Source organism: Somniosus microcephalus, chromosome 9 (assembly GCF_052327205.1).
Source record: "Somniosus microcephalus isolate GS21.2 chromosome 9, FLI_Smic_1.0, whole genome shotgun sequence".
In the NCBI taxonomy this organism is placed as follows: Eukaryota; Metazoa; Chordata; class Chondrichthyes; order Squaliformes; family Somniosidae; genus Somniosus; species Somniosus microcephalus.
This window is the reverse complement of record NC_140995.1, coordinates 227,481,724-227,553,499: the sequence shown is the minus strand read 5'-3', so window position 1 is coordinate 227,553,499 and position 71,776 is coordinate 227,481,724.

Below are 71,776 nucleotides of genomic sequence, written 5' to 3'. Positions count from 1 at the left end.
CTTGGTCATTTCTTCGATGTCGCCATCGATACCTGGCCACCAAACAAACACTCTGGCTAGGTTCTTCATTTTCACTCCACCCAGATGCCCCTCGTGAAGCTCCTTTAGCACTTTATCCTGGAGTTTGGGTGGAATCACCACTCTGGATCCACACATCAAGGTTCCTCGGCACACTGACAGCTGTTCTCTTCTTTGCGAGAATGCTGGCAACAGTGGTTCGCCATGTGCTGGCCATCCCTTCACCGTTAAATCGTAGACTCGTGAGAGAGTCGGGTCATTTCTCGTTTCCTTTTCAATGGTAGAATTTGTTACTGGTAGACATTCCACTATGGTTGAGTGGAACATCTCCACTGGGTCCACTGTAGGTGCCTCTTCTACCGTTGGCAATGGTAGGCGCGATAAACCGTCAGCATTCCCATGCTGTTTTGATCCTTTGTATTCTATGTCATATTGGTGTGCCCCTAGGAAAAGGGACCACCTCTGTAGCCTTTGCGCTGTCATAATGGGAATGCCCTTTTTAGGGTTGAATATGGAGACGAGGGGTTGATGGTCAGTCAACAAGGTAAATTTTTGTCCGTGTAGGTAATGGTTGAATTTCTTCACTCCCCACACCAGGCTGAGTGCTTCCCTGTCGATCTGGGCATAGTTACGCTCAGCTGAGTTCAATGAGCGTGACGCAAAAGCTACCGGCCGCTCCGAGCCATCAGGGAATCTATGCGATAATACCGCTCCTATGCCGTAAGGGGATGCATCACACGCCAGTCTGATTGGCAGTGATGGGTTGTAATGAGCCAACACTTCCTTGGACGTGATCAAGCCTTTGCATTTATGGAAGGCACGTTTACAGTCTTCGCTCCATTTCCAAATTACTCCCGTTTGTAGCAGTGCGTTAAGAGGGTGCAGAACAGTTGACAAGTTCGGTAAAAATTTATGATAGTAATATATCAATCCCAGGAACAACCTTAATTGTGAGACATTTTCAGGTGCTGGGGCTTTTATGACCGCTTCAATTTTTTCAGGTGACTTATGCAACCCTTTGTCGTTAATTATATGGCCACAATATGATATTTGTTTCTGGAAAAATTCGCAATTGGGGCGATTTGCTCGTAGGTCCCGTTCTCTCAGCCTAGTGAGCACCTGCTCCAAATTGGCAAGGTGCTCATTGTCGTTTTCTCCTGTTACAAGGATGTCGTCTAGGTAGCATTGAGTCCCCAGAATCCCTTGCAGGACTTGCTCCATAGCTCTTTGCCAGATAGCTGGAGCTGATGCTGCTCCGAAAACCAGTCGATTGTACTGGTACAGGCCTTTGTGTGTGTTTATCGTGAGATACCTTTTAGAGGCCTCTTCAACCTCCATCTGTAGATATGCCTGTGCCAAGTCAATTTTGGTGAAACGTTTCCCTCTGGATAGTGAGGCGAAAATATCTTCTATCCTCGGAAGAGGATACTGTACCGTGTGAAGGACCGGGTTTACAGTCACCTTGAAGTCCCCACAGATGCGAATTTTTCTCTGTTCTTCAGATTTATCATTATTCAACATTTTCTTCATGACCGGGACGATGGGTGTTGCCCACTCGCTCCAATCTACCTTGGATAACACGCCTGCCTTTTCCAAATTTTCCAGCTCTGCCTCGACTGCTGGACGAATTGTGTATGGCACCGGCCTTGCCTTAAAAAACTTGGGAATTGCCGCATCTTCCACTTTTATTGAGGCGGTGACGCCTTTCAAGGTTCCTAGTTCCTGTTGAAACACTTCTTTGGCGTTGGCCAAGATATCTTTTAATCGTTCAGGTATGACGTCATCATCATTTTTTTTCTTACTGGTCACCGTCAGTGCCTGAATGGAGTGCCAGTCTAAACGTATCTTCCTGATCCATTCACGTCCCAACAGCGGTGGACCACCATCTTGCAGAATGTATAAATACAACTTCTGTATTTCCTTGCCGTTGTATACAACAGGCACCTTTATTTTCCCTCTGGGGTATACTTTCTGCCCCGTATATGTCTTCAAGATAATGGATGTGTCTTTCAAAGGTATATGCGGAAATAGCCGCTCGTAATCCCGTCGACTTATGACGGTCAGAGCTGATCCTGTATCTAGCTCCATTTTAACTGGGGACCCCGCTATCATGAGGGTAACTCAAATGGTCTGGTAATCTTCTTTGGCAATTACATTATGTAATTTGAGACAGCTTAGTCTCTTGTTTCCGGAGTCGCTATCGCTCTTTTGGTCTTCGGAGCTACTGTCCGTCATCATTTGTACCTTTCTGTACTTTTCCTTATTGATTTTTTTTTCTGTCAGTGGATTTTTTGTTTCCAGATCGGCATACACGTGCAATGTGTCCCATCTTTCCGCATTGCCTGCATGCTTTGTCCTTGAACCAGCAGTCCCTCTGGTCATGGGTGGATCTGCCGCAGCGATAACATCTCTCGAAACCCCGTGTCATTTCATGGGTGCCGAAGTCCTGTGGCTTTTGCTGTATCTCTGCAGCTGCTCTTGCTGCTGCTTCGTATGATACAGACACACTGAAAGCCTTGTCCAGTGTCAAATCTTTCTCAGAAAGTAGCCTTTTCTGTGTTCCTTCACTTAGGAGACCGCAGACGAATTTGTCTCGTAGAGAATCTGCCAGTCCTGCCCCGAATTGGCAGTGCTTTGACAGCTTTCTTAATTCGGTGAGGTAATCAGCGTTACTTTCATTCTTGTGCTGATTCCTCCTGAAGAATTTGAATCGTTCCGCTATCAGCAGCGGTGTTGGGTTTAAGTGCTCCTGTAGGGTATCAACAATCTCCTTAAAATTCTTGTCCATCGGTTTGGCTGGAGTGATTAAGTTTTGTAACAGCCCGTATGTCCTTGCGCCCATCAGATTTAGAAGTACCGATGCCTTTTTATCATCCTCTACTTCATTCGCTGTGCAATATACCTCCACTCTTTCCACATATGTGGTCCAATCCTCTCTATCACTATCGAAAGCAATAATATTGCCAGTCTTAGGCATCCTGAAAATCAAAAATGGCGCCTCCCGCGCTTTCCTTTCTTCCCTGCCGAGAAAAAATGGCGCCTCCTGCGCTTTCCCGCCGCTGCCGCTGCTGACAACGCTGTTCTCCGCGGTTTTTATTTACACAGATACTTTTAATAGTTGGAGACTCGTTCCCGCCGGACTCTCTGGGACTTTTCCCTCCCTCTGCTTGGTCCGAACGCCGACCTGCTTTGCAGCGCCGGCTGTCTCCCGAGTGCTCCACCCTCCGTCTCTGTTTGCCTCCGCCTTCCGACTCACCGCTCAGCCCCGCTGCAGAGCCACCCGATCGAGCCCCAGCCCGCCAACCAGGAAGGATTAGTGCAGTACCTGCCACCAGCCCGGCTAGCTGGTGAAACCACAGTTTTTCTTTTTTTTTTCTTTTTTTTTTTCTTCGACCTTCGTCTGAGGAATTCATCTCCTTGAAGTGCTGCCGAATTGCAGGTAAGTCCGTTTCCAGTTCATCGCCACTGTTGTATCCGTGTATTAATGGAGACACGGAATGCAGGAGTTGGTTTAACAGGTGTTTACTGAACAAAGTCTGGAGGTGAACTAAAAGATACAAGACACTATACAGGCTTATATACCCAAGTGGTCACTACCGGTATTACAGTACACAGGGGCTCTTAAAGGTACATACACTACAGAAACCATCTTTTGCCTTTGGGCTGTAGGTGGCACACCAGTTTTGGGGTCAACATGTGGGATCTTGTTATAGGCATCGTATCCATCTTCCCCATGGCAAAACAAAAGCGGGTATTGCAGAGGATCATATGACCTGTGAAGCTCAGAAATTCTTTTGAGTGGACCACCTCTCATATGCAAGACAATGTCCCGTTGTTCAAATTCTTGGCCCACAATGACAATGGCGACTTCATTGGTGGTCGGAGCATTGAAGTGTCGCTCATGTTCACGTCTTGTCAGCTTTGATGACAACTTTGAGGTCTTGATTTGTTGTTTTTTCAATGGCTGTTTCGAAACTCTTTACATATGGGTTTTGCTGATGAAGTATGTCCTGTAACCCAAGCAAAGTTTGAAGCTTGATTTGGTGTTGTTGTGTGGGGAGAACAGCAGCTTCCCTGCGGTGATTGGCTTGCTCTTCGTCATCACCCAAGAAGTAGATTTGCAGAAACTGAGGTCTTTCGTTTGGTAGAGGAAGTAGTGAGTATGTTACACCTGGCCATGAACTTTAAAAGTTGGGCAAAATCCTGATTCACGCACTCTGTTTGCACCAAAAGAGGTCATTGCAAAGCAGTTGTTGTACTTCCTGATGTGAGTGAGGAAATGTGTTGAAGTTGGATTTCGGCCGAACAGAAGTGAGTGTAGGGGTTCAGGCGGAGCTGTTAGTGTTGGAAGTTTAACCTTTCCTCCATTGCAGCATATCCCAGAAATTTCCCCTTCCCACTTCAGAGCGCCACAGTGAGGGCAAATGACGGTCATCTTGCCAATGATGACTGTGGGGTCTGCTTCATAATTGATGGTGGGTGTATAGGAGAAGGCTGCTCCAAGCCAATGACTCCAAATGTCAGCTCTGGCAATGCCCCTGCGTCTATTGTCGGCCTGGCAATGTGCCTGAGTCTGGTCAGGAGTCTCTGAGGCTCTGGCTTGGGCATGTCTCGCCTGCTGAGCAGCTTGACGTGCCTGAGTCTGGTCAGGAGTCTCTGAGGCTCTCGCTTGGGAATGTCTCGCCTGCTCAGCAGCTTGACGTGCCTGAATTTGGACAGTAGTCTCTGAGGCTCTGGCTTGGGTATGTTTTGCCTGGTCAGCAGCTTGACGTGCCTGAGTCTGGTCAGGAATCTCTGAGGCTCTGCGAGCCTTTTTCGGTATGCATCAGAAGTGCTGTGTCCAATTCTGCTACGTTTTCTTGGGGGCATGCTGTTATGAAAAAAGAAAAAATAATTTTTATATATATAAATGAGTTTGTCTGTCTGTCTGTCTGTGTGGGAAGGAGAGAGACAGAGGGAAGGAGAGAGAAAGAGGGAAGGAGAGAGAGAGAGAGAGAGAAGGAGAGAGAGAGAGGGAAGGAGGAGAGAGAGGGAAGGAGAGAGAGAGAGGGGGAAGGAGAGAGAGAGAGGGGGAAGGAGAGAGTGAGAGAGGGGGAAGGAGAGAGAGAGAGGGAAGGAGAGAGAGAGATAAAGGGGTGGGGGAAAGGGGTGGGGGGAAGGGGTGTTGGGGGGGGGAAAGGGGTGGTGTTTGGGGGGAAGGGGTGTTGGGGGGGAGGAAAGGGGGTGGGGGTGGGGGGGAAAGGGGGGTAGGGGGGGTGTGGGGGAGGGGTGGGGGGGAAGGGGGGGTGGGGGAAAGGGGGTGGAGAGGAAAGGGGGGGCTGTGGGGGGAAGGGGGTTTGGAGGAGGAAAGGGGGTGTGGGGGGAAGGGGGGTTGGGGAAGTGGGGTTGGGGAAGGGGGGTGGGGAGAAGGGGGTGGGGGGGAAGGGGGCTGGGGAGGAAAGGGGGTGGGGGGAAAGGGGGGTGGGGGGGAAAGGGGGGTGGGGGGTTGAAAGGGGGGAAAGGGGGTGGGGGGGAAATGGGTGGTGGGGGAAGGGGGGGAAGGGGGTGGGGGAAGGGGGGGGAAGGGGGGAGGGGTAAGGGGGTGGGGGGGAAAGGGGTGTGTGGGGCCTTGTTGACCCGGAGCCCTGCTCGCTGTCGGTCGGGCTCTCGGGCCGCGCGGTTGATGCCGCGGGGAAGGCCGTGTGCGGTGGGCTCCCACTGCGGACGGTCCGCAGTGGCTTGCCTGCGGCCTAGCCGAGGGGGGGAAAGCCAAAGCCCGAGTCCCCAGCCCACGGCCGCAAACGGAGCCAAGCCCCGGGACCGGGCCGAGGGGGGGAAAGGCCGAGTTCCCGGCCCATGGCCGCAAATGGAGCCGAGCCCCGGGACCGGGCCGAGGCGGGGAAAGGCCGAGTCCCCGGCCCACGGTCAATACATCTCCCTGTCTGGGCCGGGAGCCTGGGACTGGAGTTGCGCTGCCGGCGGTTGGAGAAGCCTAGGCCCCGGGGCCTTGGGCCCCCGCACTGACATGGCCCAGCCTAGCCCAGCGCCCCGGGCAGCCCACGCTCTGCAGGTGCCACTCGGCCGCAGGCCACAAAGCACCGAGGGAAACGAAAAAGACGGGAAGGAGAAGCCTACTCTTGGAAGGTGAGCCGCCTCCGCTCGTTCTCCGTTTGTCTGTCGGCCATCTTTGTCGGGTTTTTTTTTGTGATCAGGCTGCTCTTTGTAGATTGTGTGTTTTAAAGGGAATTGATTTCAGGATGTTCTACCTTTTAGTACCTTGAAACATGAAACTTAAAGTACTTATAAAACATTTTTGGTTAAAGCTTTGTATAACATACACTTTACAACCTCACCAATTTTTATTAAAAAAGGGGGTCCTCACCTTTCACTGTGCTCTATCACAAACAACAATGGCTGCAGCTTGCTTTTCAGTTTGAAGGATGAGGCCCCACCCACGCCCCCCCGTGACGCAGCGTGCTCCCCCCGTAGGATTGGTCAACCTTCAGGCCACTCAACGCTAATGAGTGGTAGGATTGGTCAACCACTAATGAGCGGATTTTGTCCTTTTTTTAAACGTTTTTTGTATATTGTCCGGAAAATTTTTGTCTGACCAAAAAGTAAATATGCCTATGACACTCCCCTAATCATAACCTTTCTTTTGATACAACATATGTGTAGGTACGCTCTATAACTTTTGAGTGTATAGCGGACAGACAGACATACAGACAGACAAACATACAGACAGACATACAGATGGATTCTTTTATATATATAGATTAGCTGGGGGGCCCAGCATTGCCAAGGCTTTTTTGTAAAACGGCAGTTTACAGGGCCGTGCGAATTACGGCCGGCCGCTGCCGCTCCCCTGCTCTGTGTCTCGGGCCGAGCGGTTGTGAGGCCCGGCCCGAGTGACCCCAACTCACCTCCTGCTCCGGCAGGCCGGGAGCAGGATACTGTGCCGGAGCCGCACTGTGGGGGTTTATTGTGCTGGTGCTGTCGCTGTCGGTATTAAAAAAATGGCGGCAACGTTTCGGGAGGCTGCAGGATTAGGCCCGCCCACACATGGAATGAAACGCCCCCCGTGATGCAAGAGAGAGAGAGAGACTGGGGAGAGACGAGAGAGAGAGAGAGGGAAGGAGAGAGAGGGAAGGAGAGAGAGACAGAGAGAGGGAAGGAGAGAGAGACAGAGAGAGAGAGGGAAGGAGAGAGAGAGAGGGGGAAGGAGAAAAAGACAGACAGAGACAGAGAGGGAAGGAGAGAGAGAGAGACTGGGGGGAGAGAGAGAGAGACGGGGAGAGAGAAAGAGTAGAGAGACTGGGGGAGAGAGGGAGAGAGAGAGAGTCGGGGAGATAGAGAGAGAGAGACTGGGGAGATACAGAGAGTGAGACTGAGGGGGGAGAGAGAGAGTGACTGAGGGGGAGAGAGAGAGACTGGGGTAGAGAGAGAGAGACGGGGAGAGAGAGAGAGTAGAGAGACTGGGGGGAGAGAGAAGAGAGAGACTGGGAGAGAGAGAGAGAATGGGGAGATAGAGAGAGAGAGAGAGAGACTGAGGGGGAGAGAGAGAGCGACTGAGGGGGGAGAGAGAGAGAGAGAGACTGGGAGAGAGAGAGAGGGAGAGACTGGGGGAGAGAGAGAGACTGGGGAGATAGAGAGAGAGAGACTGAGGGGGGAGAGAGAGAGCGACTGAGGGGCAGAGAGAGAGACTGGGGGAGAGAGCAGAACCTGGATCTGCTGGAGTCGTTCTGCCAGACCTGGGCCCTGACAATAAATCCCCCAAAAACCACAATCCTTGTGTTCCAGCAAAGATCCAAACATCAGGGACCCAAAATAAATTTCACACTAGGAACAACCAAAATTGAACAAACCACTAACGACACATACTTGGGCCTAAAAATCAGTTCTATGGGAAATTTTCATCTGGCTGTGAATGAACGGAAAGAGAAAGCAAGAAGGGCTTTCTATGCCATTAAAAAATCAATCCAAATAGAAATCCCAATTAGCATTTGGCTCAAAATTTTTAAATCAGTAATTGAACCAATTGCACTCTATGGCAGTGAGGTGTGGGGACCGCTAACACAACAAGAATTTGCAAAATGGGACAAACACCCAATTGAGATCCGACATGCAGAATTCTGTAAAAGCACCCCCCGGACTCAAAGGAAAACCATAAACAATGCATGCAGGGCAGAACTAGGCCAATATCCATTAATAATCACTATCTAAAAAAGAGCCACCAAATTTTGGAAACACCTAGAAATGAGCAACCCCCAATGTTATCATTACAAAGCCCTGAAATGCCAAGAGAGGACCATAAAGAAGAATACCCTCAGTCAACTAGTCCTGGGACTCAGTGAAGTAACTACTAACACTACTAACAAGAACCAGCCCCAGGACAGTGACAGCGTAACACAAAGAATTTGACCCAACACAATTGTCGCTAAGCAAAAGGAAAAATATCTGTCATATTGGGCAGAAACAACAAAAACCCAAAGCAAACTCAATTGCTACTTGGCCCTAAACAGACAATACAACATGGCTGATTACCTGACCATGGTAAAGGATAGCAAACTGAGAAAAACCTTGACAATGTACAGACTTAGTGAACATAGCCTGGCGATCGAAAAATGTAGACACAGGCAGACCCGACTACCAAGAGAGGACAGGATATGCTCTCACTGCAGTCAGGGAGTGGTGGAGACAGAGATGCACTTCCTCACAGGTTGTAGAAAATATCAGGGCATAAGGGAAAATTTCTACCCAAAATTCACAAAAATATGCCTGGAATTCAGAAATTTGAATGACGACCCAAAACTCCCATGCCTACTAGGGGAAGAGAGAAATTGTGTAACCTTAGCGGCACACTATGTTACCGCTTGCCATAAACAGAGGGACAACCACTAAATATAAGAAAAGAGTATATACAAATTATATGAATGTATATTTATACACTCAGGGATATACCTGTTTATACACTGTATTGATAGATCTGTATTTTTGTGTACAACCATGAATGTTTTTCGATGCTTTGGCAACATAAGATGTACCTTGTCATGCCAATAAAGCGATTTGAATTGAATTGAATTGAATTGAATTGAGAGAGAGAGACGGGGGAGATAGAGAGAGAGTAGAGAGACTGGGGGGAGAGAGAGGAGAGAGACTGGGGAGAGAGAGAGAATGGGGAGATAGAGAGAGAGAGAGAGAGACTGAGGGGGAGAGAAAGAGAGACTGGGGGAGAGAGATGGGGAGAGAGAGACTGGGGGAGAGAGAGAGAGATGGGGGAAGGGAGAGAGAGACTGGGGAGAGAGAGAGAAACTGGGGAGATAGAGAGAGAGAGCGAGAGAGAGACTGGGGGGGAGAGAGAGAGACCGGGGGGGTGGGGGGGAGAGAGAGACAGACTGAGGGGAGAGAGAGAGAGATGGGGAGAGAGAGAGAGAGAGACTTGGGGGGAGAGGGAGAGAGTGGAGGGAGAGGGAGAGAGTGGGGGAGAGAGAGAGAGAGACTGGGGGGAGAGGGAGAGAGTGGGGGAGAGAGAGAGAGGGACTGGGAGGAGAAACTGGGGGAGAGAGAGAGAGACTGGGGGGAGAGAGAGACTGGGGGAGAGAGAGACTGGAGGAGAGAGAGAGAGACTGGGGGAGAGAGAGAGACTGGGGGAGAGAGAGAGACTGGGGGAGAGGGAGAGAGACTGGGGGGAGAGAGAGAGCGACTGAGGGGGGAGAGAGAGAGACGGAGAGAGAGAGAGAGAGACTGGGGAGATAGAGAGAGAGAGACTGAGGGGGAGAGAGAGAGCGACTCAGGGGGAGAGAGAGAGACTGGGGGAGAGAGAGACGGGAGAGAGAGAGAGAGTAGAGAGACTGGGGGGAGAGAGAGGAGAGAGACTGGGGAGAGAGACAGAGAGACTGGGGGAGAGAGAGGAGAGAGACTGGGGAGAGAGAGAGAGACTGGGGAGAGAGGGAGAGAGACTGGGGGAGAGAGACGGGGGAGAGAGAGAGAGACACAAAACAGAGACAGACCCTCACCAGGTACAGACTAAGCGACCACCAACTGGAAATTGAAAAAGGCAGATACAAGAAATCCTGGCAGCCTAGAGAGAATAGAATATGCGATCAATGTCTGGCTGGCGAGGTTGAAACAGAAATGCATTTCCTCCTAAAATGCGAAAAATTCAACACATCAAGAAACATATTATTCAACAAGCTAAGCCAAACAACCCCAGATTTCAAGGAATTGGATGATCTGTCAAAATTGAGATTAGTCCTAGGAGAAGGAGACAGACCATACCTTGGGGCCAAATATGTAACAACATGTCACAACCTGAGGACTGTTTAAAATTAAGACTGTTTAAAATTAATATTGAACGTACCAAATGAAGTACAAAGACTGTTTAAAATTAATATTGTTTAAAAGTAATATTGTATGTACCCAACAAATGTCAAATCGATTGACACCTACAGAATGTTGGAAAACTGTACCTTTTTGCTATGTAAGCTTTGGCAATATGGTTCTCTGTAAACTTTCATGCCAATAAAGCATTTTAATTGGAATTGGAATTGGACTGGGGGAGAGAGAGAAAGAGAGAGATGGGGGAAGGGAGAGAGAGACTGGGGAGAGAGAGAGATAGAGAGATGGGGAGCGAGAGAGAGATTGGGGGAGAGAGAGAGAGAGACTGGAGGAGGGAGAGACTGGAGGAGAGAGAGAGACTGGGAGACTGGGGGAGAGAGAGAGACTTGGAGACAGAGAGAGAGAGAGAGAGAGAGAGAGACTGAGGGGGGAGAGAGAGAGAAACAGGGAGAGATAGAGAAACTGGGGGAGAGAGAGAGAGAGAGACTGGGGGAAGAGATAGAGAGACTGGAGACAGAGAGAGAGAGATTGGGAGACAGAGAGAGTGCCATCTGGCACGACGGCCTATTCCTGAAACTTATCGAAAGCGGGGTAGGGGGAAAAACATATGATGTAATTAAATCAATGTATACAAACAACAAATGTGCAGTTAAAATTGGAGACAAACAAACAAAATACTTCCCACAGGGGCGGGGGGTGACGCAGGGCTCGCCAATCTCACCGACACTCTTTAATATTTACATAAATGAATTGGCAAAACTACTTGAACAATCTACAGCACCCGGCCTCACCCTATATGAATCCAAGGTTAAATTCCTCCTCTATGCAGACGACCTGGTTCTGCTGTCACCAACTAAGGAGGGTCTACAGCAGAACCTGGATCTGCTGGAGTCGGCCTGTCAGACCTGGGCCCTGACAATAAACCTCCAAAAAACCAAAGTCCTCGTGTTCCAGCAAAGATCCAGACATCAGGGACCCAAAATAAATCTCACACTAGGAACAACTAAAATCGAACAAACCACTAACTACACATACTTGGGCATAAAAATCAGCTCTACGGGAAATTTCAAACTGGCTGTGAATGAACTGAAAGAGAAAGCTAGAAGGGCTTTCTATGCCATTAAAAGATCAATCCAAATAGAAATCCCAATTAGCATTTGGCTCAAAATTTTCAAATCAGTAATTGAACCAATTGCACTCTATGGCAGTGAAGTGTGGGGACCGCTAACACAACAAGAATTTGCAAAATGGGACAAACACCCAATTGAGATCCTACATGCAGAATTCTGTAAAAGTATCCTCCGGACTCAAAGGAAAACCGTAAACAATGCATGCAGGGCAGAACTAGGCCAATTTCCACTAATAATTACTATCCAAAAAAGAGCCACCAAATTTTGGAAACACCTAAAAATGAGCAACCCCCACTGCTATCATTACGAAGCCTTGAAATGCCAAGAGAGGGCCATAAAGAAGAACTCCCTCAGTCAACTAGTCCTGGGACTCAGTGAAGCAACCACTAACACTACTAACAATAACCAGCCCCAGGACAGTGACATCGTAGCACAGAGAATTCGACCCAACACAATTTTCACTAAGCAAAAGGAAAAATACCTGTCATATTGGGCAGAAACAACAAAAACCCAAAGCAAACTCAATTGCTACTTGGCCCTAAACAGACAATACAACATGGCTGAGTACCTGACCATGGTAAAGGATAACAAACTGAGAAAAACCTTGACAAGGTACAGACTTAGTGAACATAGCCTGGCGATCGAAAAAGGCAGACACAGGCAGACCAGGCTGCCAAGAGAGGACAGGATATGCTCTCACTGCAGTCAGGGAGTGGTGGAGACAGAGATGCACTTCCTCACAGCCTGTGGAAAATATCAGGGCATCAGGGAGAATTTCTACCAAAAATTCTCACAAATATGCCCTGAATTCAGAAATTTGAATGACGACCAAAAAACTCCCATACCTACTAGGGGAAGAGAGAAACTGTGTAACACTAGCGGCACACTAAGTTACAGCTTGCCATAAACAGAGGGACAACCAGTAAACCTAAGAAAAGAGTATATATAAATTATGCGAATGCATATTTATACACTCAGGGATATATCTGTTTATACACTGTATGAATAGATCTGCGTTTATGTGTTCAACCATAAATGTATTTTGATGCTTTGGCAACATAAGATGTACCTTATCATGCCAATAAAGCAATTTGAATTGAATTGAATTGAATTGAATTGAGATAAAGAGACGGGGAGAGAGAGAGATTGGGGGGAGAGAGAGGGAGAGGGCTAGAAATTCGGTATCGCCCCGTTTGGAGGGGGAAGGAGAGAGAGACAGAGAGAGGGAAGGAGAGAGAGCGAGAGAGAGTGAAGGAGAGAGAGAGAGAGGGAAGGAGAGAGAGACAGAGAGAGAGAGGGAAGGAGAGAGAGACAGAGAGAGAGGGAAGGAGAGAGAGACAGAGAGAGAGGGAAGGAGAGAGAGAGAGAGAAGGGAGGAGAGAGAGACAGACAGAGACAGAGGGGGAAGGAGAGAGAGAGACTGGGGGAGAAACAGAGAGACGAGGAGAGAGAAAGAGTAGAGAGACTGGGGGGAAAGTGGGAGAGAGAGAGAGACGGGGAGATAGAGAGAGAGAGAAAGACTGAGGAGATAGAGAGAGAGACTGAGGGGGGAGAGAGAGCGACTGAGGGGGAGAGAGAGAGACTGGGGTAGAGAGAGAGAGACAGGGGAGAGAGAGAGAGTAGAGAGACTGGGGGGAGAGAGAGGAGAGAGACTGGGGAGAAAGAGACCGAGGGAGAGAGAGAGAGAGACCAGGCGGGAGAGAGAGAGAGACTGGGGGAGAGAGAGAGTGACTGAGGGGGGAGAGAGAGAGAGAGAGACGGGGAGAGAGAGAGAGGGAGAGACTGGGGGAGAGAGAGAGAAAGACTGGGGAGATAGAGAGAGAGACTGAGGGGGAGAGAGAGAGCGACTGAGGGGGAGAGAGAGACTGGGGAAGAGAGAGAGAGATGGGGAGAGAGAGAGAGAATGGGGAGATAGATAGAGAGAGAGAGAGAGAGACTGAGGGGGAGAGAGAGAGAGACTGGGGGAGAGAGAGAGAGAGAGACTGGGGGAGAGAGAGAGAGAGAGATGGGGGAAGGGAGCGAGAGACTGGGGAGAGAGAGAGAGACTGGGGAGATAGAGAGAGAGAGAGAGAGAGAGCGAGGGAGAGACTGGGGGGGAGAGAGAGAGAGACCGGGGGGGGTGGGGGGGGAGAGAGAAAGAGACTGAGGGGAGAGAGAGAGAGATGGGAAGAGAGAGAGAGAGGGACTTGGGGGGAGAGGGAGAGAGTGGAGGGAGAGGGAGAGAGTGGGGGAGAGAGAGAGAGACTGGGGGGAGAGGGAGAGAGTGGGGGAGAGAGAGAGAGAGACTGGGAGAGAGAGAAACTGGGGGAGAGAGAGACGGGAGGGGAGAGAGAGAGAGACTGGGGGGAGAGAGAGAGAGACTGGGGGGAGAGAGAGACTGGGGGAGAGAGAGACTGGAGGAGAGAGAGAGAGACTGGGGGGCGAGAGAGAGACTGGGGAAGAGAGAGAGACTGGGAGAGAGAGAGAGCGACTGAGGGGGGAGAGAGAGAGATGGGGGGAGAGAGAGAGAGAGAGACTGGGGAGATAGAGAGAGAGAGACTGAGGGGGAGAGAGAGCGACTCGGGGAGAGAGAGAGACTGGGGAGAGAGAGAGAGAGACTAGGGGAGAGAGAGGAGTGAGACTGGGGAGAGAGAGAGAGACTGGGGGGAGAGAGAGAGAGACTGGGGAGAGAGACGGGGAGAAAGAGAGAGAGACTGGGGAGGAGAGAGAGAGAGAGAGAGAGACGGGGGAAGGGAGAGAGAGACTGGGGAGAGAGAGAGATAGAGAGACTGGGACGGATTCTTTTATATATAGAGATAATAATGGATATCTGGGAGTGATTACAGGCTGGAATCTAATCGAGGGGTTCAGATAGTTAATATATAGAAATAAAATGGATATCTGGGAGTGATTACAGATGGGAATCTAATCGAGAGGTTCTGATGGGTTATATATGGAATAATGGATACCTGGGAGTGATTACAAACTGGAATCTAATCGAGGTGTTCAGATGGTTAATATATAGAATAATGGATACCTGGGAATGATTACAGGCTGGAATCTAATCGAGGGGATCAGGTGGTTTATATATAGAATAATGGATACCTGGGAGTGATTACAGGCTGGAATCTAATCGAGGGGTTAGGGTGGTTTATATATAGAACTAGCTGGAGTGCCCGGCGGTGCCGAGGGTTTTTTGAGGGCATGTTGTTGTGAAAAAAGTAGAAATATTTTTATATATATATATAAATGAGTTTGTCTGTCTGTGTGGGAAGGAGAGAGAGAGAGAGAGGGAAAGAGAGCGAGAGAGAGGGAAGAGGAGAAAGAGAGAGGGAAGGAGAGAGAGAGAAGAAAGGAGAGAGAGAGAGGGAAGGAGAGAGAGAGAGGGAAGGAGAGAGAGAGAGAGGGAATGAGAGAGAGAGGGAAGGAGACAGAGAGAGAGAGGGAAGGAGAGAGAGACAGAGAGGGAAGGAGAGAGAGAGAGAGAGGGAAGGAGAGAGAGAGAGAGAGAGGGAAGGAGAGAGAGAGAGGAAAGGAGAGAGAGAGGGAAAGAGAGAGAGACAGAGAGGGAAGGAGAGAGAGAGAGAGAGAGAGAGAGAGAGAGGGAAGGAGAGAGAGAGAGAGAGAGGGAAGGAGAGAGAGAGAGAGGGAAGGAGGGAGAGAGAGAGAGGGAAGGAGAGAGAGAGAGGGAAGGAGAGAGAGAGGGAAGGAGAGAGAGACAGAGAGAGAGAGGGAATGAGAGAGAGAGGGAAGGAGAGAGAGACAGAGAGAGAGAGGGAAGGAGAGAGAGACAGAGGGAAGGAGAGAGAGAGAGAGAGAGAGGGAAGGAGAGAGAGAGAGAGAGAGAGAGGGAAGGAGAGAGTGAGAGAAGGAGATAGAGAAGAGAGGAAGACACCCCAGGGAAGGGGCTGGACTCAGAGCCCAGCGGGTGAAGAAGGGCGGCCGCCATTTTGTGAGGTCGGCGGGAAGTTTGAATTGCGGCGGCCGAAGGAAGGAAGGAAGAAGGCGAGCTCTCCCTCCCTCTCCCACCCCTTCACTCTTTCCCTCCCTCACCCTCTCTCTCTCCCTCCCCCCTCTCTCCCTGCGCTCTCTCTCTCCCCTCTCTCTCTCCCCCACTCTCTCTCCCTGCCCCTCTCTCTCCCTGCCCCTCTCTCCCTCCCTCCCCACTCTCTCTCTCTCTACCCCTCCCTCCCCGCTCTCTCTCTCCCCCTCCCTCCCCGCTCTCTGTCTCCCCCTCCCTCCCCGCTGTCTCTCCCTCCCTCTCTCTCCCTCCCCTCCCCTCTCCCTCTCTCCTCTCCCTCCGACTCACCTCGGTACCAGAACAGAGTATATCTGACACCAGGAGGCCGGGTGCCCATCGCTCAGAAGCGAGCCTGGGGTTCCTCATGTTTAACCAGGCGGGCCTTTGGACCCAGTTGGTCGGGCGGCAGTGGAAGGCCTTTCACTCCGGACTCCCATGTCCCATTTAGGTCGGGGACGGCTCGTTGGAAAGCCCCGGTTTTCCCGGTCCCGCACTAATGGCAAAAGAGAGAGGGGGAAGGAGAGAGCGAGAGAGAGGGAAGAGGAGAGAGAGAGAGGAGAGGAAGAGGAGAGAGAGAGAGAGAGGGAAGGAGAGAATGAGGGAAGGAGAATTAAAATCCCAACTTTTGTCTGTTTTCCCACGCAGCCGGCCAGAGAAAAAAAAAACAAAAGAGATGAAGAGTCTAATTTAAAGCAGCCTCTCCCCGCTAAAAGGTGAGAGCCGGAGGAGATTTTGCGGGTGAAGAGGGGCGGCTGCCATTTTGTGAAGCACTAACAGCAGTTTGAAAGATTAGGCCCCGCCCACACACACAATGAAATGCCCCCCGTGATGCAGCACGCTCCCCCCGTAGGATTGGTCAACCTTCACGTCACTCAATGCTAATGAGCGGATTCCCCCGTATGATTGGCCAACCGCTAATGAGCGGATTTTTGAATGTTTTTTGTATACTGTCCGAACAATTTTTGTCTGACCAAAAAGTAAATACACCTATGAGACTCCCTAATCATAAGCTTTCTTTTGATATAACATATGTGTAGGTACGCTGTATAACTTATAACTTTTGAGTGATGCCCCGGACAGACAGACAGACAGACACCACGCTATATATATAGATAGATAGATAGATAGATAGATAGATAGATAGATAGGTAATGGACACCTGGGAGTGATTACAGACTGGAATCTAATTGAGGGGATCAGGTGGTTTATATATAGAATAATGGATACCTGGGAGTGATTACAGACTGGAGTCTAATCGAGGGGTTCAGGTGGTTTATATATAGAATAATAATGGATACCTGGGAGTGATTACAGGTTGGAATCTAATCAAGGGGTTCAGATGGTTTATATATAGAATAATAATGGATACCTGGGTGTGAGTACTACAGTTATACAGGGCTTGGTGAGACCACACCTGGAGTAATGTGTGCTGTTTTGGTCTCCTTAGCTAAGAAAGGATATACTTGCCATAGAGGAGTGCAGCAAAGGTTCACCAGACTGATTCCTGGGATGGCAGGACTGTCGTAGGAGGAGAGATTGAGTCGACTAGGCCTGTATTCAGTAGAGTTTAGAAGAATGAGAGGGGATCTCATTGAAACATATAAAATTCTGACAGGGCTAGACAGACTGGATGCAGGGAGGATGTTTCCTCTGGCTGGGGTGGGTGGGGGTCCAGAACGAGGGGTCACAGTCTCAGGGTACAGGGTAGGACATTTAGGAGTGAGATGAGGAGAAATTTCTTTACTCAGAGGGTGGTGAACCTGTGGAATTCTCTACCACAGGAGGCTGTGGAGGCCAAGTCACTGAATATATTTAAGAAGGAGATAGATAGGTTTCTAGACACAAAAGGCATCAAGGGGTATGGGGAGAGAGCGGGAATATGGTATTGAGATAGAGGATCAGCCATGATCATATTGAATGGCGGAGCAGGCTCGAAGGGCCGAATGGCCTACTCCTGCTCCTATTTTTCTATGTTTCTATGACAGACTGGAATCTAATCGAGGGGTTCAGACGGTTTATATATAGAACAATGAGCACAAGCTAACAAACTGTGAGTGGAGCATTGCACCTTAGAGACATAACTCGGAGCAGCATTGACCTTTGACAATGAATGGTGCAGTGCCAATTTGCGGCTGAGATCCACACCCGGGTAAAATTCCCAAACCTATTCCTAGAGAGTTGCCGGAACCTGTGGAACTGTACAGCAGCAGGGAGCTCTCGGAGCAGAGGGATAGGAAATCAATACAATATATATATACACAAAAGGCCTAATTAAAAACATTATAGTTAATTTGACATAGGAAGAAATGTAGCTGTAAACTCCTTTGAGATGGAACAGAACTATCAATATTACTGAAAATTATTAATAATTTTAATCCATGTTGTTTTAATCCCATCGCTTGGATCATGCCGTACCCTGAAGTATCCAATATCCATTTTGTTGTACATAAGGATCTATTTAGAGGCTGGGCTTGAAGCCAAGGGGCTGCAGCAGTTATAACACAGGGAGCCCTCCAAGCAGAGATCCCAGATGGCGTTCCCATCGCACCCCTCCCCCGCCCAGCCAGATGTTCAACCAGTTGTCATAGAAATAGTCCTTGGGGCAAAAAGAAACCTCTACATAATCTTAACAGCAGGCAGCGTGTTTGATGAAATATTGGAGCAGCTTTTACGTTTTGTTATTGTAACTGGTACAGCTCAGGCCCCTTTTTGAAAGGCCCAAAAATCATTCCGTTCTTCTCCCCCCGCTCCACCTCATTGCCCTCTGGCCCTTTGAACCAGGCTCCTTCCGTGGCTCGGTAAGTCGTTTTCTTTTTCTAAATTGAGAAGCCCAAAAGTGGAGGCACACAAGGCCCGAAGCGCAGGACGCCACGATGAAAGAAAGAACTTGCATTTATATCGCACTGAAGAGCCTGTCACACACTACCGGGAGTGTGGGAGCAGCACACGGAGATACATCCATTCTCCCAATCACTGGATCTCCCTGCAGCTCAACATCCTGCCGCCTTAACCAGATGTGTAAAGATGGTTACATACTAATAAATCGTGTCAGTCGTGGCTCAGTTGGTAGCAGTTTCGCATCTGAGTTAGAAGGTCGTGGGTTCAAGTCTCCACTCCAGGGACTCGAGCACATAATCTCATAGTCAGGGCTGACACTCCAGTGCCAGTACTGAGGGAGTGCTGCACTGCCGGAAGTGCCGTCTTTCAGATGAGATGTTAATCCGAGGCCCTGTCTGGGAATTCTCCCTGGTGTCCTGACCAATATTTATCCCTCAACCATCACCTGAAACAGATTATCTGGTCATTATCTCATTCCTGTTTGTGGGACCTTGCTGTATGCAAATCTGGCTGCCATATCACAACAGCGAATAGACTTCAAAAAGTACTACATAGGCTGTAAAGGACTTTGGTGTGTCCTGAGGTCGTGAAAGGCGCGACAGAAATGCAAGTCCTTTGCTGCCTTTTCACCGGGAGTATAGAAACATAGAAGATAGGAGCAGGAGTAGGCCATTCGGCCCTTCGAGCCTGCTCCACCATTCAACGAGATCATGGCTGATCATCCAAACCCTAGCACCCGGTCCCTACACTGACAGCCATCCCACCCAAGCCCTATCCCAGTAACCCCGTAACCCCACGTATTTAATCCCCCCTAACACTAAGGCCCAATTTTTATCATGGCCAATCAACCTAACCCGCACATCTTTGGACTGTGGGAGGAAACAGGAGCACCCGGAGGAAACCCACGCAAACACGGGGAGAATGTGCAAACTCCACACAGACAGTCACCCGAGGCTGGATTTGAACCCGGGTCCCTGGCGCTGTGAGGCAACAGTGCTAACCACTATGCCACTGTGCTGCCATGGCATGGCACTAAGCAGCACATGGTGATAGTTCTATTATAATAATTACCACTAACGCTACAGCAGAACATCTTGCCATCTTCACCAGGCTTGTAAAGATGGTTACACCTATACGTGGGAGCGATTTTAGACAGACAGCAAGGTCCTTCTTTAAATGAGCAACTCAGATATGATGTCACCGGGAGGCCCGATTGCAACTCTAACACCAGGCCTGCGCAGGAAAGCAGGAAGTTCCGACCTTGCAGGAAGCAGATCTGGAGACAGATGCTGATAATCTTATACTGATTCCCATGCCTGGACTTCCTTCAGAGTTTCCCAAAGTCGCGGTGAGAAAATCGTGAGACCCACTTGCCGTAATTCGACCCCCAACTCTTTAACCCTGGCTCAAGTTGACCTTTCACCTCAGTACAGCTAGGATGAGCTGAAGGTGTCCAAAACTTACGGCCTGTGGGCCACACACAGCCTGCGAGCCCTGGCAATCCGATTTGCAAAGTCCTCAGTCTGATTTGAACCAGCGTTTCTTATTTGCTGGCTTATCCTTTCGATTTGAGACTGGAGGTTTGGAAAGGGGTTGTTCTTAGCGCTGTTGCCTCATTGGTGGGTAAAATCCTAAATCAGAACCGTTAACCCCTGACTGGCCACTTGGTGGAAACCAGGCAAGTGGGCATTCAAAATGGCCGCAGCGGCTTCCCCTCCCCCACCCTTCGATCCCGTTGCCTTCCCAGTTGGTGCAATTTTAACCTGCTCTTTTGAACAGGCGAAGGAGAGACACCCGCAAGAAGACACCCGCAAAAAGGTTAAAGGGTGATCTGATTGAAGTTTTCAAGATATTAAGGGGAACAGATAGGGTAGATTGAGAGAAACTATTTCCACTGGTTGGGGATTCTAAACCTAGGGGGTGTAGTCTAAAAATTAGAGCCAGACCTTTCAGGAGTGAAATTAGAAAACACTTCTACACACAAAGGGTGGTAGAAGTTTGGAACTCTTCTGCAAACGGCAATTGATGCTAGATCAATTGCTAATTTTAAGTCGGAGGTTGATAGCTTTTTGTTAACCAGGGGTATTAAGGGAAATGGGGTAAAGGCGGGTATATGGAGTAAGGTCGCAGATCAGCCATGATCTCACTGAATGGCAGAACAGGCTCGAGGGGCTCAATGGCCTACTCCTGTTTCTATGTTCCTATGACAGCAGGGTCCTTCTTTAAATATGCACCTCAGATATGATGTCGCCGAGGGTGCGACTGTAACTCCGACCTTGCACAAAGCGAATCCGGAGCCAGTCGAGGCCCAGGAACGTAAATCATTTCAAATGTTTCACTTTTGTTTTCTTGAGGGGCCAGGAGAAGCAGGAGTGCCTCGGGCCTCGTGCCTCTCCCACCCGGGCTTCCCTCCCACCCTGGGCTTCCCTCCCCGACACTGACCGCGATGCCCAGGCTCCTCTCTCGAGATGGTGATTCTGATGCCACACAAGCACAAACCGAATGTGCAAGCACGCTAAAAGGCGCAGCACGTCTGTTATTTATGTGCGGCTGGTGAACAAGAATCTTCCCCTCCCCCACCCCACTTTGGAAAATTGTCTCATCAAATATATTGGCTTTATAAACCAAGGTATAGAGTACAAAAGCAAGGAAGTTATGCTGAACATTTATACATCACTTGTTAAGCCTCAGCTGGAGTATTGTGTTCAATTGTGGGCACCGCACTTTAGGAAGGATGCCAAGGCCCTGGCGAGAGTGCAGAGGGGATTTACTAGAATGGTACCAGGGATGAGGGACTTCAGTTATGTAGAGAGACTGGAAAAGCTGGGGTTTTTCTCCTTAGAGCAGAGAAGGTTAAGTGGAGATTTGATAGAGGTGTTCAAAATCATGAGGGGTTTAGATAGAGTTAGAAAGGAGAAACTGTTTCCACTGGCAGGGGAGTCGGTAACCAAAGGACGCAGATTTAAAATAAAGAACCAGAGGGGAGATGAGGAGAACTTTTTTTACTCAGCGAGTTGCTATGATCTGGAATGCATTGCCTGAAAGGGCGGTGAAAGCAGATTCATTAATAACTTTCAAAAGAGAATTGGATAAATACTTGAAAAGAAAAACATTTGCAGGACTATGGGGAAAGACATGGGGAGTTGGACTGATTGGATAGCTCTACCAAAGAGCTGGCATAGGCACTGTGGGTGAATAGCCTTCTTCTGTGCTGTATCATTCTATAAATGTGGAGGTCACAATCAGACATGACTTGCAGACAGTGGAGCGTCACCTAGTAATGAGACCCCAATAATAAACAAAGCCACTGACGTAGCGTAAATGGGATGGAAAGTGTGTTTGGAATAATGTCAGCACATCAGTCACACCTCTCCACACACTGAAGTGTTTCCACTCTTAGTGCTCCTGACACTCCAATTAAACCGTGGGCTGGATCAACACTGGACCCGATCCAGCGCCAAAAAATACGAATCTCAAAAGCCACTGGTCGGTGAGTCGGGAACGAGATTAACGATCATTACCAGAAGAACAAAAGGAGGCGTTAGGAGGATTTAAAAAGAAAAATTATATAGGCTTGTTTGGACACGGACTGTTCTATGAGGAACAGTAGCCTTTAAAAGGGAAGCGGATCAATATTTCTAAAAGAAAAGGTGTACGGGGAATGGGACTAAGTGGACAGCTCTTTCAGAGAGCAGTCACAGGCTCGATGGGCTGAATGGACTCCTTCATGCTGCAGAATTCTAGCATTCTATCCTGCCTCAAGTTGGTGCGAACAATCCACAATAGAAAGGTGGCCTAATTCCCCACCCCTCCCGCCTTGTCAGTCGCTCTTTTCTTTCCTTCCCTTCTTCCTTATTTACTGCCCTTTACCTTCACTAACTCATATACTTCTTGACGACCTCCAGATAGTGTCAGCCATGGCTCAGTTGGCAGCATGCTTGCTTCTGAGTCAGAAGGTTGTGGGTTTGCAGCCCCACTCCAGAGACTTGAGCACAAAAATCTAGGCTGACTCTGGGAAAATGTGAGGTTATCCACTTTGGTAGGAAAAAATAAAAAAGCAAATTATTATTTAAATGGAGAGAGATTACAAAATGCTGAGGTACAGAGGGACCTGGGGGTCCTTGTACATGGATCACAAAAAGTTAGCATGCAGGTACAGCAAGTAATTAGGAAGGCAAATGGAATGTTGGCCTTTATTGCAAGGGGGCTGGAGTATAAAAGTAGGGAAGTCCTGTTACAACTGTACAGGGCGTTGGTGAGACCACACCTTGACTACTGCGTACAGTTTTGGTCTCCTTATTTAAGGAAGGATATACTTGCATTGGAGGCAGTTCAAAGAAGGTTCACGAGGTTGATTCCGGAGATGAAGGGGTTGTTTTATGAAGAAAGGTTGAGCAGGTTGGGCCTATACTCATCGGAGTTTAGAAGAATGAGAGGGGATCTTATTGAAACATATAAGATTATGAAGGGGCTTGACAGGGTAGATGCAGAGAGGATGTTTCCATCGTGGGGGAATCTAGAACTGGGGGGCATAATTTCAGAATAAGGGGGCACCCTTTTAAATCGGAAATGAGGAGGAATTTCTTCTCTCAGAGGATCATGAATCTTTGGCATTCTCTTCCCCAGAGAGCTGTGGGGGCTGGGTCATTGAATATATTTAAGGTGGAGATAGACAGATTTTTGAATGATAAGGGAATCAAGGGTTATGGGGAGCAGGCAGGGAAGTGGAGTTGAGGCCAAGATCAGATCAGCCATGATCTTATTGGCTGCCGTGTTTCCTACATTAAAACAGTGACTACACTTCAAAAGTACTTAATTGGCTGTAAAGCGCTTTGGGACGTCCTGAGATCAGGAAAGCCGCGATATAAGTGCAAGTTCTTCCTTTCAATCATTGACCATAATTCCAAGACCATGGAGCTGGTGAAAAAGGGGGAAAAATTCGGTTGCTTTGCGCCTCCCGTTGGCGCCCTAAGAAGGGGCGCTAATGGGGCGCAAAGCAACTAGCGCCCGGGTGGGTGATGTTTGCGCTGCTTGTGAAATTGACCAGACATTTTGCGGCGGTGCTAAACACTACCGCCACGATTTCCTGCGCCCGCAGATTGTAATGTCAGTTGAGCGTGCAACGCCCCAGTAGCGCCCCGGACCGGATATTGAGTGGCCTTACCGCCTGCCGCTAGCAACGACAGGTTGAGGGGAGCATTTTGCAGTGGGGAAGGGACTGGGGGAGCGCTATTAAAGGCGACCGCTTCCTGACTTTTTTGTCGGCGACATTTTTGCACCACGCATTCTGAGAGAGAGAGAGACTTCTGGAGAGATGCAACGCTGTGTGAAGGAGTTTTGGGTACTGAGCAGCACTTTGCAGGTTCATTTTGATTTGACCATCCTTGCAGCGATTTAGAAGAGATTATAGGGGCTGCACTCTGAGCTCTTTCCCTGGGCCTCTCCATTGTTCTTTCCAGCAGATTTGATGTACAGGTTAGAGTTAGGATTAGATTCAAGGCTGCAATGAGCAGGGTGTGGATGGAGAGCAAGATCGACCCTCCCCTTTAAGAACTGGCCGGCGCCATTGTGTCTGTGTTCCATTGCTGACTGACATCACATGAGCTTCGCCAGTGCTCTGAGGTAACGCCTCGCTCCTCGGCATTAACGCCTTAAACAGGTGTGTAGCGCCTGATTTAGCGCTCCAATCACCTCCAGGGGCGATAGAAGCGAAACTTTGCGCCCGGCCGATAATTGCGCCCCAAACGGGGCGGTACTGAAATTCTCCCCCAAAGTGTTTGTGGGAACCCTGCTCTGTTTTGGGGCTAACCCATCATTTTCCTCACAAGTGGGCACAAGGGATGTGACAATTTGCATAATTGTGCCGCACTTTTGTAAACAAGGAAAGTGTTTAGCTGAAGACTTATAACGGGGCAGTGTCCCTTTAAGGACAATTGTTCAAGTAGTGGGAACTGGAACATGAGAACATTAGGAACAGGAGTGGGCATGGAACCCCTCAAGCCTACTCTGCCATTCAATTAGATCATGGCTGATCTGCAAATCAATGCCATTTACCTACTTTTGCTCCATATCCCTTGATACCCTTACCCAACAAAAATCTAATGATCTCAAGGCATGAAATTCGGTTACGCCCCATTTGGGGGCGGCAGCTGAGATAAAGCCGGACATTTAGTGCCCGGCGCGGAAGTACCGCCCTGACATCACTCTCCATCATAATGAAGAATTCTATCATATTATGATCACTCCTCCCCAAGGGGCCTCGCACAACAAGATTGCTAATTAATCCTTTCTCATTACATAATACCCAGTCTAAGATGGCCTGATCTCTAGTTGGTTCCTCGACATATGGGTCCAGGAAACCATCCCGTATACACTCTAGGAATTCCTCCTCCACAGTATTGTTACTGATTAGGTTAGCCCAATCTATATGTAGATTAAAGTCACCCATGATAACTGCTGTGACCTTATTGCACGCGTCTCTAATTTCCCATTTAATGCCATCCCCAACCTCAGCACTACTGTTTGGGGGTCTGTATATAACTCCCACTAACGTTTTCTGCCCCTTGGTATTTCTCAGCTCTACCCATACAGATTCCACATCATCAGAGCTAATATCCTTCCTTACTATTGTGTTAATCTCCTCTTTAACCAGCAATACTACCCCACCTCCTTTTCCTTTTTGCCTGTCCTTTCTGAATATTGAATACCCCTGGATGTTGAATTCCCACCCTTGGTCACCCTGGAGCCATGTCTCCATAATCCCAATTATATCATATCCGTTTATACCTATTTGCGCAGCTAATTCATCCACCTTATTACGAATGTTCCTCGCATTAAGACACAAAGCCTTCACGCTTGTTTTTTCAACACTCTTAGTCCTTTTAGAATTATTATTTACTGTGGCCCTGTTTGATTTACACCCTTGATTTCTCTGCCTTCCACTTTTGCTTTTCTCCTTCCTGTCTTTGGCTTCTATCCTTGCTTCCCTTTCCTCTGCCTCCCTGCACAGGTTCCCAAACCCCAGGGGGTAGTGCAGGAAAGTAGAGTTGAGGTCGAAGATCAGCCATGATCTTATTGAATTCTTGAGTGGCCGTATGCCCTACTCCTCCTCCTGTTTCTTATGTTCTTCTTAACCAGCGTACTGACTTTTCTGAAACCCCAACACCAGCCTCACTTGCCAAAACCCCTCATCATTTTCAGCGCCTCTGTCATATTTCCACTTATAAGAACATAAAAACATAAGCAATAGGAGCAGGAGTAGGCCATACGGCCCCTCGGGCCTGCTCCGTCATTCAATAGGATCATGGCTGATCTGAATCTAGACTCACGTCCACTTCCCTGCCCTCTCCCTGTAACCCCTAATTCCCTTATCTTCTAGGAAAATGTCTATCTCCATTTTAAATTTACTTAATGTTGCAGCTTCCACAGCTCTCTGGGGTAGCAAATTCCATAGATTTACAACCCTCTGAGTGAAGAAGTTTCTCCTCATCTCAGTTTTGAAAGGGCAGCCCCTTATTCTAAGATTATGCCCCCTAGTTCTAGTCTCACCCATCAGTGGAAACATCCTCACCGCATCCACCCGATCAAGCCCCCTCACAATCTTATATGTTTCGATAAGATCGCCTCTCATTCTTCTGAACTCCAATGAGTAGAGTCCCAACCTACTCAACCTTTCCTCATACGTCAACCCCCTCATCTCTGGAATCAACCGAGTGAACCTTCTCTGAACCGCCTCGAGAGCAAGTATATCTTTTCTTAAATATGAAAAACTTCCTCGGTCCAATGCTGTAGTTCACATAACTACCAGGCAGGAGCATCTGCAAGAAGGAGCAATGCACAAAAATAAAAGAAATCATGCTCCATGAGCAGAAACCATTGAATAAAACTCATGCCTGAAACCCCCCCGCTGCCAACCTCCCACATATCTGGTATCACAGGCTTCTCGCAGGCTTAAGTTACAAGCGTTGCTCCGGTGATAAATCTCAGAAGAGTCGTTTTCTCCAAAAATCTATCACCAGGCGTCGGGCCTACTGGTCTCTCATCTTCCCACACACTTCTGTACAGCTGCAAAGCCTGTGGAATGCTCCAGAGCTCACTCACAAGGCAACACCGTGAGATCCATAGCTTGTCTTAAATAACTTCCTGTGAGGTGGGAAGAAATGCTGGAATAGTGAATGCATCGATCATTATCTGAAAGAGAAAGAAAAACGGAAAGAACTTGTATTTATACCGTGTCTTTCACGGCTTCAGGATGTCCCAAAGTGCTTTCCAGCCACTTTTGAAGTGTAGCCACTGTTGTAATGTAGGAAACAAGGCAGACAATTTGTGCACAAACAGTAATGTGATAATGACCAGATACTCGGGTGAGATGAGGATAATTCTTTTCACTCAGCGAGTTGTTATAATCAGGAATGCACTGCCTGAAAGGGCGGTGGAAGCAGATTCAATAGTAGCTTTCAAAAGGGAATTGGATAAATACTTGAAGAAGAAAAATGTAAGGGCTGTGGGGAATGAGCAGGGGGAGCGGGACTAATAGGATAGCTCTTTCAAAGAGCCAACACAGGCACGATAGGTCGAATGGCCGCCTTCTGAGCTGTGTCATTCTATGATTCACGCAGGCCCCATGCAGCCAGAAGAAAGAGGGAAATTTTCTTATCTCATCGGCTGGACCAGAGGAAAAAGGACAGTGCACAGACCCCGGGAACCCCTTGCCTTAAGAAGACAGCAAGGACAAAGCGCACTGGTAGAACCCGAACCGGAGGAGACAGCAGCAACAACTGGCGGAGACATGTGTGGCCAGACAGTCTCTGAGGAAATCTAATCTCTTCTTGGCAAGACCCGTGTTCACCTGAATGTGGAAATAATCTATTAATTGTGACACAGCCGGTGCTGTTTGTTTGGCCAATTGGCAGACATGAAGCTGAAGCTTGGACAGCAAGAGAAGCAGGTGCGAGCGATAAAAAGATCAGCACCAGAATGTTCTGGTCTGGTTATAAAATATAAAGGTTTACAGATGAGTGGAAGCAAGGTAAGAGAACAAGTCAATGGCACAGATAGGAATGTCTAACACAGACTCTCTCTCTGGGTCCAGTTCCACAGTACCCGAGTGTTGACTTTCTCTGGGTCCAGTTCCACAGTACCTGAGTGTTGACGCTCACACTGGGTCCAGTTCCACAGTACCTGAGTGTTGACTCTCTCTCTGGGTCCAGTTCCACAGTACCTGAGTGTTGACTCTCTCTCTGGGCCCAGTTCCACAGTACCTGAGTGTTGACTCTCTCTCTGGGTCCAGTTCCACAGTACCTGAGTGTTGACTCTCTCTCTGGGCCCAGTTCCAAAGTACCTGAGTGTTGACTCTCTCTCTGGGTCCAGTTCCACAGTACCTGAGTGTTGACTCTCTCTCTGGGTCCAGTTCCACAGTACCTGAGTGTTGACTCTCTCTCTGGGCCCAGTTCCAAAGTACCTGAGTGTTGACTCTCTCTCTGGGTCCAGTTCCACAGTACCTGAGTGTTGACTCTCTCTCTGGGCCCAGTTCCACAGTACCTGAGTGTTGATTCTCTCTCTGGGCCCAGTTCCACAGTACCTGAGTGTTGACTCTCTCTCTGGGTCCAGTTCCACAGTACCTGAGTGTTGACTCTCTCTCTGGGCCCAGTTCCAAAGTACCTGAGTGTTGACTCTCTCTCTGGGTCCAGTTCCACAGTACCTGAGTGTTGACTCTCTCTCTGGGTCTAGTTCCACAGTACCTGAGTGTTGACTCTCTCTCTGGGCCCAGTTCCAAAGTACCTGAGTGTTGACTCTCTCTCTGGGTCCAGTTCCACAGTACCTGAGTGTTGACTCTCTCTCTGGGTCCAGTTCCACAGTACCTGAGTGTTGACTCTCTCTCTGGGCCCAGTTCCAAAGTACCTGAGTGTTGACTCTCTCTCTGGGTCCAGTTCCACAGTACCTGAGTGTTGACTCTCTCTCTGGGCCCAGTTCCACAGTACCTGAGTGTTGATTCTCTCTCTGGGCCCAGTTCCACAGTACCTGAGTGTTGACTCTCTCTCTGGGTCCAGTTCCACAGTACCTGAGTGTTGACTCTCTCTCTGGGCCCAGTTCCAAAGTACCTGAGTGTTGACTCTCTCTCTGGGTCCAGTTCCACAGTACCTGAGTGTTGACTCTCTCTCTGGGCCCAGTTCCACAGTACCTGAGTGTTGACTCTCTCTCTGGGTCCAGTTCCACAGTACCTGAGTGTTGACTCTCTCTCTGGGTCCAGTTCCACAGTACCTGAGTGTTGACTCTCTCTCTGGGCCCAGTTCCACAGTACCTGAGTGTTGATTCTCTCTCTGGGCCCAGTTCCACAGTACCTGAGTGTTGACTCTCTCTCTGGGTCCAGTTCCACAGTACCTGAGTGTTGACTCTCTCTCTGGGCCCAGTTCCAAAGTACCTGAGTGTTGACTCTCTCTCTGGGTCCAGTTCCACAGTACCTGAGTGTTGACTCTCTCTCTGGGCCCAATTCCACAGTACCTGAGTGTTGACTCTCTCTCTGGGTCCAGTTCCACAGTACCTGAGTGTTGACTCTCTCTCTGGGCCCAGTTCCACAGTACCTGAGTGTTGACTCTCTCTGTGGGTCCAGTTCCACAGTACCTGAGTGTTGACTCCCTCTGGGTCCAGTTCCACAGTACCTGAGTGTTGACTCTCTCTGGGTCCAATTCCACAGTACCTGAGTGTTGACTCTCTCTCTGGGTCCAGTTCCACAGTACCTGAGTGTTGACTCTCTCTCTGGGTCCAGTTCCACAGTACCTGAGTGTTGACTCTCTCTCTGGGTCCAGTTCCACAGTACCTGAGTGTTGACTCTCTCTCTGGGTCCAGTTCCACAGTACCTGAGTGTTGACTCTCTCTCTGGGTCCAGTTCCACAGTACCTGAGTGTTGACTCTCTCTCTGGGTCCAGTTCCACAGTACCTGAGTGTTGACTCTCTCTCTGGGTCCAGTTCCACAGTACCTGAGTGTTGACTCTCTCTCTGGGTCCAGTTCCACAGTACCTGAGTGTTGACTCTCTCTGTGGGTCCAGTTCCACAGTACCTGAGTGTTGACTCTCTCTCTGGGTCCAGTTCCACAGTACCTGAGTGTTGACTCTCTCTGTGGGTCCAGTTCCACAGTACCTGAGTGTTGACTCTCTCTCTGGGTCCAGTTCCACAGTACCTGAGTGTTGACTCTCTCTGTGGGTCCAGTTCCACAGTACCTGAGTGTTGACTCTCTCTCTGGGTCCAGTTCCACAGTACCTGAGTGTTGACTCTCTCTGGGTCCAGTTCCTCAGTACCTGAGTGTTGACTCTCTCTGGGTCCAGTTCCTCAGTACCTGAGTGTTGAATCTCTCTAGGTCCAGTTCCACAGTGATGTGCCTCAATAATTCCGAGACTCGATGTTAGCGAAACAAAACAAGGCTTTTATTAACTTAGAAAGTAACACATAAGAGAGAGAGGTATCTTCCTTCTGGAGACTGAGGCCAGACTGAGCTAGCTTACAAAGGGGCCAGGTATGGGCGGAGCCCTACACACAGCACATTCCAGCACATTCCAATAAACAATACAATGAGGACTGGGGGAAGGGAAATGACACTGAAACCGACCACAGTCACAGGCAGTGATGAATGGAATATTTCATCACACACAGTACCTGAGTGTTGACTCTCTCTAGGTCCAGTTCCACAGTACCTGAGTGTTGACTCTCTCTCTGGGTCCAGTTCCACAGTACCTGAGTGTTGACTCTCTCTCTGGGTCCAGTTCCACAGTACCTGAGTGTTGACTCTCTCTCTGGGTCCAGTTCCACAGTACCTGAGTGTTGACTCTCTCTCTGGGTCCAATTCCACAGTACCTGAGTGTTGACTCTCTCTCTGGGTCCAGTTCCACAGTACCTGAGTGTTGACTCTCTCTCTGGGTCCAGTTCCACAGTACCTGAGTGTTGACTCTCTCTCTGGGTCCAGTTCCACAGTACCTGAGTGTTGACTCTCTCTCTGGGTCCAGTTCCACAGTACCTGAGTGTTGACTCTCTCTCTGGGTCCAGTTCCACAGTACCTGAGTGTTGACTCTCTCTCTGGGTCCAGTTCCACAGTACCTGAGTGTTGACTCTCTCTCTGGGTCCAGTACCTCAGTACCTGAGTGTTGACTCTCTCTAGGTCCAGTTCCACAGTAACTGAGTGTTGACTCTCTCTCTGGGCCCAGTTCCACAGTACCTGAGTGTTGACTCTCTCTGGGTCCAGTTCCACAGTACCTGAGTGTTGACTCTCTCTCTGGGTCCAGTTCCACAGTACCTGAGTGTTGACTCTCTCTCTGGGTCCAGTTCCACAGTACCTGAGTGTTGACTCTCTCTCAAGGTCCAGTTCCACAGTACCTGAGTGTTGACTCTCTCTCTGGGTCCAGTTCCACAGTACCTGAGTGTTGACTCTCTCTCAAGGTCCAGTTCCACAGTACCTGAGTGTTGACTCTCTCTCTGGGTCCAGTTCCAGAGTACCTGAGTGTTGACTCTCTCTCAAGGTCCAGTTCCACAGTACCTGAGTGTTGACTCTCTCTCTGGGTCCAGTTCCACAGTACCTGAGTGTTGACTCTCTCTCAAGGTCCAGTTCCACAGTACCTGAGTGTTGACTCTCTCTCTGGGTCCAGTTCCACAGTACCTGAGTGTTGACTCTCTCTCAAGGTCCAGTTCCACAGTACCTGAGTGTTGACTCTCTCTCTGGGTCCAGTTCCAGAGTACCTGAGTGTTGACTCTCTCTCAAGGTCCAGTTCCACAGTACCTGAGTGTTGACTCTCTCTCTGGGTCCAGTTCCACAGTACCTGAGTGTTGACTCTCTCTCTGGGTCCAGTTCCACAGTACCTGAGTGTTGACTCTCTCTCAAGGTCCAGTTCCACAGTACCTGAGTGTTGACTCTCTCTCTGGGCCCAGTTCCACAGTACCTGTGTGTTGACTCTCTCTCTGGGTCCAGTTCCACAGTACCTGAGTGTTGACTCTCTCTCTGGGTCCAGTTCCACAGTACCTGAGTGTTGACTCTCTCTAGGTCCAGTTCCACAGTACCTGAGTGTTGACTCTCTCTCTGGGTCCAATTCCACAGTACCTGAGTGTTGACTCTCTCTCTGGGTCTAGTTCCACAGTACCTGAGTGTTGACTCTCTCTCTGGGTCTAGTTCCACAGTACCTGTGTGTTGACTCTCTCTGGGTCCAGTTCCACAGTACCTGTGTGTTGACTCTCTCTCTGGGTCCAGTTCCACAGTACCTGTGTGTTGACTCTCTCTCTGGGTCTAGTTCCACAGTACCTGAGTGTTGACTCTCTCTCTGGGTCTAGTTCCACAGTACCTGAGTGTTGACTCTCTCTGGGTCCAGTTCCACTGTACCTGAGTGTTGACTCTCTCTCTGGGTCCAGTTCCACAGTAACTGAGTGTTGACTCTCTCTCTGGGTCCTGTTCCACAGTACCTGAGTGTTGACTCTCTCTCTGGGTCCAGTTCCACAGTACCTGAGTGTTGATTCTCTCTCTGGGTCCAGTTCCACAGTACCTGAGTGTTGACTCTCTCTCTGGGTCCAGTTCCACAGTACCTGAGTGTTGACTCTCTCTAGGTCCAGTTCCACAGTACCTGAGTGTTGACTCTCTCTCTAGGTCCAGTTCCACAGTACCTGAGTGTTGACTCTCTCTAGGTCCAGTTCCACAGTACCTGAGTGTTGACTCTCTCTCTGGGTCCAGTTCCACAGTACCTGAGTGTTGACTCTCTCTCTGGGTCCTGTTCCACAGTACCTGAGTGTTGACTCTCTCTCTGGGCCCAGTTCCACAGTACCTGAGTGTTGATTCTCTCTCTGGGCCCAGTTCCACAGTACCTGAGTGTTGACTCTCTCTCTGGGTCCAGTTCCACAGTACCTGAGTGTTGACTCTCTCTCTGGGCCCAGTTCCAAAGTACCTGAGTGTTGACTCTCTCTCTGGGTCCAGTTCCACAGTACCTGAGTGTTGACTCTCTCTCTGGGTCTAGTTCCACAGTACCTGAGTGTTGACTCTCTCTCTGGGCCCAGTTCCAAAGTACCTGAGTGTTGACTCTCTCTCTGGGTCCAGTTCCACAGTACCTGAGTGTTGACTCTCTCTCTGGGTCCAGTTCCACAGTACCTGAGTGTTGACTCTCTCTCTGGGCCCAGTTCCAAAGTACCTGAGTGTTGACTCTCTCTCTGGGTCCAGTTCCACAGTACCTGAGTGTTGACTCTCTCTCTGGGCCCAGTTCCACAGTACCTGAGTGTTGATTCTCTCTCTGGGCCCAGTTCCACAGTACCTGAGTGTTGACTCTCTCTCTGGGTCCAGTTCCACAGTACCTGAGTGTTGACTCTCTCTCTGGGCCCAGTTCCAAAGTACCTGAGTGTTGACTCTCTCTCTGGGTCCAGTTCCACAGTACCTGAGTGTTGACTCTCTCTCTGGGCCCAGTTCCACAGTACCTGAGTGTTGACTCTCTCTCTGGGTCCAGTTCCACAGTACCTGAGTGTTGACTCTCTCTCTGGGTCCAGTTCCACAGTACCTGAGTGTTGACTCTCTCTCTGGGCCCAGTTCCACAGTACCTGAGTGTTGATTCTCTCTCTGGGCCCAGTTCCACAGTACCTGAGTGTTGACTCTCTCTCTGGGTCCAGTTCCACAGTACCTGAGTGTTGACTCTCTCTCTGGGCCCAGTTCCAAAGTACCTGAGTGTTGACTCTCTCTCTGGGTCCAGTTCCACAGTACCTGAGTGTTGACTCTCTCTCTGGGCCCAATTCCACAGTACCTGAGTGTTGACTCTCTCTCTGGGTCCAGTTCCACAGTACCTGAGTGTTGACTCTCTCTCTGGGCCCAGTTCCACAGTACCTGAGTGTTGACTCTCTCTGTGGGTCCAGTTCCACAGTACCTGAGTGTTGACTCTCTCTGGGTCCAGTTCCACAGTACCTGAGTGTTGACTCTCTCTGGGTCCAATTCCACAGTACCTGAGTGTTGACTCTCTCTCTGGGTCCAGTTCCACAGTACCTGAGTGTTGACTCTCTCTCTGGGTCCAGTTCCACAGTACCTGAGTGTTGACTCTCTCTCTGGGTCCAGTTCCACAGTACCTGAGTGTTGACTCTCTCTCTGGGTCCAGTTCCACAGTACCTGAGTGTTGACTCTCTCTCTGGGTCCAGTTCCACAGTACCTGAGTGTTGACTCTCTCTCTGGGTCCAGTTCCACAGTACCTGAGTGTTGACTCTCTCTCTGGGTCCAGTTCCACAGTACCTGAGTGTTGACTCTCTCTCTGGGTCCAGTTCCACAGTACCTGAGTGTTGACTCTCTCTGTGGGTCCAGTTCCACAGTACCTGAGTGTTGACTCTCTCTCTGGGTCCAGTTCCACAGTACCTGAGTGTTGACTCTCTCTGTGGGTCCAGTTCCACAGTACCTGAGTGTTGACTCTCTCTCTGGGTCCAGTTCCACAGTACCTGAGTGTTGACTCTCTCTGTGGGTCCAGTTCCACAGTACCTGAGTGTTGACTCTCTCTCTGGGTCCAGTTCCACAGTACCTGAGTGTTGACTCTCTCTGGGTCCAGTTCCTCAGTACCTGAGTGTTGACTCTCTCTGGGTCCAGTTCCTCAGTACCTGAGTGTTGAATCTCTCTAGGTCCAGTTCCACAGTGATGTGCCTCAATAATTCCGAGACTCGATGTTAGCGAAACAAAACAAGGCTTTTATTAACTTAGAAAGTAACACATAAGAGAGAGAGGTATCTTCCTTCTGGAGACTGAGGCCAGACTGAGCTAGCTTACAAAGGGGCCAGGTATGGGCGGAGCCCTACACACAGCACATTCCAGCACATTCCAATAAACAATACAATGAGGACTGGGGGAAGGGAAATGACACTGAAACCGACCACAGTCACAGGCAGTGATGAATGGAATATTTCATCACACACAGTACCTGAGTGTTGACTCTCTCTAGGTCCAGTTCCACAGTACCTGAGTGTTGACTCTCTCTCTGGGTCCAGTTCCACAGTACCTGAGTGTTGACTCTCTCTCTGGGTCCAGTTCCACAGTACCTGAGTGTTGACTCTCTCTCTGGGTCCAGTTCCACAGTACCTGAGTGTTGACTCTCTCTCTGGGTCCAATTCCACAGTACCTGAGTGTTGACTCTCTCTCTGGGTCCAGTTCCACAGTACCTGAGTGTTGACTCTCTCTCTGGGTCCAGTTCCACAGTACCTGAGTGTTGACTCTCTCTCTGGGTCCAGTTCCACAGTACCTGAGTGTTGACTCTCTCTCTGGGTCCAGTTCCACAGTACCTGAGTGTTGACTCTCTCTCTGGGTCCAGTTCCACAGTACCTGAGTGTTGACTCTCTCTCTGGGTCCAGTTCCACAGTACCTGAGTGTTGACTCTCTCTCTGGGTCCAGTACCTCAGTACCTGAGTGTTGACTCTCTCTAGGTCCAGTTCCACAGTAACTGAGTGTTGACTCTCTCTCTGGGCCCAGTTCCACAGTACCTGAGTGTTGACTCTCTCTGGGTCCAGTTCCACAGTACCTGAGTGTTGACTCTCTCTCTGGGTCCAGTTCCACAGTACCTGAGTGTTGACTCTCTCTCTGGGTCCAGTTCCACAGTACCTGAGTGTTGACTCTCTCTCAAGGTCCAGTTCCACAGTACCTGAGTGTTGACTCTCTCTCTGGGTCCAGTTCCACAGTACCTGAGTGTTGACTCTCTCTCAAGGTCCAGTTCCACAGTACCTGAGTGTTGACTCTCTCTCTGGGTCCAGTTCCAGAGTACCTGAGTGTTGACTCTCTCTCAAGGTCCAGTTCCACAGTACCTGAGTGTTGACTCTCTCTCTGGGTCCAGTTCCACAGTACCTGAGTGTTGACTCTCTCTCAAGGTCCAGTTCCACAGTACCTGAGTGTTGACTCTCTCTCTGGGTCCAGTTCCACAGTACCTGAGTGTTGACTCTCTCTCAAGGTCCAGTTCCACAGTACCTGAGTGTTGACTCTCTCTCTGGGTCCAGTTCCAGAGTACCTGAGTGTTGACTCTCTCTCAAGGTCCAGTTCCACAGTACCTGAGTGTTGACTCTCTCTCTGGGTCCAGTTCCACAGTACCTGAGTGTTGACTCTCTCTCTGGGTCCAGTTCCACAGTACCTGAGTGTTGACTCTCTCTCAAGGTCCAGTTCCACAGTACCTGAGTGTTGACTCTCTCTCTGGGCCCAGTTCCACAGTACCTGTGTGTTGACTCTCTCTCTGGGTCCAGTTCCACAGTACCTGAGTGTTGACTCTCTCTCTGGGTCCAGTTCCACAGTACCTGAGTGTTGACTCTCTCTAGGTCCAGTTCCACAGTACCTGAGTGTTGACTCTCTCTCTGGGTCCAATTCCACAGTACCTGAGTGTTGACTCTCTCTCTGGGTCTAGTTCCACAGTACCTGAGTGTTGACTCTCTCTCTGGGTCTAGTTCCACAGTACCTGTGTGTTGACTCTCTCTGGGTCCAGTTCCACAGTACCTGTGTGTTGACTCTCTCTCTGGGTCCAGTTCCACAGTACCTGTGTGTTGACTCTCTCTCTGGGTCTAGTTCCACAGTACCTGAGTGTTGACTCTCTCTCTGGGTCTAGTTCCACAGTACCTGAGTGTTGACTCTCTCTGGGTCCAGTTCCACTGTACCTGAGTGTTGACTCTCTCTCTGGGTCCAGTTCCACAGTAACTGAGTGTTGACTCTCTCTCTGGGTCCTGTTCCACAGTACCTGAGTGTTGACTCTCTCTCTGGGTCCAGTTCCACAGTACCTGAGTGTTGATTCTCTCTCTGGGTCCAGTTCCACAGTACCTGAGTGTTGACTCTCTCTCTGGGTCCAGTTCCACAGTACCTGAGTGTTGACTCTCTCTAGGTCCAGTTCCACAGTACCTGAGTGTTGACTCTCTCTCTAGGTCCAGTTCCACAGTACCTGAGTGTTGACTCTCTCTAGGTCCAGTTCCACAGTACCTGAGTGTTGACTCTCTCTCTGGGTCCAGTTCCACAGTACCTGAGTGTTGACTCTCTCTCTGGGTCCAGTTCCACAGTACCTGAGTGTTGACTCTCTCTCTGGGTCCAGTTCCACAGTACCTGAGTGTTGACTCTCTCTCTGGGTCCAGTTCCACAGTACCTGAGTGTTGACTCTCTCTCTGGGTCCAGTTCCACAGTACCTGAGTGTTGACTCTCTCTCTGGGTCCAGTTCCACAGTACCTGAGTGTTGACTCTCTCTCTGGGTCCAGTTCCACAGTACCTGAGTGTTGACTCTCTCTCTGGGTCCAGTTCCACAGTACCTGAGTGTTGACTCTCTCTCTGGGTCCAGTTCCACAGTACCTGAGTGTTGACTCTCTCTCTGGGTCCAGTTCCACAGTACCTGAGTGTTGGCTCTCTCTCTGGGTCCAGTTCCACAGTACCTGAGTGTTGACTCTCTCTCTGGGTCCAGTTCCACAGTACCTGAGTGTTGACTCTCTCTCTGGGTCCAGTTCCACAGTACCTGAGTGTTGACTCTCTCTCTGGGTCTAGTTCCACAGTACCTGTGTGTTGACTCTCTCTGGGTCCAGTTCCACAGTACCTGAGTGTTGACTCTCTCTCTGGGTCCAGTTCCACAGTACCTGAGTGTTGACTCTCTCTCTGAGTCCAATTCCACAGTACCTGAGTGTTGACTCTCTCTCTGGGTCCAGTTCCACTGTACCTGAGTGTTGACTCTCTCTCTGGGTCCAGTTCCACAGTACCTGTGTGTTGACTCTCTCTCTAGGTCCAGTTCCACAGTACCTGAGTGTTGACTCTCTCTCTGGGTCCAGTTCCACAGTACCTGAGTGTTGACTCTCTCTCTGGGTCCAGTTCCACAGTACCTGAGTGTTGACTCTCTCTCTGGGTCCAGTTCCACAGTACCTGAGTGTTGACTCTCTCTGGGTCCAGTTCCACAGTACCTGAGTGTTGACTCTCTCTCTGAGTCCAGTTCCACAGTACCTGAGTGTTGACTCTCTCTCTGGGTCCAGTTCCACAGTACCTGAGTGTTGACTCTCTCTCTGAGTCCAATTCCACAGTACCTGAGTGTTGACTCTCTCTCTGGGTCCAGTTCCACAGTACCTGAGTGTTGACTCTCTCTCTGAGTCCAGTTCCACAGTACCTGAGTGTTGACTCTCTCTCTGGGTCCAGTTCCACAGTACCTGAGTGTTGACTCTCTCTCTGGGTCCAGTTCCACAGTACCTCAGTGTTGACTCTCTCACTGGGTCCAGTTCCACAGTACCTGAGTGTTGACTCTCTCTCTGGGTCCAGTTCCACAGTACCTGAGTGTTGACTCTCTCTCTGGGTCCAGTTCCACAGTACCTGAGTGTTGATTCTCTCTCTGGGTCCAGTTCCACAGTACCTGAGTGTTGACTCTCTCTCTGGGTCCAGTTCCACAGTACCTGAGTGTTGACTCTCTCTCTGGGTCCAGTTCCACAGTACCTGAGTGTTGACTCTCTCTCTGGGTCCAGTTCCACAGTACCTGAGTGTTGACTCTCTCTCTGGGTCCAATTCCACAGTACCTGAGTGTTGACTCTCTCTCTGGGTCCTGTTCCACAGTAACTGAGTGTTGACTCTCTCTCTGGGTCCAATTCCACAGTACCTGAGTGTTGACTCTCTCACTGGGTCCAGTTCCACAGTACCTGAGTGTTGACTCTCTCTCTGGGTCCAGTTCCACAGTACCTGAGTGTTGACTCTCTCTCTGGGTCCAGTTCCACAGTACCTGAGTGTTGACTCTCTCTCTGGGTCCAGTTCCACAGTACCTGAGTGTTGACTCTCTCTCTGGGTCCAGTTCCACAGTACCTGAGTGTTGACTCTCTCTCTGGGTCCAGTTCCACAGTACCTGAGTGTTGACTCTCTCTCTGGGTCCAGTTCCACAGTACCTGAGTGTTGACTCTCTCTCTGAGTCCAATTCCACAGTACCTGTGTGTTGACTCTCTCTCTGGGTCCAGTTCCACAGTACCTGAGTGTTGACTCTCTCTCTGAGTCCAATTCCACAGTAACTGAGTGTTGACTCTCTCTCTGGGTCCAATTCCACAGTACCTGAGTGTTGACTCTCTCTCTGGGTCCAGTTCCACAGTACCTGAGTGTTGACTCTCTCTCTGAGTCCAATTCCACAGTACCTGAGTGTTGACTCTCTCTCTGGGTCCAGTTCCACAGTACCTGAGTGTTGACTCTCACACTGGGTCCAGTTCCACAGTACCTGAGTGTTGACTCTCTCTCTGGGTCCAGTTCCACAGTACCTGAGTGTTGACTCTCTCTCTGGGTCCAGTTCCACAGTACCTGAGTGTTGACTCTCTCACTGGGTCCAGTTCCACAGTACCTGAGTGTTGACTCTCTCTCTAGGTCCAGTTCCACAGTACCTGAGTGTTGATTCTCTCTCTGGGTCCAGTTCCACAGTACCTGTGTGTTGACTCTCTCTCTGGGTCCAGTTCCACAGTACCTGAGTGTTGACTCTCTCTCTGGGTCCAGTTCCACAGTACCTGAGTGTTGACTCTCTCTCTGAGTCCAATTCCACAGTAACTGAGTGTTGACTCTCTCTCTGGGTCCAGTTCCACAGTACCTGAGTGTTGACTCTCTCTCTGGGTCCAATTCCACAGTACCTGAGTGTTGACTCTCTCTCTGGGTCCAGTTCCACAGTACCTGAGTGTTGACTCTCTCTCTGAGTCCAATTCCACAGTAACTGAGTGTTGACTCTCTCTCTGGGTCCTGTTCCACAGTACTGAGTGGTGACTCTCTCTAGGTCCAGTTCCACAGTACCTGAGTGTTGACTCTCCCTCTGGGTCTAGTTCCACAGTACCTGAGTGTTGACTCTCTCTCTGGGTCCAGTTCCACAGTACCTGTGTGTTGACTCTCTCTCTGGGTCCAGTTCCACAGTACCTGAGTGTTGACTCTCTCTCTGGGTCCAATTCCACAGTACCTGAGTGTTGACTCTCTCTCTGGGTCCAGTTCCACAGTACCTGTGTGTTGACTCTCCCTCTGGGTCTAGTTCCACAGTACCTGAGTGTTGACTCTGTCTCTGGGTCCAATTCCACAGTACCTGAGTGTTGACTCTCTCTCTGGGTCCAGTTCCACAGTACCTGAGTGTTGAATCTCTCTCTGTGGGTCCAGTTCCACAGTACCTGAGTGTTGACTCTCTCTCTGTGGGTCCAGTTCCACAGTACCTGAGTGTTGACTCTCTCTCTGGGTCCCGTTCCACAGTACCTGAGTGTTGACTCTCTCTGGGTCCAGTTCCTCAGTACCTGAGTGTTGAATCTCTCTTCGTCCAGTTCCACAGTGATGTGCCTCAATAATTCCGAGACTCGATGTTAGCGAAACAAAACAAGGCTTTTATTAACTTAGAAAGTAACACGTAAGAGAGAGAGGTATCTTCCTTCTGGAGACTGAGGCCAGACTGAGCTAGCTTACAAAGGAGCCAGGTATGGCGGAGCCCTACACACAGCACATTCCAGCACATTCCAATAAACAATACAATGAGGACTGGGGGAAGGGAAATGACACTGAAACCGACCACAGTCACAGGCAGTGATGAATGGAATATTTCATCACACACAGTACCTGAGTGTTGACTCTCTCTGGGTCCAGTTCCACAGTACCTGAGTGTTGACTCTCTCTCTGGGTCCTGTTCCACAGTACCTGAGTGTTGACTCTCTCTCTGGGTCCAGTTCCACAGTACCTGTGTGTTGACTCTCTCTCTGGGTCCAGTTCCACAGTACCTGTGTGTTGACTCTCTCTCTGGGTCTAGTTCCACAGTACCTGAGTGTTGACTCTCTCTCTGGGTCCAGTTCCACAGTACCTGAGTGTTGACTCTCTCTCTGGGTCCAGTTCCACAGTACCTGAGTGTTGACTCTCTCTCTGGGTCCAATTCCACAGTACCTGTGTGTTGACTCTCTCTCTGGGTCCAGTTCCACAGTACCTGAGTGTTGACTCTCTCTGGGTCCTGTTCCACAGTACCTGAGTGTTGACTCTCTCTCTGGGTCCAGTTCCACTGTACCTGAGTGTTGACTCTCTCTCTGGGTCCAGTTCCACAGTACCTGAGTGTTGACTCTCTCTCTGGGTCCAGTTCCACAGTACCTGAGTGTTGACTCTCTCTCTGAGTCCAATTCCACAGTACCTGAGTGTTGACTCTCTCTCTGGGTCCAGTTCCACAGTACCTGAGTGTTGACTCTCTCTCTGAGTCCAATTCCACAGTACCTGAGTGTTGACTCTCTCACTGGGTCCAATTCCACAGTACCTGAGTGTTGACTCTCTCTGGGTCCTGTTCCACAGTACCTGAGTGTTGACTCTCTCTCTGGGTCCAGTTCCACTGTACCTGAGTGTTGACTCTCTCTCTGGGTCCAGTTCCACAGTACCTGAGTGTTGACTCTCTCTCTGGGTCCAGTTCCACAGTACCTGAGTGTTGACTCTCTCACTGGGTCCAGTTCCACAGTACCTGAGTGTTGACTCTCTCTGGGTCCAGTTCCTCAGTACCTGAGTGTTGACTCTCTCTCTGGGTCCAGTTCCACAGTACCTGAGTGTTGACTCTCTCTCTGGGTCCAGTTCCACAGTACCTGAGTGTTGACTCTCTCTCTGGGTCCAGTTCCACAGTACCTGAGTGTTGACTCTCTCTCTGGGTCCAGTTCCACAGTACCTGAGTGTTGACTCTCTCTCTGAGTCCAATTCCACAGTACCTGAGTGTTGACTCTCTCTCTGGGTCCAGTTCCACAGTACCTGAGTGTTGACTCTCTCTCTGGGTCCAGTTCCACAGTACCTGAGTGTTGACTCTCTCTCTGGGTCCAGTTCCACAGTACCTGAGTGTTGACTCTCTCTGGGTCCAGTTCCACAGTAACTGAGTGTTGACTCTCTCTCTGGGTCCAGTTCCACAGTAACTGAGTGTTGACTCTCTCTCTGGGTCCAGTTCCACAGTACCTGAGTGTTGACTCTCTCTCTGGGTCCAGTTCCACAGTAACTGAGTGTTGACTCTCTCTCTGGGTCCAGTTCCACAGTACCTGAGTGTTGACTCTCTCACTGGGTCCAGTTCCACAGTACCTGAGTGTTGGCTCTCTCTCTGGGTCCAGTTCCACAGTACCTGAGTGTTGGCTCTCTCTCTGCGTCCAATTCCACAGTACCTGAGTGTTGACTCTCTCTCTGGGTCCAGTTCCACAGTACCTGAGTGTTGACTCTCTCTCTGGGTCCAATTCCACAGTACCTGTGTGTTGACTCTGTCTCTGGGTCCAATTCCACAGTACCTGAGTGTTGACTCTCTCTCTGGGTCCAGTTCCACAGTACCTGAGTGTTGACTCTCTCTCTGGGTCCAGTTCCACAGTAACTGAGTGTTGACTCTCTCTCTGGGTCCAGTTCCACAGTACCTGAGTGTTGACTCTCTCACTGGGTCCAGTTCCACAGTACCTGAGTGTTGGCTCTCTCTCTGGGTCCAGTTCCACAGTACCTGAGTGTTGGCTCTCTCTCTGCGTCCAATTCCACAGTACCTGTGTGTTGACTCTCTCTCTGGGTCCAATTCCACAGTACCTGTGTGTTGACTCTGTCTCTGGGTCCAATTCCACAGTACCTGAGTGTTGACTCTCTCTCTGGGTCCAGTTCCACAGTACCTGAGTGTTGACTCTGTCTCTGGGTCCAATTCCACAGTACCTGAGTGTTGACTCTCTCTCTGGGTCCAGTTCCACAGTACCTGAGTGTTGACTCTCTCTCTGGGTCCAATTCCACAGTACCTGAGTGTTGACTCTCTCTCTGGGTCCAGTTCCACAGTACCTGAGTGTTGACTCTCTCTCTGGGTCCAGTTCCACAGTACCTGAGTGTTGAATCTCTCTCTGTGGGTCCAGTTCCACAGTACCTGAGTGTTGACTCTCTCTCTGGGTCCAGTTCCACAGTACCTGAGTGTTGACTCTCTCTGGGTCCAGTTCCTCAGTACCTGAGTGTTGAATCTCTCTAGGTCCAGTTCCACAGTGATGTGCCTCAATAATTCCGAGACTCGATGTTAGCGAAACAAAACAAGGCTTTTATTAACTTAGAAAGTAACACGTAAGAGAGAGAGGTATCTTCCTTCTGGAGACTGAGGCCAGACTGAGCTAGCTTACAAAGGAGCCAGGTATGGCGGAGCCCTACACACAGCACATTCCAGCACATTCCAATAAACAATACAATGAGGACTGGGGGAAGGGAAATGACACTGAAACCGACCACAGTCACAGGCAGTGATGAATGGAATATTTCATCACACACAGTACCTGAGTGTTGACTCTCTCTGGGTCCAGTTCCACAGTACCTGAGTGTTGACTCTCTCTCTGGGTCCAGTTCCACAGTACCTGAGTGTTGACTCTCTCTCTGAGTCCAATTCCACAGTATTTGTGTGTTGACTCTCTCTCTGGGTCCAGTTCCACAGTACCTGAGTGTTGACTCTCTCTCTGGGTCCAATTCCACAGTACCTGAGTGTTGACTCTCTCTCTGGGTCCAGTTCCACAGTACCTGAGTGTTGACTCTCTCTCTGAGTCCAATTCCACAGTACCTGAGTGTTGACTCTCTCTCTGAGTCCAATTCCACAGTACCTGAGTGTTGACTCTCTCTCTGGGTCCAATTCCACAGTAACTGAGTGTTGACTCTCTCACTGGGTCCAGTTCCACAGTACCTGAGTGTTGACTCTCTCTGGGTCCAGTTCCACAGTACCTGTGTGTTGACTCTCTCTCTGGGTCCAGTTCCACAGTACCTGAGTGTTGACTCTCTCTGGGTCCTGTTCCACAGTACCTGAGTGTTGACTCTCTCTCTGGGTCCAGTTCCACTGTACCTGAGTGTTGACTCTCTCTCTGGGTCCAGTTCCACAGTACCTGAGTGTTGACTCTCTCTCTGGGTCCAGTTCCACAGTACCTGAGTGTTGACTCTCTCTCTGGGTCCAGTTCCACAGTACCTGTGTGTTGACTCTCTCTCTGGGTCCAGTTCCACAGTACCTGAGTGTTGACTCTCTCTCTGGGTCCAGTTCCACAGTACCTGAGTGTTGACTCTCTCTGGGTCCAGTTCCACAGTAACTGAGTGTTGACTCTCTCTCTGGGTCCAGTTCCACAGTAACTGAGTGTTGACTCTCTCTCTGGGTCCAGTTCCACAGTACCTGAGTGTTGGCTCTCTCTCTGGGTCCAATTCCACAGTACCTGTGTGTTGACTCTCTCTCTGGGTCCAATTCCACAGTACCTGTGTGTTGACTCTCTCTCTGGGTCCAGTTCCACAGTACCTGAGTGTTGACTCTCTCTCTGGGTCCAGTTCCACAGTAACTGAGTGTTGACTCTCTCTCTGGGTCCAGTTCCACAGTACCTGAGTGTTGGCTCTCTCTCTGGGTCCAATTCCACAGTACCTGTGTGTTGACTCTCTCTCTGGGTCCAATTCCACAGTACCTGTGTGTTGACTCTCTCTCTGGGTCCAATTCCACAGTACCTGAGTGTTGACTCTCTCTCTGGGTCCAGTTCCACAGTACCTGAGTGTTGACTCTCTCTCTGCGTCCAGTTCCACAGTACCTGTGTGTTGACTCTCTCTCTGGGTCCAGTTCCACAGTACCTGAGTGTTGGCTCTCTCTCTGGGTCCAATTCCACAGTACCTGAGTGTTGTCTCTCTCTCTAGGTCCTGTTCCACAGTACCTGAGTGTTGACTCTCTCTCTGGGTCCAATTCCACAGTACCTGAGTGTTGACTCTCTCTGGGTCCAGTTCCTCAGTACCTGAGTGTTGACTCTCTCTCTGGGTCCAATTCCACAGTAACTGAGTGTTGACTCCCTCTCTGGGTCCAATTCCACAGTACCTGAGTGTTGACCCTTTCTGGGTCCAGTTCCACAGTACCTGAGTGTTGACTCTCTCTGGGTCCAGTTCCACAGTACCTGAGTGTTGACTCTCTCTAGGTCCAGTTCCATAGTACCGGAGTGTTGACTCTCTCTCTGGGTCCAATTCCACAGTACCTGAGTGTTGACTCTCTCTGGCTCTAGTTCCACAGTACCTGAGTGTTGACTCTCTCTGGGTCCAGTTCCTCAGTACCTGAGTGTTGACTCTCTCTGGGTCCAGTTCCTCAGTACCTGAGTGTTGACTCTCTCTGGGTCCAGTTCCTCAGTACCTGAGTGTTGACTCTCTCTGGGTCCAGTTCCTCAGTACCTGAGTGTTGACTCTCTCTAGGTCCAGTTCCACAGTACCGGAGTGTTGACTCTCTCTCTGGGTCTAGTTCCACAGTACCTGAGTGTTGACTCTCTCTGGGTCCAGTTCCTCAGTACCTGAGTGTTGACTCTCTCTGGGTCCAGTTCCTCAGTACCTGAGTGTTGACTCTCTCTGGGTCCAGTTCCTCAGTACCTGAGTGTTGACTCTCTCAAGGTCCAGTTCCACAGTACCTGAGTGTTGAGTCTCTCTGGGTCCAGTTCCTCAGTACTTGAGTGTTGACTCTCTCTCTAGGTCCAGTTCCACAGTACCTGAGTGTTGACTCTCTCAAGGTCCAGTTCCACAGTACCTGAGTGTTGACTCTCTCTGGGTGCAGTTCCATAGTACCTGAGTGTTGACTCTCTCTCTGGGTCCAGTTCCTCAGTACTTGAGTGTTGACTCTCTCAAGGTCCAGTTCCACAGTACCTGAGTGTTGACTCTCTCAAGGTCCAGTTCCACAGTACCTGAGTGTTGACTCTCTCTGGGTGCAGTTCCATAGTACCTGAGTGTTGACTCTCTCTCTGGGTCCAGTTCCTCAGTACTTGAGTGTTGACTCTCTCAAGGTCCAGTTCCACAGTACCTGAGTGTTGACTCTCTCAAGGTCCAGTTCCACAGTACCTGAGTGTTGACTCTCTCTCTGGGTCCAGTTCCACAGTACCTGAGTGTTGACTCTCTCTCTGGGTCCAGTTCCACAGTACCTGAGTGTTGAATCTCTCTCTGTGGGTCCAGTTCCACAGTACCTGAGTGTTGACTCTCTCTCTGGGTCCCGTTCCACAGTACCTGAGTGTTGACTCTCTCTGGGTCCAGTTCCTCAGTACCTGAGTGTTGAATCTCTCTAGGTCCAGTTCCACAGTGATGTGCCTCAATAATTCCGAGACTCGATGTTAGCGAAACAAAACAAGGCTTTTATTAACTTAGAAAGTAACACGTAAGAGAGAGAGGTATCTTCCTTCTGGAGACTGAGGCCAGACTGAGCTAGCTTACAAAGGGGCCAGGTATGGGCGGAGCCCTACACACAGCACATTCCAGCACATTCCAATAAACAATACAATGAGGACTGGGGGAAGGGAAATGACACTGAAACCGACCACAGTCACAGGCAGTGATGAATGGAATATTTCATCACACACAGTACCTGAGTGTTGACTCTCTCTGGGTCCAGTTCCACAGTACCTGAGTGTTGACTCTCTCTCTGGGTCCAGTTCCACAGTACCTGAGTGTTGACTCTCTCTCTGGGTCCAGTTCCACAGTACCTGAGTGTTGACTCTCTCTCTGGGTCCAGTTCCACAGTACCTGAGTGTTGACTCTCTCTCTGGGTCCAGTTCCACAGTACCTGAGTGTTGACTCTCTCTCTGGGTCCAGTTCCACAGTACCTGAGTGTTGACTCTCTCTGGGTCCAGTTCCACAGTACCTGAGTGTTGACTCTCTCTCTGGGTCCAGTTCCACAGTACCTGAGTGTTGACTCTCTCTCTGGGTCCAGTTCCACAGTACCTGTGTGTTGACTCTCTCTCTGGGTCCAGTTCCACAGTACCTGAGTGTTGACTCTCTCTCTGGGTCCAGTTCCACAGTACCTGAGTGTTGACTCTCTCTCTGGGTCCAGTTCCACAGTACCTGAGTGTTGACTCTCTCTCTGAGTCCAATTCCACAGTAACTGAGTGTTGACTCTCTCTCTGGGTCCAGTTCCACAGTACCTGAGTGTTGACTCTCTCTCTGGGTCTAGTTCCACAGTACTGAGTGATGATTCTCTCTCTGGGTCCAGTTCCACAGTACCTGAGTGTTGAATCTCTCTCTGGGTCCTGTTCCACAGTACCTGAGTGTTGACTCTCTCTCTGGGTCCAGTTCCACAGTACCTGAGTGTTGACTCTCTCTGGGTCCAGTTCCACAGTACCTGAGTGTTGACTCTCTCTCTGGGTCCAGTTCCACAGTACCTGAGTGTTGACTCTCTCTCTGGGTCCAATTCCACAGTACCTGAGTGTTGACTCTCTCTCTGGGTCCAATTCCGCAGTACCTGTGTGTTGACTCTCTCTCTGGGTCCAGTTCCACAGTACCTGAGTGTTGACTCTCTCTCTGAGTCCAATTCCACAGTAACTGAGTGTTGACTCTCTCTCTGGGTCCAATTCCACAGTACCTGAGTGTTGACTCTCTCACTGGGTCCAGTTCCAGAGTACCTGAGTGTTGAATCTCTCTCTGGGTCCTGTTCCACAGTACCTGAGTGTTGACTCTCTCTCTGGGTCCAATTCCACAGTACCTGAGTGTTGACTCTCTCTGGGTCCAGTTCCTCAGTACCTGAGTGTTGACTCTCTCTAGGTCCAGTTCCACAGTACCTGAGTGTTGACTCTCTCTAGGTCCAGTTCCACAGTACCTGAGTGTTGACTCTCTCTAGGTCCAGTTCCATAGTACCGGAGTGTTGACTCTCTCTCTGGGTCCAATTCCACAGTACCGGAGTGTTGACTCTCTCTCTGGGCCCAGTTCCTCAGTACCTGAGTGTTGACTCTCTCTAGGTCCAGTTCCACAGTACCTGAGTGTTGACTCTCTCTAGGTCCAGTTCCATAGTACCGGAGTGTTGACTCTCTCTCTGGGTCCAGTTCCACAGTACCTGAATGTTGGCTCTCTCTGGGTCTAGTTCCACAGTACCTGAGTGTTGACTCTCTCTCTGGGTCCAGTTCCACAGTACCTGAGTGTTGACTCTCTCTCTGGGTCCAGTTCCACAGTACCTGAGTGTTGACTCTCTCTGGGTCCAGTTCCTCAGTACCTGAGTGTTGACTCTCTCTGGGTCCAGTTCCTCAGTACCTGAGTGTTGACTCTCTCTGGGTCCAGTTCCTCAGTACCTGAGTGTTGACTCTCTCTGGGTCCAGTTCCTCAGTACCTGAGTGTTGACTCTCTCTAGGTCCAGTTCCACAGTACCGGAGTGTTGACTCTCTCTCTGGGTCCAATTCCACAGTACCTGAGTGTTGAGTCTCTCTGGGTCCAGTTCCTCAGTACTTGAGTGTTGACTCTCTCAAGGTCCAGTTCCACAGTACCTGAGTGTTGACTCTCTCAAGGTCCAGTTCCACAGTACCTGAGTGTAGACTCTCTCTGGCTGCAGTTCCATAGTACCTGAGTGTTGACTCTCTCTCTGGGTCCAGTTCCTCAGTACCTGAGTGTTGACTCTCTCAAGGTCCAGTTCCACAGTACCTGAGTGTAGACTCTCTCTGGCTGCAGTTCCATAGTACCTGAGTGTTGACTCTCTCTCTGGGCCCAGTTCCACAGTACCTGAGTGTTGACTCTCTCTCTGGGTCCAGTTCCTCAGTACTTGAGTGTTGACTCTCTCAAGGTCCAGTTCCACAGTACCTGAGTGTTGACTCCCTCAAGGTCCAGTTCCACAGTACCTGAGTGTTGACTCTCTCTAGGTCCAGTTCCACAGTACCTGAGTGTTGACTCTCTCTCTGGGTCCAGTTCCACAGTACCTGAGTGTTGACTCTCTCTCTGGGTCCAGTTCCACAGTACCTGAGTGTTGACTCTCTCTCTGGGTCCAGTTCCACAGTACCTGAGTGTTGACTCTCTCTCTGGGTCTTGTTCCACAGTACCTGAGTGTTGACTCTCTCAAGGTCCAGTTCCACAGTACCTGAGTGTTGACTCTCTCTCTGGGTCCAGTTCCACAGTACCTGAGTGTTTACTCTCTCTGGGTGCAGTTCCATAGTACCTGAGTGTTGACTCTCTCTGGGTCCAGTTCCATAGTACCTGAGTGTTGACTCTCTCTCTGGGACCAGTTCCAACTGTGGCTAACAAGATACGTTAAAGATAGTTGTAAGGTTCTCAAAATTCCCACATTCCCCCAAGGTTATTAATAAAATGGACCCAGTATGGACAATTTAAAAGGGGTAACCAAAAGATGGTGTCCGCACCTCGTGACCAAAAGCCTGTAAAATTTTACAAGCTTGGACTCTGCAGCACAGAACAGGCTGCTTTGGGAAATCGAAACTTAAAATGCATTTCTGTGAAAAGGACTTTTGTGTTTGAAGGGCTAGACAGCTAGGCAAACATTGAATATGCATTACGTCAGACTGAAACAGATCAACCCAGTTAGGCCTAAGCACAAGGCCATTAGTTTGTCCGCATAAATAATCGGAAACAGCTTATGGAAGCCATCAAGTCTGCACAGGCCGATTAAAATGCATTAATGACAATACACTGCGGACATCGGGCCATCAGGTGCGATAAACGGCCATCTAAAACCAGTTAACTTAGATTGGTATAATCATTTAAAACAGCCCGCCAAAAGTGAAACAATGGACTGACCTGATTTGGCGCGCAGATAAGGGCCATCGGAAAGAGCATAATTGTAGGCCCATCAGTAACAATCATATCTCCTGCTCTCTCTTGCTCTGGTCTCTTGACCCTGGCCTTTGGGCTGCTGCTGCTCGTACTCATGCCCTGGCCTCGTGGCAGGCTCTCTTCTCGCTCCCCGCATTGTGCAAGCAGCCAAGGACATCCATACCAATCGCGGGTGGGGGACGAGACCCGAGTCCAAAGTTATACAGGACACACGGGCCACCAAAAGGGACAGACGAAATGAGACAAGACAAGGCGAGACGAAGAAAAAGGTAAAGACCCAACAAGAGCAGAGAAGGGCAGCAGAAGACGCATTGATAAAGACCAAGCGCCTAGTTATAAGCTGGCGTTTGGGGAAGAAATATATGTATGGACAGTGAGAATAAGTTGGCTAGTTGAACTCTGCGTATAAGCTGGCATTAAATGCAGGTGTCCACACCATAACGAATATACCAGCGTTCCAAGAATGGGTAGAAAAATCTAAGCAGTGAAGACTGCCAACCGTCCCGTTAACGCAACGTTACCGCCGACGACCGCCCGAGGGAGAAGAAGAAGAGAACCCATCGCGACGAGATGATGACGGTAGCTGAGGAGAGGGAAGGTGTGTCGCAGCAACAGCTCCAGCACCGCGCCCTGAGACCACGTGGCGACAGAGTACCCCAGAGGGCAGAAGCCCAAACCTCAAAACTCGCAATTGTTAAAGCAACAGGCTGTGGATTGGTGAGCATGAATTCCTGGCCCCTCATAGCTTAATCTAGTTAGGTATAGAGGTGGGATAAGGATAAGGGGATTGTTAAAGTAGTTGTTTTTTCCCTCGATGTGCCGTGTGTTCCCCATTCCCTGTATAAGTATAATCATTGTTTATGCCTGTAATTTTTATCAGTAATTTCTCATAAGACTGTGTTTTATTCTCTGTTTTAATAAAATCTTGGTTTTATTACACCAAACCACTTGTCTACTCGAGTTTTCTGTATCACCGACTGTACCTAAGTCCGGTGTCTAGAACCCAGGGGTGTGGGAGTGATTCGAACTGCTCACAGGCAGTCAGGGGCATAACTGACTGGGCACACGCGCCACACACCACGCCCTACAGAAAATGGCGACTGCAGCAGGTCACCAGCAACAGGGTTGCGATACAGTAGACAATGATTCGGATGAGCAAACCGTGATGGAGGAAAGGATTCCTGATTATGTGTTTAGCAAGGTAAATATCACTAAGAAGTGGATCACCACTCTGTTAAGGGCTGGGCATCCGATAGATGCAGCAGCTAAGTGGACAGAGGGAAATGAACATAAGAAGTCCTTAGAGAAGGCAGTTTGGCTGATGTGTTTCAAAAAGCAGGTCCAGCTTTTGGACAGGCTCATTGCAGCACAGGCAGCCGAGTTAAGGGAGTCAGCCCTGGAGATCCAGGATAAGGCTCTAGCAGGGGAAAAGTTATTGGTAGCATTGCAGGCCTTGAATCAGGAGAGAGTGCATTTAATGGGAGAACACAAGGCCCAGTTGGAATACCTACGGTGCCAATGGAAATGAGTTAAGGTTGCGGGAGAAGAACGCCCGCTTGGCAAGGCAGATTAGTGAACAGGAAGAGAAAGTATAGGAGGTAAAGGCCGCTTACAAGCTAGCGAGCGAACAGGGGTTTGAGGAGGCAGACCACGGCCCCTGCAAAGAGCGGATAGAAAATCTGAGCCGGGCCCTCCGGAAGGCAAAAGGCATGGTATGCCTCATAAGCCCAAAGGCAGGTCAGGCGGATTTTATGGGGAACGAGGGGAGGACAGTTCCAACGTCACCGGTAGTGCCCAGGGACGACCCGGTTGAGGGACAGGAGATCTCACGACCACCACCCGTAGCGCCAAGTTTCAGCGAGGTTTGACAGCAAGGTGGGGTGGAGCCAGAGGCGGAAGTGGAGGTGGAACAACCCCCGTCAGAGAGGTCGGAGCCGGGACCAATGTGCCCAGCACGGCATCGGAGGTTCGGCCCACCCGTCAATGGCGACGATGAGGGACCCCTCCAAAACCAGTTCGTATTACCCTATAGCACCCAACAGCTTAGGGCTATGGTCAACCATATCCCGAAGTTGTCTGAAAAGGGAGAGCCCCTCGATCCACTTCAGGGACATAGAGCAAGCAGCCAGCATCAACGACTGCGATGGCGCTGAGCAGGCCAAGATGCTGCTTGTCAGGGCGAGGCTGGTTCTGGACCCAAGTGCAGACAGACGAGGCGAGAAGCAGGTATGCAGTCTTAAATAAAAGTACTTTACTAGAATCACACAGGTAAACAGTTACAAACATAGGAGCGCAAGACAAGCTACCACTAGGCAAACGGCTTGTCAAGACTGAGCACAGAGGGAAGAAACCACAGAACTTAAATACAAGCAAAAACAGGTGAAACCAATAAACCTGATAAAAGGCAGTTAAGTAATAAACACAGGAGAAACTAGTAACAATTAGCAAAGGGAAGAAAACAAGTGAAGGTGTCATCTAGGGGTTACTGAGGGAACTAACCCCCTCCCCTAGGAACGGCTCCTGACGTTCCTCCTGGACGATCAGGGTGGCGACGGCGAAAATCCCTGATGAGTTCAGGATCCAAAATGTCCCGGGCCGGAACCCAGGAACGCTCTTCAGGACCATAACCCTCCCAGTCGACCAGGTATTGAATGCTTCTCCTAACCCGGCGACTATCAAGGAGGCGACGGACAGTGTAGGCTTGCTGACCGTCAATCATGTGGGGCGGGGGGGGAGGTCTGGAAGCAGGAACCAAGGGACTGGTAAGTACCGGCTTGAGGTGAGAGACGTGGAATGTGGGATGTATCTTCATCGACCGAGGAAGGAGGAGTTGGTAGGCCACAGGGTTTACTTTTTCCAAAATCCTAAAAGGTCCGATGAACCGGGGAGCCAACTTGCGGGACTCCACATGAAGTGGAAGATTCCGGGTAGACAGCCAGACCTTCTGTCCGGTCCAAAACCGAGGAGCTGGGCGGCGGTGTCGGTCAGCCTGCACTTTCTGCCGAGAAGAGGCGAGCTGCAAGGCGGATCGGACCCTCCTCCAGGTACGGCGGCAGTGTTGGATGAACCCCTGGGCAGCCGGGACTCCTACCTCCCTCTCCTGTTCAGGGAAGAGTGGCGGTTGGAAGCCATATGACATTCGAAAGGTGAGAGGCCAGTGGAGCAGCTCTGAAGGGTATTGTGCTCGTACTCCGCCCAGACCAGATACTTGCTCCAGGTGGAAGGATTGGAGGACACAAAGCTTCTTAGCACCCTCTCCAGATCTTGGTTGGTTCTCTCAGTCTGGCCTTTAGGCTGTGGGTGGAACCCAGAGGAGAGACTGACGGAAGTGCCCAGGAGGGAACAAAAAGCCTTCCAGAACCTGGATGAGAACTGGGGACCACGGTCAGAGATGACATCCAGGGGCAAGCCATGGAGGCGGAAGACATGCTGGACAACCAGTCTCTTTTTTACTTCTTTTGTTTCTTTTATTCTTTTGTCCGATCGCAGCCCTGCCTCCGATCTATCTTCTCTTTCCAGTTTTGAAGAAGGGTTCTGATGTGCCATCAATAACTCAAGGACAAGAAGTTAAAGGATTCAACTGAAGGCTTTTAATCGCTAAGAACATTGCACGTCATTCCACATCGGATTCATCTGGCAGAATGACTCATACAGCTCTTGAGACCTTTATATGACAAAAGACAGGGGCGGAGCCAATACACACAATAGGGGAAAAGGGGGCGGTACACACAATACAATGCAGGTAAAACACAGGGGCTGATGAAGACATATACTTCATCACATTCACCCCTTCTACAGATTTAGTCTGTCCGGGGGTGTGATAGTCCTTCCTGAACGTCGCAACAGTACCTCGGGTTCCGACCGGGAGTCCGTGGTGCCCTCCTGGGCATACCCATGTGCTGGGGGTGTTGCAGGTGCTTCTGGGGGTGGTGAGGATACCTCTGGGGATGGTGGAGGTTCTTCTGGGGGTGGTGAGGATGGGTCGTCGTCGCTTCCTGCCGAGGCGAGGTCCTTTATGGACACGGTGCCCTCACGCCCGTCGGCGTGCTTGACGTACGCGTACTGTGGGTTTGCGTGGAGTAGGTGTACTGCCTCCACGAGGGGATCCATTTTGTGGCCCCTCACATGCTTCCGTAATAGGACTGTCCCTGGGGTGGAGAGCCACGAAGGTAGGGACACTCCCGAGGTTGATTTGCGGGGAAAAACAAACATCTTCTCGTGAGGAGTGGCGTTAGTAGCAGTACACAGTAGTGACCTTAGCGAGTGGAGTACGTCTGGGAGGACCTCTTGCCAGCGGGAGGTAGGGAGGCCTTTAGACCTTAGTGCTAAGGTGACCGCCTTCCACACCGTCGCGTTCTCCCTCTCCACTTGCCCATTACCCCGGGGGTTATAACTAGCGGACCGACTCGTGGCTATCCCCTTCGACAGCAGGTATTGGCGCAGTTCGTCGCTCATGAACGACGCCCCCCTGTCAGTGTGGATGTAGTTCGGCATGCCGAACGTGCAAAACAGGCTGCCGAGGCACTTGATGACTGTGGCACTGGTCATGTCTGGGCAGGGGTAGGCGAATGGGAAGCGGGAGTACTCGTCCACAATGTTGAGAAAGTACACATTGCGGTCGGTGGAGGGGAGTGGTCCCTTGAAATCCAAGCTCAGGCGCTCGAATGGCCGTGTAGCTTTGATCAGGTGGGCTCGGTCGCGCCTGTAAAAACGGGGCTTGCATTCCGCACAGGTGCGGCAGTCCCTGGTCATAGACCGGACCTCCTCGATGGAATAGGGCAGGTTACGGGATTTTATAAAGTGAAATAGCCGGGTGACCCCCGGGTGGCAGAGGCCATTGTGGAGGCCCTGTAGCCTGTCCCCCTGGATGCTGGCACACATCCCTCGTGATAGGGCGTCGGGGGATTCGTTGAGGGCCCCCGGCCTATATATTATGTTGTACTCAAACGTGGAGAGTTCGATCCACCACCTGAGAATTTTGTCGTTCTTGATCTTCCCCCTCTGTTTGTTGTTAAACATGAAGGCTACCGACCGCTGGTCGGTAAGCAGGGTGAAGCGTTTGCCGGCTAGGTAGTGCCTCCAGTGCCGCACTGCCTCCACTATGGCCTGGGCCTCCTTCTCTACCGAGGAGTGCCTGATCTCAGGCCCTTGGAGGGTTCTTGAGAAAAAGGCTACGGGCCGCCCATCCTGGTTGAGGGTGGCTGCTAAAGCGAAGTCGGATGCATCGCTTTCGACCTGGAAAGGGATGTTTTCGTCCACTGCCCGCAGAGCGGCCTTCTCAATGTCGTGTTTAATGCTGTTGAAGGCGGCGTGGGCCTCGGCCGTGAGCGGGAAGGACGTTGATTTCAGGAGGGGACAGGCCTTGTTGGAATAATTGGGGACCCATTGGGCGTAATAGGAGAAAAACCCCAGGCACCTTTTCAGGGCCTTGGGAGTGTTTGGTAGGGGTAGCTCCCATAGGGGGTGCAATCGGTCGGGGTCCGGACCGATTTCCCCATTTTCCACCACGCAGCCCAGGATACAGAGGCGCGTGGTGCTAAAGACACACTTATCCTCGTTGTAGGTGAGATTGAGTCTGAGGGCGGTTTTCAGAAATCTCACGAGGTTCGAGTCGTGGTCTTGCTGGTCATGGCCGCAGATGGTGACGTTGTCTAGATATGGATAGGTGGCTGTTAATTGGTTCTCATCGACCATGCGGTCCATCTCCCGCTGGAAGACCGAGACCCCATTCGTTACCCCAAAGGGGACTCTGAGGAAGTGGTAGAGGCGTCCGTTCGCCTCGAAGGCGGTGTATGGACGGTCCTCCAGCCTAATGGGGAGCTGGTGGTATGCCGATTTTAGGTCGATGGTGGAAAACACCCGGTATTGCGCAATTTGGTTAACCATATCCGCTATGCGGGGCAGAGGGTAGGCGTCTAGCTGGGTGTATAGATTAACCGTCTGGCTATAATCTATCACCATCCGCTTCTTTTCGCTACCCTTAACTACTACTACCTGGGCACGCCACGGGCTGGTACTGCATTCGGTGATACCCTCCCGCTTGAGTCTTTCTACTTCAGACGCAATGAACCGTCTGTCCTCCCAGCTGTACCGCCTACTCTTGGTCGCTATGGGTCGACAGTTGGGTGCGAGGTTGGCGAACAGAGAGGGCGGCTTGACCTTCAGGGTAGCCAGACCGCACACTGTGAGGGGTGGCTGGGACCCACCGTAGGTAAGCGTGATACTTTGGTGGTGGCACTGGAAGTCCAGACCCAAGATCACGCTCACACAGAGATCTGGCATTATCAACAGTTTAAAATCTCTGTAATCAGTGCCTTTTACCGACAACATAACCGCGCAGAAACCTGTAATTTTTGAGGTATGAGTCTTATCAGCCATGGCGATTTTGCCCTGTGTAGGGACTATCGTTAGTGAAAGTCATTTTACCAGGCTAGGATGAATAAAGCTTTCGGTGCTCCCGCAGTCAATCAAGCATTTAACCTTGTTCCCGTTTACCTCTATGTCCATCATCGATCTAGACAATGGATGCGGCCTGGATTGATCCACTGTGATTGAGGCCACCAGTGGGTCCTGGGGGTCCGTGCAGTCGGGACAAGATGGTGGACTCCATGAGGGTGGACAAGATGGCGTCCAAGATGGCCGCCCCCACGGCGTGCACGCGGCGGTGGCGGAGTTGGAGGCGGGGTTCCCTCCGCAGACTTTACTGAAATGTACTTTCTTCCCGCATTTAAAACAGGGGGTGCCCTTCGCTGGGCACAAATGCCTGGAGTGTTTGTCCTGGCCGCAGAAGTAGCATTTCGGGCCCCAATGCATCGCGGCAGTAGTGGGGCTCCTGGGTGGAGGCTGGGACTCCGACGGTGCTGGGCTGGCCTGAGACCTGGGAGGTGAAGATGGCTTCCAAGATGGCGGCCCCCACGGCGCGCACGAGGCGGAGTGGGCCGCGTGGCCTGAGGAACAGGATTCAGAGTTCCTCTGGGCCATATCCAGCGATCGCGCTATGCCCATAGCCTGTTTTAAGTCCAGTCCCTCCTTTTCAAACAGTTTCTGCCGAATGTAATTTGAACTGAGGCCCGCAATAAAGGAGTCTCGGATCAGCTCCTCCATGTACACGGTGGCAGACACGGCCTTACAGTTACAGTCTCTGCCCAGTACTTTTAGGCTTAGCATGAAGTCCTCTAGTGACTCACCATGCCGCTGCATGCGAGTAGTCAGAAGATGCCTGGCGTACACCTCGTTTATTGGCCGCACGTAGTGGGCCTTCCGAATGGTGCAGGCATCCTCGTAGCTGGTGGCATCTCGGATGAGAGGGGAGACCCGATGACTCACCCGGTTTCGCAGGATTCCCAGTTTCACGTCTCCGGTGGCGGTCGCGGCTGCTATGGCGGTGGCTGAGGTTTCGATGAAAAATTCGAAGCATTGGAACCAGTGTCCGAACTGTGTGGCTGCGTCTGTGGCATGGGGGTCCAGATCCAAGCGCTCTCGTTTCAGGAGTTGATCCATCTTGGTGTTTTAGCGATTAAAATTGATGTGCCATCAATAACTCAAGGACAAGAAGTTAAAGGATTCAACTGAAGGCTTTTAATCGCTAAGAACATTGCACGTCATTCCACATCGGATTCGTCTGGCAGAATGACTCATACAGCTCTTGAGACCTTTATATGACAAAAGACAGGGGCGGAGCCAATACACACAATAGGGGAAAAGGGGGCGGTACACACAATACAATGCAGGTAAAACACAGGGGCTGATGAAGACACATATTTCATCACAGGTTCGACCCGAAACGTCAACTCAAATTTCTGTCCACGGATGTTGCCTGACCTGCTGAGTTTTTCCAGCATTTTCTGTTGTTATTTCGGATTTCCAACATCCGCAGTATTTTGCTATCGAACCAGCTCGGCAGTCTCTCTGGCAGAGGGAAGCTCTTAAGACAGTTGGCTAGACATGAAGGGCCCCACTCCAGCACAGTCCCGGTAGTCCAGTCAATGTGAGGGTTGTGAAGAGAGAGCCACGGATGTCCAAGAACGAGAGGGAGCTCAGGTGAATCGATAAGGTGAAACTGCAGCAACTCTTGATGTCTCTCCCCTACTTGGACATGTAATACTCCGGTGATATGATGAATGCGCCCAGAACCAAGGGGCCTGCCGTCGAGGGCGGTGACTTGTAAAGGCTTGCCAAGGCAGGAGAAAGGAATTTTCAGGCTGCGCACAAGGTTGGCATCAATAAAACAGCCAGCGGCCCCGGAGTCAACAAACGCCTGGAGGTTGTACTGTTGTCCCTCCCAAGAGAGACGAGCGGGAAGCAGGGTTTGGAAGACAGAAGGGGTAGGAGAAGGGATTTGATCTGTCAGTATTTTCCCAATCCTCTTGGCTTTTTCCTGAAGCTCAGGGCATGTGGCTCTGAGATGGCCAGACAGGCCACAGTAAAGACAACGCCCCTCTCTCAGTCTCCTCTTTCTCTCAAACTGGGAGAGCTGAGTTCTGCCGAGTTGCATAGGTTCCTCTTCAGTGCTAACAGGTGGACTCGGGGGTACTTGGAAACTCTTGGTCAGATTCGAAACACCGGAAGATCTCACCTCTGTGGAAGTAGTGAATCTCCTCTCTCTACCATGCTCCCGGAGGCGGTTATCCACTCTGATGGCAAGGGAGATGAGCGTGTCAAGGTCCTCCAGAACCTCGCTGGATGCCAGTTCATCTTTGATAGATTCGGAAAGGCCATGAAGAAACATGGAGAGAAGGGCTTCGGTGTTCCAGCGGCTTTCCACAGCGAGTGCGCGGAACTCAATGGCGAAGTCGGCTATGCTGCAGTTGCCCTGGCGGAGATTCAAAAGTCTCTTAGCTGCCACTCACAGGATGGTCAAAGACTTTGTTCATCTCTTTGGCGAAAAGGAGAATATCCGAGCAGACATAAGAACATAAGAACATAAGAAATAGGAGCAGGAGTAGGCCAATTGGCCCCTCGAGCCTGCTCCGCCATTCAATAAGATCATGGCTGATCTGATCCTAACCGCCAATCCACTATGACAGGACTATCTCCTGAATCTAACAGCATCAGACACACGAAAACAGGAGCAGGATCAGGCTACACGGCCCCTGGGCCCGCTCCGCTACCCACAGGGCCATGACCTATCCGAACCTAGACTCATGTCCAAATTCCTGCCCGCTCCCCGTAACCCTTAATTCCCTTTTCTACTAGGAAACTGTCTATTTCTGTTTTAAATTTATGTAATGATGTAGCTTCGACAGCTTTTTGGGGCAGCATATTCCATGGACCTACCACCCTCTGAGTGAAGTAGTTCCTCCTCATCTCAGTTTTGAAAGAGCAGCCCCTTATTCTAAGACTATGCCCCCTAGTTCTAGTTTCACCCATCATCTGGAACATCCTCCCTGCATCCACCCGATCCAACCCCTTCATAATCTTATATGTTTCAATAAGATCGCCTCTCATTCTTCTGAACTCCAATGAGTAGAGTCCCAATCTACTCAACCTCTCCTCATATGTCCATCCCCTCATCCCCGCGATTAATCGAGTGAACCTTCTTTGTACTGACTCGAGAGCAAGTATGTCCTTTCTTAAGTATGGGCACCAAAACTGTATGCAGTATTCCAGGTGCGGTCTCACCAATACCTTGTACAACTGAAGCAATACCTCCCTATTTTTATATTCTATCCCCCTAGCAATGAAAGCCAACATTCCATTGGCCTTCTTAATCACTTGCTGCACCTGCATACTAACCTTTTGAGTTTCGTGCACCAGGACCCCCAGATCCCTTTGTACTTCAGTACTTTCAAGTTTCTTGCCATTAAGATAATAACTTGCTCTACGATTTTTCCTGCCAAAGTGCATAACCTCACACTTTCCAGTATTGTATTCCATCTGCCAAATCTCTGCCCACTTACTTAGCCTGTCTATGTCCCCTTGCAGGTTTTTTATGTCCTCCTCACTCACTACTTTCCTTCCCATCTTAGTATCATCTGCAAACTTTGATGTGTTACACTCGGTCCCCTCCTCCAAATCGTTAATATAGATTGTAAAGATTTGGGGACCCAGCACTGACCCCTGCGGAACACCACTGGTTACTGATTGCCAGTCTGAATATGAACCATTTATCCCAACTCTCTGCCTTCTGTTAGGTAGCCAATCCTCTATCCATGCCAGAATATTACCCCCAATCCCGTGATTTTTTATCTTAAGCAATAATCTTTTGTGTGGCACCTTGTCAAATGCCTTTTGGAAGTCTAAATACACTACGTCCACTGGTTCACCTTTATCCACCCTATATGTTACTTCCTCAAAGAACTCCAGCAAATTTGTCAAACATGACTTCCCCTTCATAAAACCATGCTGACTTTGTCTTATTAAATTATGATTATCCAAATGTCCTGTTACTGTCTCCTTAATAATGGACTCCAAAATTTTACCTACCACAGATGTTAGGCTAACCGGTCTATAGTTTCCAGCCTTTTGTCTACTGCCCTTTTTAAATAAGGGTGTTACATTAGCAGTTTTCCAGTCTGCCGGGACCTTTGCTGAGTCCAGGGAGTTTTGGAAGATTATTACCAATGCATCCACAATCCCTACCGCCACTTCCCTCAAGACCCTAGGATGTAAGCCATCAGGTCCAGGTGATTTATCCGCCTTGAGTCCCATTATTTTACCAAGTACTACTTCCTTAGTGATTTTAATCGTATTTAGCTCCTTCCCCCCCATAGCCCCCTGCTTGTCAAGTGTTGGGATATTCTTGGTGTCCTCTACTGTAAAGACTGATACAAAATATTCATTCAGTGTTTTTGCCATCTCCATATTTCCCACCATTAATTTCCCGGTCTCATCCTCTAAGGGACCAACATTTACTTTAGCCACCCTTTTTCTTTTTATATAACTATAAAAACTCTTACTATCTGTCTTTATATTTTTTGCTAATTTACTTTCATAATCTATCTTCCCTTTCTTAATCAATCTTTTTGTTATTTTTTGCTGTCTTTTAAAGTTTTCCCAATCTTCTATCCTCCCACTAGATTTGGCTACCTTATATGCCCTTGTTTTTAGTCGAATACTATCCTTAATTTCTTTACTTAGCCACGGATGGCTGTCTTTTCTTTTACACCCTTTTTTTCTCAGTGGAATATACTTTTTTTGGAATTTGTAAAATAACTCCTTAAATGTACACCACTGATCATGTATCGTCTTATCCTTTAACCTATTTTCCCAATCCACTTTACTCAATTCCGCTCTCATACCTTCATAGTCTCCTTTATTCAAGCTTAGCACGCTTGTTTGAGATACAGCCTCCTCACCCTCTAACTGAATATGGAATTCAACCATGTTATGGTCACTCATTCCAAGGGGATCCTTTACTAGGACATTTTTAATTAATCCTGTCTCGTTACACAGGACCAGATCTAAGGTTGCTTGCCCCCTGGTTGGTTCAGTTACATACAGACAAAAGATTGCTGCTCCCAGATAGCGGTAGCCCAGGCAAGAGCTTTTCCCGAGAGTAGTGATATGATGAACGCTACCTTAGAGCGGGGTGATAGGAACATGGAGGGTTGGAGTTCAAAAACTAGGAAGCACTAGGTCAAGAAGCCACAACACTTGCCCGGATGACCGTCATAGCGCTCTGGCGTGGGTAGGTGAGGCTCTCGGTGAGTCTGGAGGTCGGTGACCGGTGGGGTAGTACCCAAAGGAACTGACTGAGGAGGAACATCCTGAGCAGAAGCCACAGCGGCTGGGTGTTGAATGGTCTGAGTCCACGTATTTATCTTGTCCGAAATGCTTTGGAGAAGTTGCTCAAGGCGGCCGAGGAAAGCACCTTGATGGGAGAGAATAGAACGAAATTCCTCCATCACTGCTGGGTCCATACTGGCTCAGTCTTGCTGTCAGGGCGAGGCTGGTTCTGGACCCAAGTGCAGACAGACGAGGCGAGAAGCAGGTATGCAGTCTTAAATAAAAGTACTTTACTAGAATCACACAGGTAAACAGTTACAAACATAGGAGCTCAAGACAAGCTACCACTAGGCAAACGGCTTGTCAAGACTGAGCACAGAGGGAAGAAACCACAGAACTTAAATACAAGCAAAAACAGGTGAAACCAATAAACCTGATAAAAGGCAGTTAAGAAATAAACACAGGAGAAACTAGTAACAATTAGCAAAGGGAAGAAAACAAGTAAAGGTGCCATCTAGGGGTTACTGAGGGAACTAACTGGCACCCTCACACTGCTATTCTCCCTGGAGAGTAGCCTCCTCTAATCCCTCTCTGATGAGTGTAAGAGGGGGCAGAGCAGGTATGAGGAGCTCAGAGATGCAGTTCTGGAGGCCATGGGGGTGAATGAGGAAAGTCCTTTCTCCCGTGTGGAGAAGACGGTCCAGCTCGCAGGGGAAACCCCGCAGGCTTTCGCGGACCGGTTATGGCCGATGTAGCGGAGTGCCTGTCCTGGGGCGCCAAACCAGGTGTTCCTGAACGGGGATCCCCTGGCCCATTGGCTCCGTTGCCTGGTGGCGAACAGTTTGTCACAGGTCCGGGCCAAGGCGGAAGTCTGGTTCGACCCCAAGAATCGCCAGACCACCGAACTTATGGTGATCAGACAGTTGACTCTAGCCTATAAAAACGGTAGGGGAACCGATGCACACCCACCTAACGGGAAGGTGCATGAGGTAAAACCCGGGCCGGGTGGGAAAGAGTGGCACCAGGAAGGGAATAACCCCCCCCCCACACAAAGACAAATTGTTACGGGTGTGGGAAGGATGGTCATTGGCGGAAGGAGTGCAAAAACCCTTGGAAAGATAACAAGGGAAAGAATTCCACAGCCCCAGTCCAAAAGGCGGGGGCAGGAATCCCTCCCGCAGAGGTCGAGTCACTTTTGGACACCATGAGGTCCTTATTGGCTGGCCAGGGGAGAGTAGCAGCCACTACCGGTACTCTGACCCCATCAGCCCCATCCAACCCATAGCCATGACTAAAGCCCGCACAGCCTGTTTACCTGTGTTCTCTCCGGTATGATGAATGGAAAAGACCCCTCTTGGAGATGGAGGTAGAAAAGGTGACGGGGACCTATCTGTTGGACACGGGGGCATCATGCACCGTGGTCTACTCAGCTAACCCCACCACCTCGCCTCTATCTAACGGTATCCCATACAGTCTGTCGCAGTTGACGGGTAGGAAACAGGCTCGTTTTCCATCCCGCTCGCCATTCGGTTAGGACCGCTCCGCTCCAAGTGGACCTGTGTCCTGATGAAATGGGAAGTGGAGGGTGGAAGAGGGGTCCTAGGGGCCGACTTTATTGTAGGTTACAGGATCCTAGTAGATTTGAGGAATCATTGCCTATGGGGGGCAAGTAAAGGAAAGGACGGTGAGGTAGTAGTGATCCCAGGAAAGGAAGGGAAGGGGACCCTATGCACCATGAAGCCCAAAGAGGGTTATAACCTCGAGCTTATGGTCAGTAACACCCCACAGGAGTTCCAGGCATTTGTGCAGGCCCACCTGGCCACATTTGCCACACACAAACACGACTGCGGAAAGGTCAACAGGTTTGAGGTCAGCGTAGACAGGGACACCATGGCCCGAACACAGAAACAGTTTCACTTCCCCAGGGAAGCGGAGCCAGACATGGAAGCAGCCATGTCCTCGTTAGTACAGCAGGGAGTTCTGAGGCCGATAGCCATCCACATAAACTCTCCATTGTGGCCGGTTAAAAAGCCGGACAATTCCTGGAGGGCCACAGTGGACTATCGGGTGCTCAATAGTAACATCCCAGCCTGTGCACCCACGGTAGCAGCAGTTGCCGACCTGATAGGAAGTATTCCAGCATCCGCGACCACTTTCACGGTACTGGATATTTCCAAGGGGTATTGGTCCATCCCTTTAAGGAGGGAGCATCAGTACAAGTTTGCCTTTACGTTTAAAGGGCAACAGTACGCGTGGAACTGCTTGCCTCAGGGCTTCCACAACAGCCCCAGCATTTTCCATCAGTGCATGGCAAACAGTTTAAAGGATTTTAGCCAGCCCAGACAGTTGGTCCAATATGTGGATGACCTGCTTCTGTTCACCAATTTGAGAGAGGAGCATGGCCCACTACTGGCCGAACTGCTGGAGCTGCTTGGACTCCAAGCCTACACGAGCATTGTAGATGCTTATGAGGCCATTCCCTGCCCCCACCTTGGGAAGTCTGACCACCTCTCCCTGTTTCTAGCCCCGGCATACAAACCGCTCATCAAAAGAGTAAAAACGTCAGTGAGATCAGTGAAAGTATGGCCAGAGGGGGCAGTCTCGGAGCTTCAGGATTGCTTTGAACGCACTGATTGGAGCATGTTTGCCCATAATGACATCGAGGAATACGCATCCACAGTGCTATTCGACATCAACAGTTGCGTCGAGGTCGTCACGACCCATAAAAATATCAGGACATACCCCAACGAGAAACCCTGGATGAACGGGGAGGTCCGCTCGCTGTTGAAAACACGCGACGTAGCATTTAAATCTGGCGATGCGGCGGCTTACAGTGCAGCTAGGACCAACCTAAAAAAGGGTATCAGGACTGCCAAAAGGAAACAGACACTACGGATTGAGGATCATTTCCACAACAACTCAGACCCCCGGCGCATGTGGCAAGGCATCCAGTCCATCACTGACTACAAGAGTAAAAACACCAGCCCCCCCGGTTAGTGATGCCTCCCTTCCGGAGGAGCTTTACAACTTCTACGCTCGCTTTGACAGGGACAACAGGGAGCCGGCTACCAAAGCCTTGCCACCCCCCGGAAGACCAGGTGCTCACTCTGTCGACCTCCGACGTAAGGGGTGCTCTACGCGGAGTGAACACACGTAAGGTTGCTGGACCTGATAGCATCCCTGGACGGGTACTCAAGGAATGTGCTGATCAGCTGGCTGATGTCTTCACCGCCATCTTCAATCTGTCATTGGCCCAGGCAGTAGTCCCTACATGCTTCAAGACCGCTACCATTATTCCTGTGCCAAAGCAAACGGCTGTGACGTGTCTGAACGACTATCGACCTGTCGCACTCACACCCATCATAATGAAGGGTTTCGAGAGACTGGTCCTGGCTCACATCAAAGCCAGTGTTCCCACCTCTCTTGATCAACACCAGTTTGCCTATCGTGCAAACAGATCAATGGAGGATGCAATCACAACTGCTCTACACTCTGCACTGAATCACTTAGACGGTAAAGAGACCTACATCAGAATGCTGTTCATAGACTACAGCTCAGCATTCAACACTATCGTCCCCAACAAGCTGGCCACCAAACTCCACACTCTTGGCCTGAACACATCCCTCTGCAACTGGGCCCTGGACTTCCGAACAAACAGACCCCAGTCTGTCAAATTAGGTAACCACACCTCCCCCCCCGCTGAACCTGAACACGGGGGCCCCACAAGGATGTGTGCTGAGCCCCCTCCTCTACTCCCTCTTCACCCACGACTGTGTGACTGTTCATGGTTCCAACACCATCACCAAGTTTGCGGATGATACCACGGTGGTAGGCCAGATCACCAACAACGATGAGTCAGCCTACAGGGAGGAGGTCCAGCATCTCGTGAAGTGGTGTGCCGATAACAACCTGGCCCTTAACATCAAGAAAACCAAGGAAATCATTGTGGACTTCAGGAAGTCTAAAGGCGGAAGTCACACCCCCATCCACATCCATGGGGCTGTGGTGGAAAGGGTGGACAGCTTTAAGTTCCTCGGAGTCCACATCACGGAAGACCTCTCCTGGTCCCTCAATACCTCCTCTCTGGTGAAGAAGGCCCAGCAGCGCCTATATTTCCTAAGGAGGCTGAAGGGATGTAACCTGTCACCCCTGATCCTCTCTAACTTTTACCGCTGCACAATAGAGAGCATCCTGACAAACTGTATCACAGTATGGTATGGCAGCTGTAGCTACTATGACCGGAAAGCCCTGCAGCGGGTAGTCAAAACTGCCCAACGCATTACCGGCACCCGACTACCGACCATAGAGCACATATACCAGAAACGCTGTTTACGGAGGTCACAAACCATCATCAAAGACCCTACCCACCCCAGCCACAGTCTGTTCACCCCCCTGCCATCTGGGAGACGCTACAGATGCATTCGCACCCGTACGACCAGATTTAGGAACAGCTTCTTTCCCAGGGCTGTCATCCTACTGAACTCTACAAATAAACTCTAAAGCCTGCACATCTGCCAATGCACTTTATTATGTTTATGTTAATGTATTACAAGCCAAATGAATGTTGAATGTTTAAATGTCTTAATCTAAATGTACACTCTCGGGAGCCGCAAGCCTACATTTCGTTGTACTGCACTTGTGCACTAACAATGACAATAAAGTTGATTATTATTATTATTATTATTATTAAAAGGGTTTTAAGGTAAACCCCAAGAAAGCGCAGATCGGCCAGCAGGAGGTGAAATTCCTGGGTCTGACCGTACGCGCTGGAGAAAGGGCCATAGATAAGGCTAGGAGGGAAGCGGTACAGGAGTTACGGGTCCCCAACACAGTAACGGGTGTGAGTTCGTTTCTAGGGCTAACCGGGTACTGCAGAGACTTTATTGAGGACTATGCAGCCACCGCAGCCCCTCTGCTCCGACTCCTACACAAGGGAGTGGAGTGGCTTTGGGATGAGGGTTGCCAGGCAGCATTCGTCAGGCTCAAGAAAGACTTGCAGACCGCACCAGCTCTAGGGGCCATAGATGGGGGGAAAGAGTTTTTCCTGGAGGTAGCAGCCAGCGGGGACAGCCTGAGTCATGTGCTGCTCCAAGAGCGGCACGGCCGGCTGAGGCCGGTGGTCTACTTCTCCCGGATACTCACGGATGTGGAGAGGAGCTACTCCAACTGTGAGCGGCACCTCTTGGCCACACATTGGGCTGTGAAGAGTTCATTGATCTTCACAGGCACCTCTCCCATCACCCTCCTCACCCATCACACACCCACCCAGATGCTTCTGGATGGGAGGATCAAGGATGGAGCAGTGAGCAGTGCCCCGCATCGCCCGCTGGACCTTGCTCCTCTCACAGATGGATCTCAAGGTGAAGGGTTTCTGTGAGCCAAAGCTCGCAGCCAACCTGGTATATCCTGGAACAGCCCACCGGTGTTCCATTGAAGGGGTTTGGGAAGTGAACATAGGTTTACGGGCCGGGATACATCCCACGGGCCGCGAGATCTACGTAGACGGTTCCAGCATGGTATCTGCTGGCGAGCGTCTCACGGGGTGTGGAGTTTATGACACAGCGGCGAACATTGCCCTGGTGATTAAGCTCCCCAGCACCATGAGCGTCAAGCAGGCTGAACTGTCCGCGGTAGTGTACGTCGTTACACACCCCGAAATCTTCCCCACCCCCTACACGAATTGCTCGGACAGCATGTTCACGTGCAATTCGTGTACGGAGTACCTGGCCATCTGGTCCCGCCGCGGATACACCTCTGCCGATGGGAGACCCCTCACAGTAAAGCCCCTGCTGGAAAAGATCCTGGCAGCAGTGGGGGAGGAAGGGGAGGTTTTCATTCACAAGGTGAAAGCCCATTCCTCCACAGAACCCTGCAGCCAAGGCAACTAGCAGGCTGACTTGCTCGTCAAGGAGGGTGCCCGCACAGGCACTTTCTGGGACCCGTATGGGTCAAGACCCATGGCGGCAGTCAGAGGTAGGGACGGGACTCAAGGGAGTGTGGGGGTAGCTTTAGCCCCGGACCTTAAGACGGTGTGATATCCGAGTGGTAAGGTCAGAAACTGAGATAAGCCAGACTTCAGGAACCAAACTCAACTGTTTAATTACACATATGTAGCAGAGAACATAGCTCTTACAGGCTGCAGCAAACACACTCTATTTCTAACTGTGCGATCACCAAGATGGAGGATCAACCTCTGAGTCATACCCAGAATGCAATGCCACTACCTTAATAAGTGGTGTGCCAGGACATTACCTTAATACTGGTAAATATGATCCCTTAATATGTGTCTCCATCTGGTGGATAACTTAAGCATTACATCCCAGATTACTATAGACGGTCAAGCCCAAGACCCCGTCCTCAAGGCAGTCCTCAGTGCAGTGACTGAGGGAAACAGGGTAGAGGGTCCGTACGGCACAGCAACCCTCTCCGTAAAAGAGGGCATGCTGTTCCGGGGGGAACAGTGGGTTGTGCCGCAGCAACACCGGAGGGAATTCCTTCAACTGGCCCACGAGGGTCCAGGAGCGAGACACCCCGGGCCTGAGACCACATGGCAGCGGTAGAACAGGCGGGATGGTGGCCAGGACTCAGGTAAGATATCCGCGAGTTCTGTGCAGGCTGCCTTGTGTGCGCTGCGAATAACCCTGACCCCCACAAAAGGAAGGTACCTATGGGACACATCAGGAGGGTAGAGGGACCATGGCAGTCGATACAGGTCGACTACATCGGGCCCCTGCCCACCGCCCAGGGAGGCTTTAAGTACTGCCTATTCCTGGTGGATGTGTTCACCAAATGGGTAGAGGCCTTCCCCTGCAGAACAGCCACAGCTCTGGGTACTGCCAGGATCCTGGTCCGGGAAGTGTTCTCGCGGTGGGGACTACCACAGTATGTGGAGTCCGACCAAGGGAGTCACTTCACCGGGCAGGTGATGCAGAATACCCTTATGCTGCTAGGCATCGAGGGGAAGTGGCACGTTGCCCACAACCCGCAGTCATCAGGGATTGTGGAAAGAATGATTAGGACCCTAAAAGAAAGGTTGAGGAAGGAGACAGTGGACTCGCCCCGTAAATGGGCCGAAGTCCTACCGTTGGTTTTGATGGGGATCCGGGCCAGCCAGTCTAAAAGCACAGGGTACTCCCCGTACGAGCTGATGACTGGCAGGGTTATGCGGACCCCCACCCACGTGCTAGCCCCGGTGCTCACGGAGGGTCAGCTCAGAGAGGGAAACCGGGACAGGTTCGCCCGAAACCTCTTTGAGCACCTGAAACAGGTCCACGAGCAGGCGGCTGGGAACATGGGAAGGCAGCATCAGAGTAACCGATTGCTGTTAGAGCCGCGAAAGCACCACGAGTGGGAGGTAGGAGATCAGGTCATGGTGAGGAACTATGCCCGAGTAGGGAGTTTGGAACCATTATACATGGGGCCCTACAGCATTGTAGACAAAGCCAGCCCCATGGTATACAACGTTAAGATGCCCCGGCGTACCAAATAGTTCCATATTAACCAGTGCAAACTGTTTAAACCTGAAAGGGGAAAACAGCCAGTTGGGGTAAGGTCTGAGGATAAAAATCCTCAGCCTGCAGCCGGAGCAAGTTCACAGGCTGCACAGGCAGGCGCTGTGGCTTGCTTAAAGGGAGTGGCCATCCCGCCCATCGATTGGGACACTCCCCCACTCTTCTGGGCTCCAGACAAGGAGGGACCTGAGGATAAAGACCCCGCCCCTAACCCAGGTGTAGAGGAGAAGGGATCTGAGGGCGAAGACCCCACCCCGGACCCAGTTTTGGGACCTGGGGGCGGAGACTCTCAGCCTACAGCAACAGGCTGCGAAGAGTTACCTGCCCCTAGCCCAGGTTCGGGAGAGGTCAAGCCTAAGGGGGAAGATCCCCGGCCAGCGGCAGTGGTGAACCCACAGGCCGCACCGGAGGGGACAGCGGTCCGGGGTAAAGGCCCATCGGCCAAGAAAGCCCCACCCGCTAAGGTCCCTCGAAGGTCCCCATGGACGCCCCAGCCGAGAAAGCCACGTTCAGCAGCTCCCCAGTTTAAAGGGTCAGCCTCCCGAGTCAGGGGGAAGTCAAAGGACAGAGGTCCCCAGCCAGCAGCCACGGGCGGCGAGGGACCAACAGTGCAGGACGGTGCGGCCATGCCGGAGGGAGCGGTGTGCTGCAGCCCAACCAGGAATTAGCCTGGCCGCCCGCAGACGGGCGGCGGATGTATATAGTTTAGGTAATGTAAGTTTGTAGTGTTAAGTTTAAGTATTTAGCTTAAGTTTGGGTGTTTAGCTTAAATTAAGCAAGGTGATGGGTAGTTTAGATTAAGTAAGTAATCTGCTAAGAGTGTATGTATTTGGGTCGAGGTCGCGAGACCCGACCATACTTCACCCAAGCCAGAGAATCTCTTGGGGACCTGGCTGTATGTTTTTGTATCTGTTGCAGAAAGACTGTCGGGATGAAGGGGATCGTAATCCTACTCACCCTGATGGGACTGAGCCTGGGAAAGAGGTGAGACCGCATCTGGAGTATTGTGTACAGTTTTGGTCGCCCCATCTGCGGAAGGATGTTCTTGCCATGGAAAGAGTGCAACGGCGATTCACCAGGCTGATACCTGGAATGGCGGGAATGACCTACGAGGAGAGATTGAATAGTTTGGGCTTGTACTCACTGGAGTTTAGAAGATTGAGAGGGGATCTCATCGAAACATATAAAATTATGGCAGGCCTGGACAGGCTGAATTCAGAGAGAATGTTTCCAATGGCAGGGGAGCACAGAACCAGGGGCCACAGTCTAAAAATAGCGGGCAAATCATTTAAAACAGAGATGAGGAAGAATTTCTTCACTCAAAGAGTGGTGAGCCTGTGGAATTCCCTGCCACAGAGGGCTGTGAAGGCTAATTCAATAAATATTTTCAAGAGAGAATTGGATATATTTCTGAAGGCTAAGGGGATTAAGGGTTACGGAGAAAAGGCGGGGACGGGGTACTGAACTGGTAAGATCAGCTATGATCTCAGACGAAGATCAGCCATGATCTCATTGAATGGCGGAGCAGGCTCGAAGGGCCGAATGGCCTACTCCTGTTCCTATCTCTATGTTTTCTATGTTTTTCTATGTAGAGGAATCCCACATCTATGGGTGCTCCGGAGACAGGGCAGCTGTAGCAAATGACGGAAGCGGCGAACGGGAGATGGAGGAGACCGCCGTCTACGTCCACGAGGGAAGGTGGCCAGGATGGCTGGGGTCCAATTTGTCTCAGTACTCCAGCCAGACCGGGCTCACGTATGGGGAGGCCTCCCTCCTGTGTCCCAGGGTATGGGTCATTACCACAAGGGTTAGCGTCACCGTAGGGAAACGTGTATGTTTAACGTGCAAGGGACACATTCCTCTGGATAGGTGGTGCTGGCTCAGGAAGCTGAGCAAAGATATGAGAAACCCCGCAGTCGAGTGGGAATGGTTGGAGAACAATACCCATTGGACGATTACAGGGACTCACGGGGGATTAAGTGTGTGCTGGGACAAGTGGTGGGAACCGGATCAAGGGATTTACATCTGTATGTGGGGGTCAGGGAGGGTCTGCCCCGTAGGCATATCCATCATTTTCCACCGGCAGTGGCAAGACGCCGGGGAGGGGATGAAGTGGGATACCAGCCTGAAGGCATGCGCAGTCCCATTCTCCCCGATCCCAGTCAATGCCACTGAGCTTGTGACCCGCCCCCGTAAGCCCCCGCCCACGGCGCCGGCAGCGAGGATACATGGGGAAGGGTGCCCCATAACCACCAAGGGACCAGGGAATGGGCTAGTACTAGTACCTCCCGATCAGGTGCTGTACCAGGGGGTACACTACGCGGTAGCCTCCGTGATTTTAAATCTCACCGAGGTACATTTGCCGGAGTGGTGTCCCAAAGAAATAGAGCAGTTATACCAGGCCCTATTAAAGGACATGTTCAGGAAGTTTTATGAGTTCGATTTCGCCAATGTTGACAAAACCGAACTGTACACCACACACCGCGAGTTTTTGGGTAATGCGGGGAGACAAAGAAGGGGAGTATGGAATGATGTTTTTACTGCGTTTAATACTGGGTCCTCTGTCATCAACAGTTTGGATGACATAGAGCTGCAGACCCAGATAAACAGTTTAAAAACACAGTTAAGGAAGATAGTAATGGATGAGGGCTCGGAGTTGCATGAGAACCAGGCCATGACGGTCCATTTAAAGGAGATTATAGCGGAGTTGGAGAAGCACGCAAAGACGGTAAATGCCCTCATAAGGGAGGACAGAAATGCTTCTGACCAGGCTGCGCAGAACGAGGTGTGCGTGCTATACGGGGCATGGTTGCTGGGTGAGGGCCGCAGTAACCTGGAGGATTTAAAACAGGGTTTAGTCCCCTCCTGGATCAGCAACAAACACCTCGCAGCCCTCCATCCATTTGAGAATGCATTAAGCCCATGCCAACTCCGGCTAGCTTCCGAAGCCTACCCAGTCCCAGTGGATTGTGGGCGGTCCAACCACACGATCATGGGAGTAGTAGTTAGGATGCCGGTCATGGGTAGGACAGCCTGACCCGTGCCTGTATACAGGGTTGAGAACATTGGAGTCATTCAAGGGGGTGCGCACATTCGTTTCGCAGCGGTCCCACCTTACGTCATAAAGTGGGAGCACGTTATGACAGGTACTGACCTCTCAGGGTGCCGGAGCCGGGGAGCACACATAATCCTGTGTCCCCAGCACTTGAATACCTATTCAAAACCGCAGTGCGGGTTCAGAGCTGCTGGCGCGATACCTATAAATTGTACCATGGAGGCAATGGCACAAGGCCATGTTCCCCCACAGGTAGCATATATAGCAGGTGGGACATATTGTGTCACCACAGGTGCGTCCCACTACCAGCATGGATAGCATAGCTGGTGTCCGGTTAGTGACAGCAGTTTCTGCTCTAAACCCGAGGCAGAAGTTCAAGTGGCCCAGGAACGAATTGTCCACATTCCTGAACCCTCCACTATTCACCTCACTGTGCAGGAGAATTTTACCAATTTGCAGAAGTATGTAGCGCATTTTGGCTACGAAATTCCCCCTCTCCCCAAACACCTTACCAAAATACTCAAAGCCATTAGTTTCACAGAAACATTTTTACACTCTAGAGCAGAAAACAGTAGAGATAGGGGCTAAGATATTGGATATTGTGATTCCACCCTGGTGGGGCATTTTCAATAACATAGAGGTCCCTTCGTGGATCAGACTGGCTTCCCACATTCTTGTGGTTTGCCAGTTAGGGATAGTGTTGTATCTAATCTGCATCCACTGCAAGGGAAAATGTCAGTTGTTAGAATTCCAAAACCAGAGGATCTGGAAGGAACATTATCTGAAGGTGGAGGGAGATACATCTGTTTGAGT